We start from the raw sequence: 72,089 nt of genomic DNA, 5'->3' as shown, positions 1-72,089 counted from the left end.
AGTATATATTTGTGTGTGTGTGCTCAGTCTTGTCTGACTCTTTGTGACCCCATGGACTGTAGCCCACCAGGCGCCTCTGTCCATGGAACTTTCCAGGTGAGAACATTGGAGTGGGTTGCCATTTCTTCCTCCAGTATATATTTAACATATAATTAAAATGAACTCATATTGCAACATCATGGAATTATACAGTCCATTCTTCAGGCCAGAATACTGGAGTGGGTGGCCTTTCCCTTCTCCAGGGGAATCTTCCCAACCCAGGGATCGAACCCAGGTCTCCTGCATTGCAGGCTGATTCTTTACCAGCTGAGCCACAAGGGAAGCCCAGGAATTATTCAACTCAGTGACTTGATTTGATTCATATTACAGAATGTTACCAAGACATAGTGTTCTTTTTTGAAGTCCAATATATGTTAGTTACTGGGGAGCTATTGAAAAGAAAAGCAAAATGATAAATTAACTCTCAGCTATTCATGATAAAACAAGCTCACAAAGATCTGAGTTGAGAAATTTACTGAAGAAATTATGTTATGGATGTTTTTAGAAGTTTGATTTTCCATATAAAGATTTCACTGCTAAATAAACAAACAGGACAGTTATTCTTTTCTTTGATAAGAGCAAGCTTTGTTATTTTTGCTGAATTTAGGTTCTCCTGTCCTCTGTGGCTCCATTTGTAGTGGTGATATTTGCTGCTTATTTTTATTTTGACATTAATTAGTAAGAATTTTTGAATTTGATGCCCAAGGGTGGTTCCTAATTGGTCAGACTGTGCATATCAGATCACCCAAGGGTTGTACAAGGTGCTGTTCTCTAAGGCATGAGAGGTGCCATATTCTTCCTCTTGGGCCAAATAACACTGATTTTTTTTTTAAGCCCTTCAGCTCCCTGAATTTAGTACCACAAAGAACAAAATTGCACCAGAATAGTTGACTTTAAATTAATCTCTAAATATCTATCCAAATATCTAAGTATCTTTTTAGATTGTGTGTGTCCAAGAAGGTATTCAAGTTTGTATCTGCTCCAAGTGTCTGACTGTCTTTATCTGATTTTGTAGAAACTGAGTAGAAATTACAATACCGTATGTATGCTGACATTGGTTTGCAAGTGGTAGGACACCTAGAGGACGGTGTTTTCATGGAGATGCTGATGGGAATTGTGATGCTGGATGCCCCTGGTTTCTGCTTGTACCCTTCACATAGAGGCTACGGTTTTGATACCAACCTTAGCCATAGAGGTTGTTGGGAGTTGCCACTAAACTTCACTTGACTGCTTCTCCATTTACCCTTGTGCTGTGCTTAGTTACTCAATAGTGTCCGACTCTTTGTGACGCCATAGACTGCAGTCCACCAGGCTCCTTTGTCCATGGGGATTCTCCAGGCAAGAGTGCTGGAGTGGGTTGCTATGCCCTTCTCCAGGGGATCTTCCTAACCCAAGGATCGAACCCAGGTCTCATGCATTGCAGGCAGATTCTTTACTGTTTGAGCCACCAGGGAAATCCCCATTTACCCTTTTCTCTGCCATGGGCTGGTTAGTGGTCATGGAATAATCCATGTTTTACAAACCCAGCTAAGCTACTGAATGAATTTTCCACAGTTTGTTGGCATAGTCAAAGGTTTTGGCATAGTTAATAAAACAGAAATAGGTGTTTCTCTGGAACTCCCTTGCTTTTTCAATGATCCAGTGGATGTTGGCAATTTGGCTCCTCTGTCTTTTCTAAAACCAGCTTGAACATCTGGAAGTTCACGGTTCACGTATTGGTGAAGCCGGCTTGGAGAATTTTGAGCGTTACTTTACTAGTGTGTGTGATGAGTGCAATTGTGCAGTAGTTTGAGCATTCTTTGGCATTGCCTTCCTTTGGGATTGGAATGAAAACTGACCTTTTCCAGTCCTGTGGCCACTGCTGAGTTTTCCACATTTGCTGGCATATTGAGTGCAGCACTTTCACAGCATCATCTTTCAGGATTTGAAATAGCTCAACTGGAATTCCATCACCTCCTCTAGCTTTGTTCGTAGTGATACTTCCTAAGGCCCACTTGACTTCACATTCCAGGATGTCTGGCTCTAGGTGAGTGATCACACCATCGTGATTATCTGGGTTGTGAAGATCTTTTTTTGTACAGTTCTTCTGTGTATTCTTGCCACCTCTTCTTAATATCTTCTGCTTCTGTTAGGTCCATACCATTTCTGTCCTTTATCGAGCCCATCTTTACATGAAATGTTCCCTTGGTATCTCTGATTTTCTTGAAGAGATCTCCAGTCTTTCCCATTCTATTGTTTTCCTCTATTTCTTTGCACTGATGACTGAGGAAGGCTTTCTTTTCTCTCCTTGTTATTTTTGGAAACTCTCCATTCAAATGGGTATATCTTTCCTTTTCTCCTTTGTTTTTCACTTCTCTTCTTTTCACAGCTATTTGTAAGGCCTCCTCAGACAGCCATTTTGATTTTTTGCATTTCTTTTTCTTTGGAATGGTCTTGATCCCTGTCTCCTGTACAATGTCACGAACCTCCATCCATAGTTCATCAGGCACTCTGTCTATCATATTTCTGATTCCTTGAATCTATTTCTTATTTCCACTGTATAATCATAAGAGATTTGATTTAGGTCATATATGAATGTCTAGTGGTTTTGCCTACTTTGTTCAATTTAAGTCTGAATTTGACAATAAGGAGTTCATGATCTGAGCCACAGTCAGTTCCCAGTCTTGTTTTTGCTGACTGTATAGAGCTTCTCCATCTTCAGGTGCAAAGACTATAATCAATCTGATTTCAGTGTTGACCATCTGGTGATGTCCATGTGTAGAATCTTCACTTGTGTTGTTGGAAGACGGTGTTTCCTATGACTAGTGTGTTCTCTTGGCAAAACTCTACTAGCCTTTCCCTTGCTTCATTCTGTACTCCAAGGCCAATTTGTCTGTTACTCCATGTGTTTCTGAACTTCCTACTTTTGCATTCCAGTCCCCTATAATGAAAAGCACATCTTTTTTGGGTGTTAGTTCTAGAAGGTCTTGTAGGTCTTCATAGAACCATTCAACTTCAGCCTCTTCCGCATTACTGGTCAGGGCATAGACTTGTATTACTGTGATATTGAATGGTTAGCCTTGGAAACGAACAGAGATCATTCTGTTGTTTTTGAGATTGCATCCAAGTACTGCATTTTGGACTCTTTTGTTGACTATGATGGCTACTCCATTTCTTCTAAGGGATTCTTGCCCACAGTAGTAGATATAATGGTCCTCTGAGTTAAATTCACCCATTCCAGTCCATTTTAGTTCACTGATTCCTAAAATGTCAATGTTCACTCTTGCCATCTCCTATTTGACCACTTCCAATTTGCCTTGATTCATGGACCTAACATCCCAGGTTCCTATGCAATATTGCCCTTTACAGCATTGGACCTTGCTTCCATCACCAGTCACATCCACAACTGGGTGTTGTTTTTGCTTTGGTTGCATCTCGTCATTCTTCCTGGAGTTATTTCTCCACAAATCTCCAGTAGCATACTGACCTGGGGAGTTCATCTTTCTGTGTCCTATCTTTTTGCTTTTTCATACTGTTCATGGGGTTCTCAAGGCAAGAATACTGAAGTGGTTTGCCCTTCTCCAGTGGACCACATTTTGTCAGAACTCTCCACCACGACCTGTCCATCTTGGGTGGCCCTATACAGCATGGTTCATAGTTTCATCGAGTTAGACAAAGCTGTGGTCCATGTGCTTAGATTGGTTAGTTTTCTGTGACTGTGGTTTCAGTCTGTCTGCCCTCTGATATCCTCTGTCAGTACCTACCATCTTACTGGGGTTTCTCTGACCTTGGATGTGCGGGATCTCCTCTCAGCTGCTCACCACTCTAGCACCGCTCAGCCGCCACTCTCTGTTCCAGCGCCACACAGCCGCCACTTGCTGCCGCTCCACAACAAACTGGAAAATTCTGAAAGAGATGGGAATACCAGACCACCTGACCTGCCTCTTGAAAAATCTGAATGCAGGTCAGGAAGCAACAGTTAGAATTGGACATGGAACAGCAGACTGGTTTCAAATGGGAAAAGGAGTACGTCAAGGCTGTATATTGTCACCCTGTTTATTTAACTTATATGCAGAGTACATCATGGGAGACGCTGGGCTGGATGAAGCACAAGCTGGAATCAAGATTACTGGGAGAAATATCAATAACTTCACATATGCAGATGACACCATCTTAATGGGCAGAAAGTGAAGAAGAACTAAAGAGCCTCTTGATGAAAGTGAAAGAGGAGAATGAAAAAGTTGGCTTAAAACTCAATATTCAGAAGACTAAGATCATGGTATCCGGTCCCATCACTTCATGGGAAATAGATGGGGAAACAATGGAAACAGTGACAGACTTTTACTTTTTGGGGCTCAAAAATCACTGCAGATGGTGACTGTAGCCATGAAATTAAAAGACGCTTGCTCCTTGGAAGGAAAGTTATGACCAACCTAGATAGCATATTAAAAAGCAGAGACAGTACATTGCCAACAAAGATCTGTGTAGACAAAGCTATGGTTTTTCCAGTAGTCATGTGTGGATGTGAGAGTTGGACTATAAAGAAAGCTGAGTGCCGAAGAATTGATGCTTTTGAACTGTGATGTTGGAGAAGACTCTTGAGAGTCCCTTGAACTGCAAGGAGATCCAACCAGTCCATCCTAAAGGAGATCAGTCCTGAGTGTTCACTGAAAGGACTGATGTTGAAGCTGAAACTCCAATACTTTGGCCACCTGATGTGAAGAGCTGACTCATTTGAAAAGACCCTGATGCTGGGGAAGATTGAAGGCGGGAGAAGTAGACGACAGAGGATGAGATGGTTGGATGGCATCACCAACTCAATGGACATGAGTTTTCTCCCGGGTAAACTCCAGGAGTTGGTGACGGACAGGGAGGCCTGGCATGCTGCAGTCCCTGGGGGTTGCAAAGAGTTGGACACGACTGAGCGACTGAACTGAACTGAAACTACTGAATGAGTGGACTCTTAGTGGTGGATTGGATTGAGAAAAACAACCAAGCGTTTTTTCTTTAAAAACACCAGACAAATGCTTAATTCCATAGAATGTTTAAAACTAATCCTTTGTGACTTTTTCTCCTTTACTCCAATTATCTTTACTTACTTTATAAATACTGTTTCCCTCCAAACTATTACAGCAGTTTTTGAATATGTTTGTGATTTGGCTTTTTAAATTTTTAGAATTTGTCCCTTTCTATTTTCCTCTGTGTTTCCCTTTTTGTCCATAAAACAAGGCTGCTTACTAGGGCTCCCAAACCCCATGAAATTTTAAGAATTTGTATGTTTATATGTGGATGCATTTTTTTGCCCCCAAAGGAGAACCTATATCCTCAAAAGTCTGTGACTTTCCCACTCTCCTAACATGATCTTATTGCCCTAGATTTTAAGTCACGAGGAGCAGAAAAATCTTTTGATTTTTATGGGTGGAAATGGGCTGGCTTTGGAGTTGCCAAACCTGAGTTAAAACTTGCCATATATTTTCCAACTGTTAAATTTCCTATTCCATGAAATGTGGGTAATAAGTTTCTTTTAGGAAATAATTTAAATAATGTATGTAAAGTATCTGGCACCCAACAGGCACTGAATGATGATCAGTATCTGATCAATACATTAAAGTACTTTTGTGGTTCCACATTACACTTCATAATGCTGTTATTAAGAGTAATAACAGCAGTGATAATTCTCATTTCCTAAGCATGACTATCATGCTGAAGCTCTACTAATAATAATCGACTCAAGTTCTGTGGATTATTACTTGTAGAACTCTCCCACAATTCAAGGTTACTGAATTTGGGACACTTGAGATAAAGTAGAGTCTTTGGAATCCACCATTAGGTGGCCAAATAGTATATAAGCATCCACAGTCTTGATTTCTGTCTGGTTATCTTCAGGCTCTAAGTATGAGAAGCTTTCCTTCATAAGGGAAGAGGAAGTATATTTTAATCTCTCAAAGTTTAAATGGTTAATAATGTGTTATTCCAGAGACATTTCCCAAGCAGCCTCTTTATGTAAATCCCCAGGTGAGGTTCCCACCCATCCTGTATAAGCTATTGGGATAGAAATTTTTCCAAGTCAGAACTCAGTCATTGGTTTGAATTCTGGTTCCTACAACTTAATTGTTTTAAAATTTCAGTCAAGTGACTTAAAGTCCTTAAGGTTTAGTTTCTTTGTTTGTAAGATGGAGGATAGTAATAGTATTTCCTTCATTGGTTTGTTGAGAATTTAATGAGTTAAATTGTTTAAAGTCTTTAGTACCTAGCTTAAATAAATGCCATAAATAGATATGTAAATATTACCTGGGGTTGTGATTAGAGCTTGCTCGGTAGCTGTTTTGTTACTGACCACTGATGGATTTCCTAAAGAGTTTAAAGGATGTTTCACATGAAAAAGAGCAAAAAGAAAGCAAACCAAAAAACCTCTCAAGGAGTAATGAAACATCTACATAAATAGGATGTAGGAAAAAACTGGATAATAAAGTTTATCAGATTTATTCAGTTTAAGTCTAGCTTTTGATCTACAAATGCAGAAGTTACTCCATGATGCCAGTGAGTTACTGCTGGCAGGTTGTTATTTATTTGGACCACCCTCACATGTAGTGTTTATATGAACTGAAGGTCAGCTTAACAATGCCTGAGAATCTAAGAAAGTTAGCTTGTTCTCCATCTTCTCCATCTTCTTCAGTCTTGGAAGAAAATGCAACCCAACAGTTAAGAACATAGGCCTTGAGTTTCGAAATATTGAGTCATGTATACCCTGCACTTAGAATAGTGCCTGGCTCATAGTAAGTGCTTCATAGGGTTAGGTAGTTTTCTACTTCTTATACCTCATGGAAGCTGGTTGTGATGTTGTCTCACCATGGAAATAATATATATATTGACCATTTATTGTATACATTGGGTGCAGCTCTAAGCACTTTTCATGGCTTTATTCTCACTAATGCTCACAATGACCCTATGAAATAGTTTCTATGATTATATACATTTTATTATAAGGAAATCAACACGCAGAAAGATTAAGTAGCTTGTTTAGTTACATAGTAAGTAAGTGGCTAAAGCCAGACACTCTGACTCCAGCGTCTCTGTACTGTTTTCTACTCCATGCTGTCTCGGCCTGGATTGAATCAGTGATGTTAAGGGACAGCTTATTTAGCTTTCCTTTGATAACAATGACTGCCATTGTTCCTATTTGAGTATCTTGGAGTTAACTGGAGGTAAAAATCACAGGGAGTCAGAATATCTAGTTCCTAGTTCTTGACTGATCACTCACCAACCCTGGGACTTCAGGAATGTCCTGAGCCTTCACTGCTTTTCGGTTTCCTTAACAAGAATCTGCCTATTTGTTTCCCAAAGCCTGTGATATTGTCCTTTATCAGCAGAGTAGAGTCCTAGTAGTCTGGACTTGCAAGCTAAAGATAAACTTAAAATATTTGCAGTTCAGTTCTGCTGAAATGCCTGGTTGAGAGAAATGGACACCTTCCTGGGAACTCCTAGATCTGTGTTCGGGTCAGATCACACTATTGGTAGCTTGTACCCTTAGATTAGCTTAGCTTCTTTAAAGAATCACCTTAATTAGGTTCATTACTACAACTCACAAATGAGAGAAAGATGTGGGAAGTTTGTTCCTAGAAAGTGCCCAGCATGTGCTGGACACAGTGCAAGTGTGTGATATTTTGATTGGGAACACCATGGAAAGAGTCTGTACCTTCATGGAGCTGTTTATTAAATAGCAGATCTAGACTTTGAGGTGTAGGATATAATGCTGTATAGTAAGAAATAAGACTGGAGCAGTTCAGAGCATGTAGGAGGGACTTTAAGGAAGGTGTCCCAGAGGAAGTGAGATACAAGCTGTAACCTGACTTCTGAGTTGAAGGTAGCCAGAAAAACACAGAAACATGTTCAAGGCAGAGAATAGCATTATTGTGAAGTCTGGAGGAAGAATGAACACGGTGAATTCTAACAACTTAGAGAACTCTAGAACAGCTGCAAAAGAACTCCAGGACTGAGAGTGGTGAGAAATATGGCTAGAAGAGGTGAGCAGGGCTACTCAAACAGAATCTCAAGTCTAGTGAAGGACTTTCCCATAAAATATTGTTAAAAGCTTTACTATATCACTTAAATATGCATTATATAAAACTCTGCAGAGGAAATTTCCGCTAGAACTTTGTTTCAAGAAGAATCTTGCTGTTCTTGACATCTAAAAACTTATTTTTCTGGAGTCACATTGCTAGTGGAGTATCTAGACCAGTGTCTTTACCTTCTACACCTTATTTTAGGAATATCAGTCACTTTTGTTACAGCTATCATTATGATTTATTTCCTCCTTTGCCATAACAAGAAATTTGTAACAATCTGTATTTCTCTCTCATTCTGGTTACTTGGAGAAGGAAATGGCAATCCAATCCAGTATCCTTGCCTGGAAAATCCCATGCACAGAGGAGCCTGGCAGGCTGCAGTCCATGGGGTTGCTAAGCTAAATTTGGTGGCTTAATTAACAGTGGATCCAGGTTATGTGAGGCCTTAGTTAGTATAATTTTGGAGGTGTTTTCTTTAAGAAAAACAACACAAAATTTAGGTAAGAAAAAATATTTGTTTAGATAAGAAAAGAAATTGCAAACATATTTCAGATTTTAAAGAGTTGACAAAATCTGGAAAAACAATGCTTTTTACTAACTGCCTGACCTCTATTACAGCATCCATACATTTGAAGCCCAATTTCTCCTCTCCTCACATGCTGCCAGGCCAGCTTCCAAGACATGTTCATATCACAATATTTTCTCTGGTCTGACACCTTTAGGTCACATGTAGAATGAGTAGGAATTGAGAGTTAGGCGTGGGAAGAAGGGATATTCTTGGAAATCATTCCAAAAAGAGAACATTTTAACTACATATAAAAGTTTACTGTGGATCACATAAAATATGTAACACTAAACCCAAACTAAATGTCTCCTACCTCAGCTTCTCAAAATGTCCAGGGCTATTCCAATGCCATTTGAATTTAGGAGAAGCGTGTTGAAGGGACTATGGGAATGGGAAGATACAGCAGTCTCAACCACTTGTAGGCAACTGACTCAGCCTCTGACCCTGTATTGAGCCTGTGAATGTCCTTTATGTCTACCATCTAATGTTACTAACCTTATTACTATTTTTTTTTGGAGTTTTTTCTTTCTTTTTTTTGGTACTTTTAAAATTGAAGTATAGCTAATTTACAATGCTGTGTTAGTTTTAAGTGTGCAGCAAAATGATTCAGTTATATGTACAGATTCTTTTCCAAATTCTTTTATATTATTGTTACAAGATAGTATAGTTCACTGTGCTATACAGTAGGTCTTTGCTGTTTACCTATTTTATATATAGTAGTGTGTATATGTTAATCCCAAACTCCTAATTTATCTCCCCCTTCATTTTTACTATTTCATGCTATGAACTGTATAAAATAGTGTCTGAGAGGAGATAGATATAAAAATTTTCATTAATAAAATAAAATAGTAACAATAAACCCTAATGCCTAATTATCATTTCCTTATAGTAATAGCACCTTGAAATATATAACAATAAATAACTTCATTGACTGCATGCTGGGCCCTGGGCTAAGTTCTCTAGATGATTTATCTTATTGAATATTGACACACACCCTAGGCAGTAGGCACTATGATCCATCCACCAATATTTTACTGTTGAAAACATGAAATGTTAATGAAGTTTAAGAGCTTGCCAAAGGCTAAGTGGTAGAATGGGGAGTTGAACCCAGGTCTGCCTGCAGTTAACTATTTCCCTTTAAATAGTGTAGACACATGTGTATGTTTTCACGAGTGGTTTCAGGACACTGGGACCAAGTTTCTTTTTTTAAAAAATATTTATTTATTTGGCAGCATTGGGTTTTAGTTGCAGCATGTGGAAACTGCTCTGTCACATGGGACCTTCTGTTGTGGTGCATGGACTCTCTATCTGTGGTGTTGGTCCACTGCAGGTGGGATCTTCGCTCCCCAACCAGGGATTGAACCTATGTCCCCTGCATTGCAAGGCATATTCTTAACCACTGGACCACCAAGGAAGTCCCCCAACTTTCTATAAAAGGCTTTTTTTTTTTTTGTAAAAATAAAGTGGGATGTGAACTTATATAAAATGGGTTTGTGAAGTTTCAATTCCAAATACTAACATGAATTATGATTATTTTAAAGTTCAGTTGCATGGAATGTAAAAGAAAAATAAGTTTTGCTTTTCTTGAAAGCAGGAAGCTGTCTCTTGGTATTTAGAATATAGTGCATACTGGGCAAGATGAATCAACTTCTAAATAAACAGTTAGAGCAGACTGGATAATTGAGTAAGTGGAAGCTTGTTGAGTCTATCACCTCATTTCTTACCAGACATCATCTAATCATTTTTTTCAGAAATGCTAGCATTCACACTATGCTTCTACACTGAGATGATACACACATTTCAAGCACCTCTTCCTCAATGGTCTCATATACATGGGACGCAGCCCTCTGTTTATGGCTTTTGTGTTATATGGGTTCCCTTTCCTACCTGCCACCACTGACCTTCAGCTCTGTGTTCAGAGGCAGTGGGTCTCATAAACCTACCTTTGGGATGCTAGACCAATGTGAACTTGTATTCCGAGTTTCTACCACCCATTTGTTCAGCCTGAGATGTAGGGTTAGAGTTGTATACTTTGGATATGTTGTCTTTTCCTTGTAACTCTGAATGGTAGATATTAATACTGGTAGATATTTAATATCTAATGGAACTTGGGGTGATTAATGAACAGAATCTGAGGCTACCCAGAGCATGAGTTTGCACCACTATCTGTTGCCTCAACTTTCCAGTTGCTACAATATCATTGTCACAAGGCTAGGCAAAAGTCTGCACTGTGCTGTGCTGTACTTAGTCGCTCAGTCATGTCCGACTCTTTGTGATCCATGGACTATAGCCCGCCAGGCTCCTCTGTCCATGAGGATTCTCCAGGCAAGAGTACTGGAGTGGGTTGCCATGCCCTCCTCCAAGGGATCTTCTCAACCCAGGAATTGAACCAGGGTCTCCTGCATTGCAGGAGATTCTTTATCAGCTGAGCTACCAGGGAACATCAGCACAAGGGCTACCCTTTGACTGGAGCCATCAGCATTAGTAAGTCAAAGTGTTGACCCCAGGGGATTTCTCTCTGTTTCTGGCCTGGGGTCCATCTTGGTTCTTCTGCTTTCCTTTGATGACAAGATCATTCTGGGCTCACCAGCAATTCAATACTTGCCTTATCTATAACAAATGCAGGAATCCAGCCTAACTGAGTGTTCAAAAGGTAATTGGAAAAGATTGGTTTTTAAACAAATGGATATTTTTATTTTGTTGTGTTTTTAAAAAGGTTTTTCTCATAGATTTTCCTTTATTGGAAAAGCTTCCTGAAGAGAGACAGTAATATAAAAGGGATACCATATATGTTCAGTTTTTTAATAAACTAGTTTCTGAAAGAGTGAAAGATTCCACTCTGAAGGAAAAGTTTCTCCAAATCATAGAATCTCAGAGGCAGAAGCAACCTTCAGTTCAGTTTGGTTGCTCAGTCATGTCCAACTCTTTGCGACCGCACGAACCACAGCATGCCAGGCCTCCCTGTCCACCACCAACTCCCAGAGTTCACTCAAACCCGTGTCCATTGAGTCGGAGATGCCATCCAGCCATCTCATCCTTTGTCATCCCCCTCTCCTCCTGCCCTCAATCTTCCCCAGCATCAGGGTCTTTTCAGATGAGTCAGCTCTTCACATCAGGTGGCCAAAGTATTGGAGTTTCAGCTTCAACATCAGTCCTTCCAGTGAACACCCAGGACTGATCTCCTTTAGGATGGACTGGTTGGATCTCCTTGCAGTCCAAGGGACTCTTAAGCATCTTCTCCAACACCACAGTTCAAAAGCATCAATTCTTTAGTGCTCAGCTTTCTTTATAGTCCAACTCTCACATACATACATGACTACTGGAAAAACCATAGCCTTGACTAGACGGACCTTTGTTGACAAAGTAATGTCTCTGCTTTTGAATATGCTATCTAGGTTGGTCATAACTTTCCTTCCAAGGAGTAAGCGTCTTTTAATTTCATGGCTGCAATCACCATCTGCAGTGATTTTGGAGCCCCTAAAAACAAAGTCAGCCACTGTTTCCACTGTTCCCCCATCTCTTTGCCATGAAGTGATGGGACTGGATGCCATGATCTTAGTTTTCTGAATGTTGAGCTTTAAGCCAACTTTTTCACTCTCCTCTTTCCTTTTGTCAAGAGGCTCTTTGGTTCTTCTTCATTTTCTGCCCTTAAGGGTGGTGTCATCTGCATATCTGAGGTTATTGCTATTTCTCCCAGCAATCTTGATTCCAGCTTGCGCTTCTTCCAGCATCATCTAAAGGGATGTATCCCTGTCCTAGTCTCACAGACCCCAAACCTTGGGGTCATCCTTGACTCTTCCCCATTCCTCAGAAAATCCAAGCTGCTCTATCTGCAGAATCGATCCAGAATCAGACCACTTTGAACCTGTTCTGTTCACTCTTGCTGAGTCTTACCACCTTAGTGGTCTCTCTGCTTCTTCTTGGCTCCTTTTTAGTTTTTTCTCAAATTAGCAGCCAGAGTGATATGTTAAATATATATTTAAATATATGTAAATCAGATCATGAACTTCTTCCAATGGGCTCAGCTCAGCCTGTGCCCTATGAGTCTGAACCCATCTCTCTGATAGCCTTCTCCTCCTACTTTGTCTCCCTCCTCGTCTCAGGCCACTCTGGCCATCTTAATTTATCTTATTCATGCCAGGTATGCTTCTGCCTCAGGGCCTTTGCTGTGGCCTTTGCCTAGGACACTCTTACCCAGAGTCTCCATGGCTTACTCCCGTGCCTCCTATAGGTCTTCACTTGAATTTTGCCATCTCAGTGAGGTAAAACTGTAGCTCTGTCATCCTTGCTAATCCTCTCTCCTGCTTTTTTTTTCTTGATTGTACTCATCATCAATTAACGTATGTTTTCCTAACAATTTTTGTCTATCTTCCTCTTTTGCAGTAAAGGCAAGGAATTTTATGTATTTTGTACATCAAATAATGATAATGGGAGAGGCAATGAGCCAGAGGGAGAGAGTGTGCAAGAAGGCAGAGAGCCAGAGGACTTGAAAGAGGGAGAGATGGAGACACACCCACATGCATACACACACACACACACAAACACACACACACAAGTCAGGGAGACAGAAAGGACAGACAGGAAAGAAGCCTCAGAGGACAGAGACAGTCCTAACTGGATTCATGCCTCCAACCATTCCCTAATTCAAAGACCCTCCAACCCACTTCACTGCTGTCAGGATTAATTTTGCCCAAACCAGTTCCGGTCCCTTATCCGGCTTCTTTGGGAGGTACAGGACAAAATGTAAACTCCCTAATTTGGCATAAAGTCACCATCTGCCTCTTCTTGTTTTTCCTAACGCGCCACTGAAATTATTTCCTAACATCCTGACACTTTTGCCATATTGTTTTATTTCCCCTCCCCAGACTCTTCAGATCTTTCTAAATATTTGTCCATCTGCACTTGTGGTTTTCTGAGCCTAGAATTCTCTCTTTACTTCTTCCACTTAGAAAGCTCTGTATTTTTTCAGAGCCAGCTCAAAAATACCCTTATTTGTGCCACTTCCTCCTTCACTCCCTGCAGAGTCAGCTTTTCCTTTGAGTCCTTGTCTAAGTAGCAGCATTTACAGCAGCATCTGAGTGACCTACTCATCTTGGTATCATTGTGTCTCTAGTGGGCTAGCGCAGTACCAGGGCCTAGTAGGTGCTCAAAATGTGTTGGCTGAATGAATGAAGTCCAATTGCGGAGGTTTAACTGAACTGGACTCTTGTGATAAGTAATTCTGGGTAGTATAAGTAGGGGACCATATTGACATAGCTGCTCATACAAAATGAGTTAGGCTATTGCTTACTAAAGCCTTCTCTTGTGGCAATAAATAGTGAGTCTAAATTAAGACTCATTAAGTAAAAATGTGCAACGGCAGTTTTTACTGGCAAGATTCTTACCAATTTTGCTTTCTTTTCCAAAATCTATAGCAATTATGCATTTTAATTCATTAAGTTATTCAGTAAATATTTATCAAGTCCATATTCTGAGTCAGGTACCATTCTAGCATCTGGAGACACTGAAGTAAACAAAACAAATAGCCCTATCATCAGAAAGCTTATGGGCTGGTGGGGGGAGACAGATCTTAAACAAATATTACACAAATAATTTGTTCATTACAATTGTAATGATAGGCAATGCTATACATATTAGTAGTTCTAAAAAGCACAGTAATTCCTAGTATTAATATTTACGGAGTTCTAATATGCAAGTCACCATTGTGTGTTCTAACATGTTGAATTTGATTACCTTTCTTAGCCTTGTCTGTTTTGTTTTCATATAAGGAAGCTCTGGCACAGAATTATGAAAGAATGGAGTCACAAACCAGGAAGAGCAGAATTTGTGTTTAAACTACTGTGCCATACTGCTGTCTAATGAAACCCAGGCATGAGGTCAGGGTCAATTCACACGTTTCCTTCTGCCCGTGCAACACCAAGACTGAGAAGGTGCTTTAAAATGGGGCAGATGGTAGCACAGAATCCCAGACTGGGAATACCTTGGTCTGGCTGGCTTCTATTTGTAGATCCCACATTCGTCTGTGTGTAACCTTGTGTGTGTGTGTGTGTATGTGTGTGTATGCGTGCGGGAGCTAAGTCACTGCAGTTGTGTCTGCCTTTCTGCGAACTCATGGACTATATCCCACCAGGCAGGCTTCTCTGTCCATGGGATTTCCCAGGTAAGAATCCTGGAGTGAGTAGGCATTCCCTTCTCCAGGGGATCTTCCTGACTCAGGGACTGAACCTGTGTCTCCTGCAGCTCCTGGATTGGCAGATGGATTCTTTACCACTGAGCCATCTGGGAAGCCCTTGTGTAACCTTGAGCAAGTTTTAACCTTCTGGTGTTCAGTGTTTTATTTTTAAAATTTTAATGTATGTGTTTGACTTAGTTGTTCTTTAAGGAGCTTTCAGTTTTGAAATTCAAGTGTCACCTCCTCAGGGAGCTCTCCTTAACTGCCCCATAGTCTCTCCTTCCTCTTTCTTCCCTTACCCTGTTTTAGCTTTCATCACAGGGCTTATCATTACTTGAAGTCATATCACAGATTTGGTGTTCCCTTTACTGTTGTTTTTGCAGTGCCTAAAACAGTGCTTAGTGCGTGGTGTTCACTTGGATCTTTGTTGAACAAACATGCTTTCTAGCAAACTGAGATGGATGACCACCCTCAGCACCTGCACAGGATCTTTCACAAAAATATGTACTTGATGCTAAAATTTTTAAAACTGCAAAAAGGAGACAAATGCTACATGTTCGACACCCACATGTTTCATAAACTTATCTTGGACGTAGCTGGCTTGGCATACTTGGCTTTAGGATAGGTATAAAAGTAAGCCTCAGAGATCCAGGACAGAGGGACAGTCTCAGGGTTTCTGACTTTCTATCTTCCATTTTTTTTTCCCCCAAGCTTGCAACCTGTAGTGATGCTGTAGCTTCATCTTATGGCACTTAGCTTTCCTTGCTTCATGGAAGTAGCATAGCCCTGTGTGTTTGTGTGCAGTTGCTCAGTCACTCAGTTGTGACTGACTCTGTGACGGCATGAACTGTAGCCCGCCAGGCTCATATTAAAATAATGTCCAACCTGTGCTAGACACATATCTCCAGGACTAACTTGTTTATGTCAGTTTTTCTAAACACATCTTTAAAATAACAGCCCCCTCCCCACTACATTTCTAGTTTGTGAATAAATTAGAATGTAAATCCTGGTTCAGTCTGGAAAGCCCACAGTCATTTCCTTCACTGTGCTCACATAGCTTATCTTTAAGTCATTATCAAACTGGTGGTTATGTGGGGGTCTGTTGGCAGAAAAGTGTTGAGACCTGTGAAAGATGAAAGTGCAGGGAGAGAGCTGAAGGCATCAGCAAAAGGTATGATGACAGGCAACTTTGTAATGATTACTTCTCAAAACTGGGAATTTTGTTTCTAGCGTCTGGTTCTGTGGAGTGTGGTTGCAGGTATTCCCACCTCCCTCCAGTCTCCAGTGTTTACGGAAGAAAGGAACTGTCTAAACCAGTCGATTCTAAAGGAGATCAGTCCTGGGTGTTCTTTGGAAGGAATGATGCTAAAGCTGAAACTCCAGTACTTTGGCCACCTCATGCGAAGAACTGACTCATTGGAAAAGACTGATGCTGGGAGGGATTGGGGGCAGGAGGAAAAGGGGACGACAAAGGATGAGATGGTTGGATGGCATCACCAACTCGATGGACATGAGTCTGAGTAAACTCCGGGAGTTGGTGATGGACAGGGAGGCCTGATGTGCTGCAACTCATGGGGTCTCAAAGAGTCGGACACGACTGAGCAACTTCGCTTTCTTTCTTTCTTTCTGTGTGAGCAGTTTTGGATGGAAGCTGAACACTCCTAGGAATTCAGAGCTTTCTTTCATGTGTTTGACAGTTACTTTCCCAAAGAAAGTATTTTCAAGTTCTGAAAAATTCAGACTGTGAGTCTGGGTCAGTTTGAATATTTGCCTCCACTCATACAATACCACATACTGGTAGTATTTGAATGATTAGTAGGCTGTCTGAGTAATGAATGTAGGCTGTCTGAGTAATCACTGAAATTGTAGGCAGAATTTTATGAATATTCAGTTCAGTTCAATAACTCAGTTGTGTCCGACTCTTTGTGACCCCATAGACTGTAGCATGCCAGGCTTCCCTGTCCATCACCAACTCTTGGAGTTTGCTCAAACTCTTGTCCTTTGAGTTGGTGATGCCATCCAACCATCTCATCTCTGTCATCCTCTTCTCCTCCTGCTTTCAATCTTTCCCAGCATCAGGGTCTTTTCAGTTATTCATATCAGGTGGCCTAAGTATTGGAGCTTCAGCTTCAGCATCAGTCCTTCCAATGAATATTAAGGACTGATTTCTTTTAGGATTGACTAGTTTGATCTCCTTGCAGTCCAATAGACTCTCAAAGAGTCTTCATTTCACAGCTTTCATTACATTCTCAAATGAATGCTTGAATGCTGTGGAGAGTCTAGTCTGTGTGAGAGCCGAGGGGAAATTTGAAGGCTTGTATTTTTAACCTCTAATGCAAATAAAGTTTGAAAAAAGACATTATAGTTCTGGGCATGAGACCCCTTGCCTATAAATGCAAAGACTGAATTAAGTCAGTGTTTTTCTAAACTTTGTTCACGTATATAGTCATTTATGTACAATTGCCTTTGTAATTGTTGCTGTATCCTGCCCTAATCTGTCCGTGCTAAGTCATTTCAGTCATGTCTTAGACATTTCTGTCTAAGTCATTCAGTTTCTTTGCTACCCCATGGACTGTAGCCTGCCAGATTCCTCTGTCCATAGGATTCTCCAGGCAAGAATACTGAAGTGGGTTGTCATGCCCTTCTCCAGGGGATCGTCCCTACCCAGGGATCGAACTTGCATCTTTTATGTCTCCTGCATTGGCAGGTGGGTTCTTTACCACTAGTGCCACCAATCTGTACTATTTTTAATTTAAAATTTTTTAACACTTAAAAAGTCATATAAAGAAACAAATGTGAGTCAGTAGTTCAACTGAGGTAGGTGAGCATGGAGCCTATTATACAAAATTTATCTTAAAAGAAACTTCATTTTTGCATCTATAAATGAAAAATCATCATCACTTGATGTAAATACATTTATTCATGTGCTACATAAAAATTATTGTCTTGGGCTTCCCTGGTGGCTCAAATGGTAAAGAGTCTGCCTGCAATGTGTGAGACCCAGGTTTGATCCCTGGTTCAGGAAGATCCCTTGGAGAAGGGTATGGCAATTTAATCCAGTGTTCTTGCCTGAAATTCCCATTGACAGAGGAGCCTCATGGGCTACAGTCCATGGAGTCTCAAAGAATTGGACACGACTGAGCGACTAATACTTTCAGTTTCGCTTCTTTACACTGATGGCAGGCATGCCACATGTAAGACACATTGGTGTAATGCCAGGTGTTGGTGTAATGGGTCCATTGTGTTTACCATTCCAGATTTATTCCCAACCCTTCTCCACTCAGAAGGGCCTAGAAGACCCTTCCTTGACTTAAGGCATTGTGGAGAGCTCTGTGGTTTTATCCTCTGTAGGGCAGATATGATGGCTTCCCTGGTGACTCAATGGTAAAATATCTGCCTCCCATTTGGGAGCCGCAGGAGGCATGAATTCAATCCCTGGGGTGGGAGATACCCTGGATAAGGGTATGGCAATCCACTCCAGTATTCTTGCCCGGAAAATCCCATGGACAGAGGAACCTGGCGGACTACAGTCCATGGGGTTGCAAAGAGTTGGACACGACTGAATGACTTAGCAGTAGCAGGAGCAGGGCAGGTATAATGATGGAGGTTGCTGCTTTGGAATATCAATGGGAAATATAGGATTCTGAAATAATAGAGGCCAAGTCTCTCAGAGACAAGGAGGGTGCAATTACCACACTAAGTCACAGGATGGAATGGTAGTCAGGATGCTTTGACCAGCAGGGATATGTTGTGGTGACTAAAAGATCATCAGTCTCTAGAAAATAATCTATGGACATCCTGTTAAGGTGCTGCTTGGCATAAAAAGGTAAGTTTCTAGGTTCACTGAGCCTAACTCAAGTCACCACAGTAGAATTCACATTCCCTTACCTACTTCCCAGACCTGGAGCCCCTTATCTGAGGGGAGACAAGGTCTCTGTGAGAAAGACCGTGTATGTATATTATGGAAGTTTCCCTAGGTCTTCTCTGGAGAGACTAGAAGCAGTTTACTATGGTAACTGTATAGAGTGGAGTGGGGGAAGAGAAATACCCAGGCTTTCTTGAAGTTATTAGACAGTGGTTCTGAACCTGAAAAGCCTAACAGTTTGCCAATTAAAGCTTTGGAAATCAGACGAGAGACAGAATTGGTCCATATCCATCTAATAGTGGGGGGGGGGGGGTGGTGTTCAATGACTCTATCTTGTGGTTACTTCCCCAGACCCAGAATGTATAGTCAGAGGAGATATGCCTAGTGATTGACAGAATTCCAGTGGAATTCATCTATAATGGTAGGACAGGCCAAGTGGAAGGAAGCTCCTAGAACTGTATTGCTTCCTCCAATCCCCTTGACAAGATGGTAAGACTTGTAGGGAGAATGATAGCAATTAGTATCACCACTGAAGGCTTGAGAGATAAAGGGAAGTGAAGATGACCTACCACATCCCCATTTAACTCAATTGTTTGGCTGATGCAAATGCTACATGGGTTATGGAGACACAGTGGATTATTGCAAAATCAATCAGGTGGTGATACCAGTTGTAGCTTGAGTTCTAGATGTGGTAGCTTTATTGGAATGAATTAGTATAGCCCATGGCATGTCATATGTGGTTATTGATCTGGCAGATGCTTTCTTTCTATTCCAATCAGTAAGAAAAATCAGAAACAATTTGCTTTTAAAGGGCAGGGACAATAAAGACTTAAACTGTCTTGCCCCAGGACTGTGTCACCTCTCTTGTAATCCATCATAAAATAGTCCTGAGCGTCCTTGATCATCTTCAAATCCACTGGAAACCATGCTAGTCCATTCCATTGAAAACACAATGCCACAAGTTTTGATTAGCATGAAGAATCAAGCCAGAAGGTGGAAGATAAATACTGGAAAAGTTTATGGGGCTCCTGCCATTTCTAGAGGCCTAGGAGCATGGGACATGTCAAGATAGCTAAAGCAAAATGCAAGTTGAGGCAGCTTGCACCACTGGGCAAGATGAGAGAAGCACAATGCTTTGTTTTGTGTGTGTGTGTGTGTGTTTTAAGGACAACATACACTACATAGTGTATGGCTTGAAAGGTGGCCAGTTTTGAGTGGAACTTAGGTCAAGAAAGAAAATTAAAATACTTCTTTGAGCCCCTTTTTTTTGGGGGGGGGCAAGAATACTGGAGTGTGTTGCCATTCCCTTCTCCAGGAGATCTTCCCGACCCAGGGATTGAACTCCGGTCTCCTGCATTGTAGACAGATGCTTTACTGTCTGAGCCATCAGGGAAATAGTCCCTTGGACTGCAAGGAGATCCAACCTAAAGGAGATCAGTCCTGGGTGTTCATTGGAAAGACTGATGCTAAAGCTGAAACTCCAATACTTTGGCCACCTCATGCGAAGAGTTGACTCACTGGAAAAGACCCTGATGCTGGGAGGGATTGGGGGCAGGAGGAGGGGGTGACAGAGGATGAGGTGGCTAGATGGCATCACTGACCTGATGGACATGAGTTTGAGTAAACTCTGGGAGTTGGTGATGGACGGGGAGGCCTTGTGTGCTGTGATTCATGGGGTCGCAAAGAGTCGGACACGACTGAGTGAACTGCACTAGGTCAAGAAAGGGGTACATACAGTAGCATAAGCTTCTGTGTCACATGTGCATTATGACATATGACTCAGGGGCCCATGGGAGTATCTGAGGCTTTATGGGACCTCTGAAAAGCCCTGACAGGAGAATAAGAGCGTGGAGCCTTAGGATTTTCTTTGTGAAAAGAAGTTCTTGCCTTGCTCCTGGACCCTAATAGACCCAATGTGCTGACTTGGGGATGCCAAGTGATTATGCTATTTGAGTTACTCATCCTGAATTAGGCGGTTTATGATCCGTTGAACCATAAAACAGTATAAACAGAAGTAATCCATAATAAATGAAAATAATCAGGTTATAGCAGATTCGAAGGCCTCAAGTAATTTGTGCAAGCAACAGGTTCAGACTTTCATATACTTCCTCTTTATAACTTGATGCCTTTCCCTCAATCCATACATCTGGTTTCACGGGGAGTTCTGTATGACTAGAATAAGCAGATATCCAGGTTTGCCCTAGGTAGTACTGGTTTATACCTGTTGTCTGCATTATTCATCATTCATGACACCACTTTTCATTGTCAAAAGTGTCCTAATTTGGAGAATCAATTATGACTAACGTATATATGATCAATTAATGGATAGGAAGGAGTGTGTGCCTGGTTTATGGATTTTTGTACTCTAGCATCAGCTGGAAGTGTACAGTAAATACCGCACAAGCCCACTGAGTAGACAGAACTCCAAATAGTATATCTGGTGTCTCTTATGTGTGGAAGGACAAATGGTTTGAGATATAGATCAATACCAACTCAGGGTCAACACCAGACTGGTCAGCTGCTCAAGGAGTCAGAAAGAACAAAACTGGACAATTACTAATAAGGATGTCTAGAAGGCAGGCTACTTAAATGTTTTAGAATGGGCTATAGTAGGAAGATATATATTTCTTAGGTAAATGTCCAGTGGAGGGGAGTGATAGTGGAGGAAATTCTCAGTAATTAAGATGGCTCCTCCTGTGGGGTATATTGAACCCACCTTGGTGTTTGCTCATGGACTGGTGCTTGAAGTGACCATGGTGGTATGGTATCAAAAACCTGGTATCCTCCTTGTCAAAGTTGATCTAACTATTAACACAATTAAGTGCCCACCTGCCAATAGCAGAGACCAACTTTGAGCCTGTTATATGACAGTATTTATCAGGGAAACCAGCATATGTGATCTTGTAAATGCTTGCTCTGAATTCCAAAGAAGGACAAAAGGGGTAGGTATGGAGTGTGAATGGAAAAGCACAGTTTCATCAGATCATGGGAATATTCCATTTACCCACTATTACTGAAGCTGTTTTGTTAGGTTCTCCTTATGAAAAGGATCAGTAGGAAAAGAAGGAAACTACTATGATGTGGCAATTTTGTTTGTGGACTTTATTTCATTTGGTTCTCACAGCAACCCTGTGGGGTGAGTTGCACTCTGACTCCCTTAGGGACAGGAAAACACAGGAGCAGAGAGACAAAGTCTCACTTTCAAAGACTCATAGATAATAGATGTGATGTCAAGGTTTGAACTCATACCTGTCTTTAATGGCATTGGTTTCTAGGAGACTGGAATGCTAAGGTTGGTCTCAGTGGGTGTCTGCTGGCTACCATGGCTGTCATTCTCTTATCCTTGCACTTTTGCCAGAGCCACTATGGGACACAAACTGAATTTTTATCCCCTGCATCTCTCCTTCAGCTTCAACCCATGGAGTGGGGGTGAGCCTAGCTCACCTGAAGAGAGGGAGGAAATAAGAGCTCTGCCTGAAGAGAGGGAGGATATAAGAAGTGGCTGCATGGTCCTGTTAAGGCTCTTGAAATAGCCCAGGTGAGGAGGCATCTCAGGGCTCTTTTCCTTGGCTTATTCTCCAAAATCTCCACAAGAGATGGAGGGGAATCTGAGTTGCACAGACTCTGAGGCCTGGTCTGGGCATCTTGAGAGGAAATGGAGAGAATGAGGGAGTAGGCTACTTTTTAGGGGTAAGGTGACTTTTCAGATCTGGCCTTGGAACCTCTTGATTTACAGAAGTAGCCCTGGCTGATACAACCCTAGCTTTGTTGACAAGTACTGATCATTATCTGGGTTCCTTTTTTCCACATTATGTTTCACAGAAATGAGCTAATTCTCACATGATGCCCACATGACTCTTGGGTTTCTTCCTCTCGGAGGCCCCGTTCTGCAGATGCTTTCAATACTGTTCTGAGAAAACTTGTGTGATTCCCTCCCAGCCCCTCGCATACTCCTAACCTTAGCCTGAGGATGCCCTAATCTCTGTGGTTCCGGGTACTCTGTACTTGATCTTGTTATAGCACTTTTCATATGTGTTGGGGGTTGGGGGTATCTAGTCTGCAGGGCTGTTGAGAGATAATACATGTAAAGTACTCAAGTTTGGCCTTGAGTGGCTGTTTTTGTTATTGCGTGTGTGTGTGTGTGTGTGTTAGTCTCTCAGTTGTGTCCATTTCTTTTGATCCCATGGCAGGCTCCTCTGTCCGTGGAATTCTCCAGGCAAGAATACTGGAGTGGGTTGCCATTCCCTTCTCCAGGGAATCTTCCCCACCTAGGAATCGATCCCGGGTGTCCCTCATTGCAGGCAGATTTTTTACCATCTGAACCACCAGATTTTTGTTATTACTGTGGTTGTTTGTCTACTTGTCAATCACCCCTGTTGAAAGCTCAGAGGAAGGGGCTGTCTGTGTCCCTGTTCCCTAGCACAGTGCTGAGGGCATCAGTAGATACTCAATAAACTTGCCAGGAAAGGAAAACAAGTTGAATAAAATGAGTTAAAGAGTAGCAAAGGCAGGGCATGAGTATGCTTCTCTTAACCATTTAAATATATGTAAATAATAAGCGTATAATTCCTGATATTTTCAGTGAGAAAAATTCTTTATTTAAAATAGGCTAGATGTTTTTACTAGATTAAATAAAATACTCTACAAATGAGAATTTTAAATCCAGTAAACCAAACCCAGTAATACCAGTCAGGGATTGTTGACCAGTCCCCATTTAATAACGTTTGAATGAAATAACTTATAATTCTAAGAATATGTGCCTTTGCTTAAAGAAAAATTTCCAAAGTAGTGTCACATTTCCTGGATATAACAGTGTCATGCTAGCGGGAGAAATTCTGTAATGCCAAGATAGCTAAGAAACAGTGATTTTCAAATGCAGAGACCCTTTGACTTGCTCTGATGTTATTAATAGTATTTCTAAATCACAGAGACAGGCGGCACATTTTATTTCAATAAGAGAATGAAAGCAAGAAGGGGACCTACACTATTTCTAGCCACTTGTATTTATTAATATGTGCTTAGCACTTTTAATGCCTTTGCTGCAGAAGGGTAATAAGTGTTTTTGCAAACAGATATGCTATGGGGACAAAGCTGGGGAGCTTGTGCATACAGAAAGTAGCCGATATCTCCAGACTCTCAGGGCTCTTGGAAATGCCATGCATCATGCTTGATTTGGGGCTGCTGGGCCTTGTTTCTTGGCATCAATGTGTGCTGAGTGTCAGGGGTCGCTGTGGAGTCCACAGTCGTTTCTTCCTGGAGACCCAGAGTTGTGGTCTCATCAGCACCGTAGGTCTCATAAACCTCAGCTAATCCAGGGGTCATCAGTGGGTCGGCAGCTGCTGGGGTGACTCCCCTAAGGAATCCCCTGCTGCGCCCTGCAGGGCCCCTTGCCAGGTTGGGAATATTGCCCTCAGGATTAGCAAGAAGCCCTTCTAGGGCACCAGGTGCTAGCTCTGAAAGGAGAGCTGGGCTTTCCGGATCGGCTAGGTGGGCCTCTGGCACAGGGGAGTCTTGTGCACCTCCTTCTCCCTTCTCCGGGCCTTTGGTTGCAGCGACTGGGGAGTCAAATTCCAGAGTAAAGTCCCCACCCATGTCTGGGTTGTGGGGCATCCCTCCAAGCCTGGGCCTCATGCCTCCAAATCCTGGGAATATGGCTCCATAGGCCAGGGGGTCTCCTCTTCCTCCCTGGAAAAAACCATTTACCAAAGACACTATTGTCACATACTGTTAACTATACCATGCAATTATACCTGGTCAAATTCACTGAGAAGCCACAAAAAAAACTGATAGGGAACAGGGAATTGGCTGACAGCTTTGCATAAGCACATTTCTCACTAAATTGACTTCTGCATTTTTCTGAGTGGGGCGCTCACTTCTTTGAAAGGGAGATGAAGACCCTTTGAATGTTTGCTGGAAGGAAAGAAGAGAAGCAGGGAAGTAGGGAAGAACCACGTCTACAGGCAAAAGGTAGTTTGAATTTAGTTTTAAGAAGACAATAAGCAGCTGAAACGTGCAATGCCATTGTAAAACAAACATAAATCTGATCCATTCCTAAATTGGTTGAGCAGTTTTGGAGGACCTTGTCAATATCATTTCTCAGTATCTCTCAAATTAATGAAGCAAAGCCCCATGTAATATTTTTTCTTTTAAAATTTTTTCTTCCTTCCTTCTTTCATTCTTCTTCCCCTCCTTCCTTCCTTCCTCTGGAAAAATGGTAACATTTTCTTCCTGTGGACAGTTAAAATTCTAGAACTGACCATGTTTCCTTTTTTTCCCTTTGTTGCAAAACATTTCAGAACCAAAATCTTGGGCTACTTACAATGGTTGTGCATGGCCTTATAACTTACATATCTGTATTCTCATTTTGACTCATTTTAAAATTCTATCTTCAGTTTTTTGGGTTATATTTATTGTCTTTTTTATAAGCTACAGGAAAATCTTTTAAGATTGAGGCAGAATATAAGTAAGTTAAATAAAATTACAAAATGAAAATTGTCACTTGAATTTTCAACCTGTTTTGTAGAGTCAGTTACGTATGTTGTGTCATGTAGAGTTAGTACTTTTTCTTCTTACCTTCTCATGGCTCTCCATTTTCAGATTTTCACATCATCTCCTCCAGAGATGATACTGTGAACCTCTGGGCTGTGACCTTTATCACATTATCTGCTCTGGTATCTATTTTTCCCACTGATTAGTCTGTAAACTCCTTGAGATCAGAAACCTTATTTTATTTAACTTATCTCCAGAGGGTCTTTTTACATGTCTCACTCACAGAAGGCATTCAATAATTTGAGATTTGAATTTTCTTTTAGTGATAGCATGCTAATGTGTATTTATTAATTTGATATGATCTGTATTTATTAATTTGATGTGATTTGATAATGGTTTGTTACTTTAGTATGGTTTTGTTTTGTGTTCTAACAGATATAACATAGAAATTTCTGAGAGAAAAAGTCCAATTGTGAGTCTGTTGATCTCAAATTTTAAAGTTGCAATATGCATGGATAATGATAACAGAGTAAGAATATACTTGACCTAAGTCATTAATGTACTTGGAATTTTACAATAATCAAAATTTAAATTTGGTTAATTTTTTAATTTTTGATCTCTCAATTTTGAGTTCTAAACGATTTGTTATTTTGTTGAGTTTGTTGTTTTGAGGGGTTAAATGGTCTGAGAAGTAAGGGGAACTTCATGAACCGTGTGTTTCTTTTTTGGTTTGAAGCATTTGCTGTTCAATAGTGATGGCTTTTCAAGAGATATTGCTCCTGTGCATTTAAGAAATGGGGCAAAATCCTATGTGCAAGAATGCTCATCACTCAGAAACAGTTATATGGGAAATGAGATGATTCTTTGCATGCTGCTTCAGAATCCAGCTTTTGGTTTTGGAGTGGAACAACCTGAGTCCCATGTTGTATATTCAGCTACACTCATGGCCAATGCCTCTTGCAGCCAGTCATCTGTGACTGTTCTCCCTTGGCCACTGTTTTAAGAAGAGTTTGAAGACATTACTCACCCCCATTTCTTCTGAGCTCATGATGCCAAGTCTGGCAGGAGCGTTCTGTTCAAAAAGAAACGCTGAATCATATTATGAACCAGCTGACTCCTATTATCTTTGTAGATACTCAAGAAAAAAGTCAATTGGTCTTTCCTCAAACCTTAATATTAGTGCTGTGTCCAGAGGTGGAGTAAAGTGGAGAGATGAATCATTATTGAATAAATGTAGCCAATTTGGATAATTCCGATAGAAAATTTATTTACCTTTTCTTTAATGCCATTGTGTGTGTGTGTGTGTTTGTATGCCTGGCCAGAATCATCCATATAGGAATTGTGCCTCCTTGCCATTTCGGTTGCTAACTTCGGCAGTCAGAAAACATGGGATCTGTTGTTGGAGACCTGGATTTTATAATATTATCTCCTAAGGTAACATTTAATTAAAATAGGATAAAGACTTACCAGTTGATTTGCTCCATAGGTCACGTAAAATATTCCTGGGTAAAGCTAAATATAAATACAATAATCATCACATAATGCATTCCCAAGAGAGAAGTTTTTAAATAAATTACAAACAGAGAAATGGTGTTAAAAAAACTTACCTGAGATGGTTTATTTTGTGGCATTGGTCCCCGAGATATCAAATGGGCTATTGGAAACATCTTTAAATGGTAGAAAGAGAATAAGCAATTCATATTTGCTATAACACAGCAAACCTCCCATTACAGACATTTCCCATTACAGAGTTATATGAAATACATTTTCAGATGAATTACTATGATAAATATTAAGTGTTTAATATTTAAGAAAACAAAGCAACCCATTATACTTCATATTTATGAATAAACGGGACAATTAAAATTTTTTACTCTTCTTCCTTAAAGTATAGAGATGTATTTCCCAAGAAAATATCTTATTGAGATTTGTACTTACCGGTGGATCTTGTAGATCAGCAAAATCCATTCCTGGTAGCTGCATTACAGATAAATATTAAAATTACTGAGCAATCAGAATAGACAAAATGAACTTAAAGGGTTCTGATCCTTTTTACGATTACATAAATAAACAATCTAAAGTGAATTTCCATGTTTTTAGTTTCATTTCAGCTTGGAGGATACAACCTACAAGATTACAATTGCCCCTTCCTGACAGGACTCAAGTGCACAGCAGGGGGATGTGACATGTCTGTCACAAATTTGGTCTTGCAGCATAGAAAGTAATGAACTTTGGGATCAGAGCCTGCCAGGTTGGTTTGAACCCTGGCCCTGTCACTTAATTTTTGTGTGATACTGGGAACATTTTATAACTTCTCAGTGTCTGTTTTTTTCTCTTTAAAAAAGGATGATTATATTTATCTTTATAGGATGGGAGTCAGGATGATATTGGAGAATGTTAAGTGCCTGCAACATACTAGTTACATGGGAACTTCCTTTTCTGTCCATTGCTTTTTTCTCTATTTTATCACACAGTACTTTCGCCTGATTGTCTTCTCTACCACCAAATAGGAGTATCTCACCCCATGAGACAGGGAAGCCTGGTGTGCTTGGGGTCGCAAAGAGTCTGACATGACTTAACGACTACACTACAAACAGCAGCTACCAGACACAGAAATAGTAATGCACCAGTACTGCTTGCACTGCTGAGAGATCAATCCCTCTTCTCAGTCTTCTAGCACTGAAAAAGAGCTTGATGATAGGAAGCCTGGACTTCCTGGACTATCCTATTTTCAGTGAAAGCTTTCACTTTTGCAACTAAGAGACCAGTTTTATAGGAACAGGATCTTTTAGAACCCATACCCCCCATCTCAGATGGGAGAGGGCAGGAATGGATATCTATGTTCTACTCCCAAATATGTCAATTGCTTGGACACATATTTGTATTTTCGTTCATTATACCCAAAGCTCTGAGTATTTAAATGTGCTCTGCAAATCGGTTTTCGTTCACTAAGTTAATGGATGATCCTGACAGGACTTCAGAGAAAGGAGGTACCTCGGTCGTTGGTGGCTTTTCTGATGGCGCCACCTGCTGTTCAACCATCGGCCCCTCTGCTTGCTGCAAGGGCGGATGTCCCTGGTAAATCGGAGGCTGAGGTACGCCCTTCTGGACTGCGTTCTGCATGGAGGTGACAACGGTGGGCTGGAGGAAAGGTTTCTGTCCTGGCTGTTGAGGCTGCAGGGATGGCTGCGATGGGAGAGGTGGGGGATGCACAGGCAAAGAATATTCATACTGCAGAGAAATTTGAAAGGAGCGTCAGGAAGTGATGGCTCACTGAACTGTGGGGTCTAGAATTTTAAAGCGAAAGGTCTTGGGGAACTTTGTACTTGAAAGAGAGTCTATGGGACTTGCCGTGAAGTTGTGTTACATAGAAAGCATCTATTTGTTTAAAGGCAATGTTATTTGGGTAAGACTGGTAGGTGTCTACCTCCTTTGCTTCCACTGGGACTGACTACCACTGCTTACGTAGATGGGAAGCTATGTGAACTTCTGGGTGGAATGAGCCATTTCCTCCTCTGGGTTCCTCCAACTGCCTCTGTGTATTTCTGTGTTACCATCTTCTCAGTGGATTACAATGATTTATGTCATGACTTTATCCCTTATTCAACTAATACAGAATACTCTGTCTTATTTATCTTCATAGCTCCAGGACTTAACTAGCTTCTAAGTTCCTGGCACATGATAGATGATAAAATTTTTTTGGAAAGAGAAAAGATAACCAAGTAAAATATCAATTGAATTCTGGCATCATGAATTCAATTTGGAAATAATTATATGGAGAAAGAATCACCCTTAACATAATTTACTGTCCCACTAAATGTAGCTTGGTCAGTAATGCTGTTTGTTGTGGAAAATCATCTGAAATCAAAGCTTCCTGTTCAAGCAACCATGCTTGGTTGCTCCTCTTTGAAATGACCTGTTGTGAATAGTTCCCTATGATTTTTAAATTGGTTGCAGCCACTTCAAAGTGGCTTAGAAGTTTCACCACAGTGTGAACTCTGATTTACCTCTTCAAGCATTTCCCATCTCTAAACTCCTGGCTTTCATTAGTACTTACACTTAATTCATTGCTTATACCTCACAACTCAGCACCTTGTAATGTGTTGTTTTGTCTTTTCCCCTAATCTGATGTGAAATTTCATAAACATTAGAGCCATTCTTAAATGACTTCACTTTCACTCCCAATCTGTGGAGTGAAAGCCAATCTATCGTTTGGCTTATGTATTTATTAGGCACCAAATAAATAATAATTAACTGATTAATATATTTATTAATTGCTACAGGGCTCATGGTGTTTTAACTAGGACTTTGGCATCATTTTAAATGTGTCTTTTAGTATTTAGGAAATCTTGACTAAAATTAGATTTTTCCAGGATATAGCCTGCTTTCATTTTGAGTCTAGTTTATTTATTATTACTGTTCATATCTTTAACATAGGTCTCTTTTATTTTGGAAGCCATAACTTCCCATTTGAAATAGATATACAAAATGGGTTGAAATTCTGGACCCCATTTCATTTTAAAGTTTCCTAAGGTCTAAAAACAGTTATAGATTTTGATTTATTTTACTTGGGTTTTTTTTTGTATTCATTAATGTTACCTGTCTGTGGTTAGTATAGGACAACTTAGAGAAAGCAAGTAGAGGATTATTTTAAAGCTTGAAGTTTCAGACATGTTGATGCAACTAACTTACCTGTTGAGTTTCATGTTCCCTTGGTCTCATCCATGGGAAGGAGGAATGTGGTGGGAGAAGACCATTCATCCACAAAGAATTAAATGATTTCCCAAAGCCAAATCTTGAATACTAAAGACATGGAGGAAAAAAATTGTATAATTATATTTCAGTGTTGTCTTGGTTTTCATTTTCTAAAAAGATCACTGAAAGTGCAGAAATAGCAAAAGTAAGAGAGATATTCATTAATGTGGATAAAGTCTTCCAATAGATTTGCTTTCTATTCTGAGCCAGTCTGCAATATTTCCATAAACTTGTTTGAGATTTTGCTTTTTAAGAAGCATTCATATTTTGGGCTGTATAATAAAAATGATAATATAAAAAATAATTTTTTTGTACTAAAGAAAATTCAACATTATTTTTATTTTTTCCTCCTATCCCATTCTAGGTCCTTATTTTGTTGTAGGTTATTTCAGTTCCTTTTTTGCTCTTTTAGTAGTTAGGATATTGTTTATTCACAAACAAATTTTATGAATTACAATGCTGCTGCTAATATCACTACCACAAATACCATGAATATTTACAATAAGAAATATTTGGGGAACACATGTATACCTGTGGCGGATTCATTTTGATATTTGGCAAAACTAATACAATTATGTAAAGTTTTAAAATAAATAAAATTAAAAACAACAAAACAAAACAAAAGAAATATTTGAAAATACGATTACCTGAGAAAGCAGGTTTAATCCCTGCAGGCTTCCCAACTGTCTCATTGTCTATCAAGAAAAAGACAACTCAGTTAGTGTTTGCCACATATGTTCCTTTTGTGTATGACACAATTGATTTTTCAACATATTATAATATTAAGACAAAGTTTGGGGTGGGTCAATTTGAATAAGATAGGAGACACAAATCATCACTAAAAAGTGGAAATGTTAAACATGATTCTGCCATTGTTGTTATTATTGCTATTAAAATAGTGAGCTTACTTTTTATCATTAATTAAAAGAGATAATATTTAAGTGCAGGTCATATTGAAACATGGAAAAATAGCCCATTCAACTGAAATATCAATGTAATCATGAAGGCATTGTCTCAGTGACTCTTTTCCTCCCATTTAATTTACTTTGCCTTTTACAAATCCAGCCCAAAGAGACATTTGGAAAAAAAACACGCACACACACAGGCAAACAAACTAAAACAAATCAAAACAAAACAACCCTACCTCTTTCCCAAATTAAAAAAAAAAGCCCTCAGAATAATAAATATAAAAAATACTGGGGAAAATGGTAAGTATCTAGACAGATGGTCAAGAATGCTGCCAATTCTACAGGAAGTCAGTTTCATTTTTTCCTGGGGAGAGGTTTAGAAGGCTTTGAGTTGAGGTTAAGCTAGAAAGTAAGAAAAAAAGTAACTCAATGAAACTGGCTTCCATGTGAAAAAAGCTAGCACATACAAGTATCGATTACCCTTAGACTGTCATGATATAAATAAATTTTGTAAGACCTTGTGAAAAATTTGTAATCTCATAAACATTTTTCTATTCTTAACTGTGTATACTTTTTACTGTGATACCTGAAACATTTCTATTTTGCTGGGATTTTCTAAGCAGAGTATATATTAGTTATAAGAACTGCAATAAGACAAACAGAGTCTATGCAGGAGGTAGCATCTTACAGTGTTAATGCTGTTTACAGACCTCATATACAATTAAATTTTGTAAGATAAACTTTCCTCATCAGAACTTTATCATACACTGTAATGAGAAGGAACTAAGTATAAACCATTTGTGAATTCAGAACAATGTGTTTTAATTAATGTATTAAGTATTAAATATTAGTATTGCTTTGATTTGCATACAGATGGTGTTCTAAAGCCCAAAACACCTAAAAATTTAAAACTGCAGTAAAATTATAAGGTGAGGCTCTAATAAATGTCATAAACTTCTCTAGAACTTCACAGGAGGACAACCACTGACTTCTGGCTCAGCAAACTGAGAAACAGCCCTTGTATTTCTCTCTTATCAGAAACAAACCAATGTAATGATTGTATGTAAATACTCTGACAATACATACCTCAAGGCTCAAACTAGCCATGCCTGGTATCCCAGGTTGCTGAGGAAACGCCTAAATGGAAATAAGAATAATTGGTGTTCTCTTTCAAGAGAAACTCACCACCCTTTTTTTTTTAATGACGAGATACTTCCTTACACATTTAAAATAGAAAAACACACAAGTACATAGTTTTCCTCTGTGAGCAAGAATTTCAGGAACATTTTTCTAAACATATTTTATCCACTTTCTTACTTTTTAACACACGGAAAATCCCATCATGTGAGTCATGGTGCAAATTTCTCCAAATAATTCAGTTTTGCAAATGGATAGAAGGAAAGGAGCTATAAATGTGTAGCAAATACTCCAAGAAGAGAAAAAAGTTAGCTGTGTAGGCAAAAAGAGTGATATGTGTGTGTGGTGAGCAAATTGTTCAGAATTTTAGGGAATGTGAGAGTTGACCCTTCTTTTGGCCAGTACGAAAATAAGGTAACAGGAACATATTCAACTACAGGACAAAGAACACTTTGCTTCTATTTATCTAAGTCATGCATTAATGAACAATATTTACATGAATGTAGACGGAGGATATCTTCCCCAGTGGGAAGTAAAAGAACATCTGATTGGGCAGGCAGTCAGTTGACAATCCTAAGCAAATCCTCCACTTTCTTGGAGTGGACCTGATTGACACAGTTGTGCACCATCATAGGTTCCAAGAGTGTCAAGGTGTTAGATTGACGGTTGGTGGCTGAGGTGACTCCCGTGTCAGTATCATACAAAGGTCAGCTAAGGTGGCAACTTCAGTTTTCTTTTTTCATTTAAAATTCACACTGAGCAGTGGAATAGACACTTTTTATCTGTAGAATGGAGGTTTTCACCCTAGTAATCAGTTTTCACTGCCACCCCTCCTTTCCAAAATAGTTTAAGACACCCAGAGAACTTTTGTCTCAAGAAACTTAAATATTTAAAGTTCATTTGAGGCCACTTACAGGGTTCTCAAGAGACCACGTCACATTTATCTTCATGTCTCCAATTCCAGCATGTTGCTGGATTCATGGCAGGTGCTTAGTCAATGTTTTCCAAATTCATGTAGCAGCTGAATAAAGTCTTCATGTAAACTGAATCACATACTATTGATGGGAGTAGTTCAGTGCTCAAAGGAAGGTATTCGTATGAAATCATCTAAGTATATGAGAGAATGTGCCACGTGCAGGACTCTAACACACAATTAGCTCCATTGCCATGGCATGTTTTCATTTAAGAAACTTAAGCTTTCGGTCACACAATATCTCCCTATAAAGCAAATCTGTTGGTAATTGCTAGCTTCAAATGGAATTACTTAGCTCAGTTTTGTAATCACGGGAATTTGGCTAATATTGTTCTTTTAAAAATGAAGAAGAAAATGTACCTTACTTTTTTGGAGAAATTTCTTTTTTCCATTTCACTTTCATAATGATAGCAGGTAGTTGATAATAAATCTGTGCTGTGACATCATTGGAGACCACATACATCTTATAACTCTGAGTTGAATAATAGGAGTTGTCTTTGGAATATTTAAAATATCTTTGTGAATAGGAAAATTACATATTTGGCTATTGCTTTTGGTTGGTAAGGCTTTTCCCTGTGGCTTAGTGATAAAGAGCCTGTGTGCAATGCAGGAGACCCAGGTTCCATCTCCAGGAAAGATCCCCTGGAGAAGGGAATGGTAATCCACTGAAATATTCTTTCCTGGAGAATTCCATGGACAAAGGAACCTTGCAGGCTATAGTCCATGGGGTTGCAAAGAATCAGATAGACTGAGAATCTACAACTTTCACTTTTAGTTTCTTTTTGAATGGTAAAGGCTGACATCTAGGCAGCTATAACTTTTCACTCAATAGGAAGATACTACTGGATTAATCCCAATGAGTCCCTTTGTGGACACTCAGCTAGGTCCTTCAGTGTTGTCTCGTGTCTGGTGATGTCTCTACGAGGGTACCCCCAGAGGACTGACTTACCGGCACTGCAGAACTCATTTTCAGGAGGCACAGGATCAGTATCATGTCCTTCATTTTGAAAAGTGGGATCTGAAACAGAGTTGGATTGGAGAATCAAATCAGATGAATTTTTATCTCAGAATGGTTTAAAGACAATATTTCCATCAGCCAAATCTCTGCTTTTCCAAACGACTAGGTTCAAAATCAAAACAACTAAATATTGCTAAACAACTAATTTTTAGAATGAATTGAGGAAGAATTTAAAAATTTCTAAATGATTTTTTTTAACAAAGCTACCACCTAAATGAACATGTGGGAACACTTCCATGAATATTCTATAATTTCATTTCGTAAAATATATTATGAATTAAAAAATCCCTTCCACTATGTGAAATGTTCATCTACAAAGTTTGAGTCACAGAATTTTATACTTTGTTTGCTTCCAGAGTAAATTTTGAAATACATTTTAAAATGTAACACAACCAACCGTCATTTCATAACAAACCTTTATGTGTGGGTATAAAGGGTATACCATTCTATGTTTAGCTTATCCAGGAAACCATGCCAAAAATTATCTTTTAAAAATAAAAATGAACTAAATATTTTAATTTCCTTTGATATTAGTGTAAAATATGCCTCTAAATAGAGTTTTCCTCGTTCTAAAATGAATTATCTCTCATTTATTCTGTGAACTCAAAAGGCACTTTACATTTACACGAACAGAAATCTGACTAGTCAGAAGATTTGCTCAACTTTCTATACCTTTCCAAATTTAATACTGTCACTAATAATCACAAATAACAAAAAAGTCGAAAGACAAGTCTTTTTCCCTTAGCTGAAAGGGTATTAGGCATGTCTTCTTGGGAACATGCTAATAATGGTTCACCATAAGCTATTATTCAGCTTATGGTGACAAATGAAGATAAAACCTCTTTATAAAAGCTGCCTGGAGATAGGAGAAAAGAACTTGCAGGAATCACATGGAAATCATAAAATCACATTTTACCTTCAATGCTGGCATGCACTGTGCTCTCATTGCCTTGCGATGCCAACCAAGATAGTTCTAAGAAAAGAAGACTAAAAATTTTTTCTGGACTGTGCCTGGGACTCACTCTGTATCTCTCATTCAGGGAAGACCTGAAACCTTTATTTAAAGTGCCAATCCACCAATCAAAGTGAAGCTCAATGGGAGGAAAAAAAACTATAACAGCGCTGCTCCTGCAATTAGCCCGCACCCTTTTATTTCATGCAAGGATACTGGCCCAGTGGAGTCTCATTATTTTTAATTGTAACTCAACCCCTGTATTTATTCAGAGAACTCGATTGCAGGGGAGACAGTGAAGGAATAATGAACATAAACTCTGAAGACAATCATTTTGGTGAGCTAGGGGAAATATATGTAAAATAGACCATTATCTGTTTCATGTAGGTTTTTAATCTTCAGGTAAAGCTAGTGACCCAGTGCCAGTATTCTCAAGAGTTTCACCTTCATATTTGTTGTGGTGAAAGTAAATCCTCTCCTTTCCCCTCAACATACACACACTCTAGAAGGAAACACTGAAATAACTTTCTGGGCCTGGAAGAGAGGATAAAAACATTAGATGGATAATGAATATGTTATGATTTTTTCCTCAGAGTTTCCTAAATATTTTCATATCTGAAGATGATAGACTAGAGATAGACAAACTTTTGCAAAAGAATTTCAGCTGGACCCTCTGAAATAATCACCTCAGGTGAACCTTTAGTGCCTGGTCATTGCAGGGAGAGGGACAGAAATCACGATATTCTCATGAACCAATGGAGTCCATGGGCACTACTCTCAGTTCATTCTTTAGATAGAACCATTTTCAGGCATTTAGTATTCATCCAGGTTAGTAAGTCAGATCTGTGTCACGTAAACAGCCAACATCAACATGAATGGGATTTTCTCTGTGAATAGATAAGAATGTCTTAGATATGGATTGAACTTTAGCTGCTTTTGCTATTTCTCTGCCCCTCCTTGTCTTTCCAAAAGTATGATTTCAGATGTGGTAGAGATAAGCATTTAGGACTACTTTCTTGAGAAAGGATGAGTAAGCACACTCTTCAAGGAAGCAGAGATCTTGGCAATTACAGGGAATGTTGAGGAAGCTGGTATTTTGGGAGAAAGATTTCTTCATACCCAAGTTAGGTTTAACAGTATCAAATAATGTTATCTAAGAAGATGTGCCTGAAAAACTCCATTCGCCATTGATAAGAGATTTTAGGAGGCAAAGAAGTAAGAATCTGAATATGTTTCATAAAGAGCAGAATATTCTTGAAGTGAAAGTTGTTTTCTTTTTTTTTGGTCTCTGTTATTCCAGCTCTGGTGCTTGATCAAGTCCCTTAATCTCTCTGAGCTCCACTTTCTTCCTCTGTTGTTCAGTCGCTCAGTCATGTCCGACTCTGCAACTCCATGGACTACAGTATACCTGGCTTCCCTGTCCTTCATTATCTCCTGGAGTTTGCTCAAACTCGTGTCCTTTGATTCCTTTGAGCATCTCATCCTCAGTCTCCTCCTTCTCCTCCTGCCCTCAGTCTTTCCCAGCATCAGAGTTTTTTCCAGTGGGTCGAATCTTTGCATCAGGTGGCCAAAGTATTGGATCTTTAGCTTCAGCATCAGTCCTTCCAATGAATATTCAGGACTGATTTCCTTTGGGATTGACTGGTTTGATTTCCTTGGTATCTCCAAGGGATCTCAAGAGTCTTCTCCAGCACCACAGTTCAAAAGCATCAATTCTTTGGTGCTCAGCCTTCTTTATGGTCCACATCTCACATCTGTACATGACTACTGTAAAAACCATAGCTTTGACCATATGAACCTTTGTTGGCAAAGTGATATCTCTGCTTTGTAATATGCTGTCTAGCTTTATCATAGCTTTTCTTCAAAGGAGCAAGTGTCTTTTAATTTCATAACTACAGTCACCGTCTGCAGTGATTTTGGAGCCCAAAAAATAGTCTGTCAGTGTTTCCATTTTTTCCCCATCTATTTGCCATGAAGTGAGATGGGAATACCAGACCACCTGACCTGCCTCTTGAGAAACCTATATGCAGGTTAGGAAGCAACAGTTAGAACTGGACATGGAAGAACAGACTGGTTCCAAATAGGAAAAGGAGTACGTCAGGGCTGTATATTGTCACCCTGCTTATTTAACTTATATGCAGAGTACATCATGAGAAATGCTGGGCTGGAAGAAGCACAAGCTGGAACCAAGATTGCCAGGAGAAATATCAATAACCTCAGATATGCAGATGACACCACCCTTATGGCAGAAAGTGAAGAGAAACTCAAAAGCCTCTTGATGAAAGTGAAAGTGGAGAGTGAAAAAGTTGGCTTAAAGCTCAACATTCAGAAAACGAAGATCATGGCATCTGGTCCCATCACTTCATGGGAAATAAATGGGGAAACAGTGGAAACAGTGTCAGACTTTATTTTTTTGGGTTCCAAAATCACTGCAGATGGTGACTGCAGCCATGAAATTAAAAGATGCTTACTCCTTGGAAGGAAAGTTATGCCCAACCTAGATAGCATATTCAAAAGCAGAGACATTACTTTGTCAACAAAGGTCCGTCTAGTCAAAGCTATGGTTTTCCCAGTGGTCATGTATGGATGTGAGAGTTGGACTGTGAAGAAAGCTGAGCGCCGAAGAATTGATGCTTTTGAAATGTGGTGTTGGAGAAGACTCTTGAGAGTCCCTTGGTCTGCGAGGAGATCCAACCAGTCCATTCTGAAGGAGATCAGCCCTGGGATTTCTTTGGAAGGAATGATGCTAAAGCTGAAACTCCAGTACTTTGGCCACCTCATGCGAAGAGTTGACTCATTGGAAAAGACTCTGATGCTGGGAAAGATTGAGGGTAGGAGGAGAAGTGGACAACAGAGGATGAGATGGCTGGATGGCATCACTGACTCGATGGACCTGAGTCTGAGTGAACTCCGGGAGTTGGTGATGGACAGGGAGGCCTGGCGTGCTGTGATTCATGGGGTGGCAAAGAGTTGGACACGATGGAGCGACTGAACTGAATTCAAAAAAACTAAGATCGTGGCATCTGGTCCCATCAGTTCAGTTCAGTGAACTGAACTGAACTGATGGGACCAGATGCCACGATCTTAGTTTTTTTTGAATGTTGAGTTTTTAAGCCAGCTTTTTCACTTTACTTTTTCACCCTCATCAAGAGGCTTTTTAGTTCCCCTTTGCTTTTTTCTTCTCTAATGTAGGGATAATATTTATTACCTACCATAGGCTTAGTTCAAAGATTTGGCAATATGATCAAGATATGGCAGCTGTGTGGGCTTCCCTGGTAGCTCAGTTGACAAAGAATCTGTCTGTAATGCAGGAGACTCTGGTTCAATTTCTGGGTCAGGAAGATCCCCTGGAGAAGGGATAGGTTACCCACTCCAGTATTATTGGGCTTCCCTTTTGGCTCAGCTGGTAAAGAATCCACCCACAATAAGGGAGACCTGGGTTCAATCCCTGGTTTGGGAAGATCCCCTGGAGAAGGGAAAGGCTACCCACTCCAGTATTCTGGCCTGGAGAATTCCATGGACTGTCTAGTCCATGGGGTCTCAAAGAGTTGGACACGACTGAGTGACTTTCACTTTCTTTCACAGCAGCTATAGTGGGTGCTCAATAAATGGGTTGATTGTCTTTCATGTGGAAGAAACTACAATGAAACATAGGACCATGAAGATATCATGTGTGAGTGTGTGTGTGTGTGTGTGTGTGTGTGTGTTAGAGGTGGAGGAGTATTGGCGGTTAGGTTCATGAGCTCCAAGGATGTAGAGAAGGGACCTGATGGAAGTCATTTCCTCTGTATGGAAGTTGATGCTAAATCTATGGGATTAAGCTTCCTAGTTGACAGCTAAACATGGAAATGGTGTCTTTTACAGTCAGTTTATGAGCATGATCATCATTTTGGTAGGACTCATATGTTCTGTCTTACTCTTAAGCCAAATATCCAATATAGGTAATATAGGTAATGTTGCTTTTACCTTTTTAAAAAATGTTTTTCATACTCAGTCCTGGGGTTATTGTCTCCTAGATGTTTGCCTTTTAGTTTCTTTTTCCTTCAGTTTCTTGTACAGCAACATCAAGTTTTTCTTCCTAAAATGTTGACTTCAGCATTTCCCTGTCCCACTCAAAAACTTTTTAAGGATCCTTAAGGCTATAATGTAAAATTCACCCTCTTTTACTAGACAGTCAAATTAACATTTTAATTCACCTTTCCAGTCATATCTCCCACTATGGGTATAGTGATAATGATTGTTGTAATCAGTTGAAGTTAGTCTCATTTGTCTCTAGTACAGTTTTTTATTTTTGGCTTATGTTACTGGGAAAGTTAGTACATATAATGATAATTCGTGCTATGGAAAATGTTTTAACCACAAAACATCTGGAAATTAGTGTGAGTATATGAATGCAAATCTGATAGTGATTATAGGTGTTAAGGAAGTTACTGCAGCTGATGGAAACTACGTAATGTTGGTCAAGACAATACCTATATAAAGAACAACCAGAGCCCCAACTAAAAAAACTATGTCCAAAGCCCAGCAAAAATAAAAAGCCTCAGGATAACAGAAAATCTGAGCACCTGAGGGGACACATGCCGCAGAAAAAATTATCAAGAAAAATCTAATGAAAGAAGATCCTATGGACGATGTTATTATAGCAGCTGAGAGCAGAGCTGTTTAAATTCCCTCTGTGACAATGATCGTGGACACTGGGTGAGCTACTCAACTCGAATATATTTAATATTTTCATATAATAATTTAATCTGTGAAATATGGTCTAGCATAGAACAGCATGAATTTCTTTTAATTTAAATAGAATACTGAAACAAATATAGTGCTCAGTGTGTGTGCTTGCTCAGTTGTGTCCAACTCTGCAACCCTATAGACGGTAATACGTCAGGCTCCTCTATTTATGGAATTTTCCAGGCAAGAATACTAGAGTGGGCTGTCATTTCCTACTCCAGGGGATCTTCCCAACCTAGGGATCTAAAGATTGAACATACATCTCTTGCATCTCCTGAATTGGCAGGCAGATTTTTCACCATTGTGCCACGTGGGAAGCCCCTTTAGTGCTCAGCACACCATCTGATGAAGGAAATGTTCAACGATCATGAGTTCTTCTTGAAGTAAAGAAACATATATGCTGCATATTTAACTCTGGGCCTTGGCTGTGGTTATTCCAGTCACTAGTGGAAACTGTAGCAACTAATTAAAATGTATAGAAATGATTTTGTGTGAACATTCGATATGACAAAATATGGAATTTGGTTTTTGCTTTGTTTTGACACATTGTCCTTTCAACTGTCTATTCCAACCAGAATTGTTTAGTCACTGGCTTCTGCCATGGTTTTTCTCTTCCTGGGTTTTGAGTGAACCTTTCTTTTTGCCTAGACTCTTTTCTTACCTCTTTGCAACTTGTTTTTAAAGTTCTACTCAATTTTTACCTCTTAAGTGACTCCTTCCCCCACCATTCCATTCCTCTGTGATAGTCCCTTCTCTGAATTCTAAATAATTGTCAGTCATTTGTCAGTAGTTCATGCACTACATGGTGACTGTTTGTCATAGATCCTTCACATTTTACTTAGCAAATGGTCCTCTAAATTCTGGGATATGGTTTTCATGTCTTTCAACCATAAAAACATTCCTGTGAGAATAGAAATCACTCATTCTACTATGTTGCATCTTTTGGTGCTATGAACATCTTGAAAGTGAAAGTTAAAAGTCCCTCAGTCATGTCCGACTCTTTGTGACCCCATGGACTATACAGTCCATGGAATTCTCCAGGCCAGAATACTGGAGTGGGTAGCCTTTCCTTCTCCAGGGGATCTTCCCAACCCAGGGATTGAACCCAGGTCGCCCGCATTGCAGGTGGATTCTTTACCAGCTGAGCCACAACGGAAGCCCAAGAATACTGGAGTGGGTAGCCTATCCCTTCTGCCGTGGATGTTCCTGATCCAGGAACCAAACTGGGGTCTCCTGCATTGCAGGCAGATTCTTTACCAACTGAGCTATCAGGGAAGCCCACTATGAACATCATAAGAGGCAATATTTGGAATAGTATTTACCATGGGGAGGTGTTAATTTAGTGTTTTACATGTATTAATTTATTTAATCCTTACAAGGACTTCGTGAAGAAGATACTATTCTTCCCTTTCTGTTCATGATAAAGCTGATCTATAGAGAAGTGAAGTAAAAAAAAAAAGAAGTGAAGTAAATTACCTGAAGTGGCAACCAAGTAAGTGGTGGAACCAGAGTTTAAGACACACACACCTGCTCTTATGCACTGTGCCAATGACATGGACAAATCAACCACTTCAAATACAGAGAAGTAAACACAACATACTTGTCTGTAGGGAATTTATCAGCTATTTACTCAAAGGAGAGAGAGACACAAAAATAATGAAACTTACATCAAATCAAGGCAAAATATTTTCCTCACATATTTATTTTCTAACTATATTTCTAATTTTTATAAATTGTTCATATTTTTGCTCATTCTTATCAATGTGTATGTTTTATGTATATTATGAGCACATATTATAAAGCATTTTATATAACATATAAATTAATCTCTTTCCATGTTTTATGTAAAGTTTTTGATAGACATTTAAAAATATATTTTAAAATCTCTTCCATGTAAAAGCTTTATATTTCATAGGAATTCCTCATACAGTATTCTTCATATATTCTTATTGGAATCAGGTTGAACTCATTTTCTGCCCCTCTTTCTTTACATGGTGGAGTCCGAAGCTCCATATTGAAAACTCTGACAATGAACAAATTTGTCATTAGTCCTTTAGAAACAAAGGAATTTATAACAGAACCATGGATAATGGGTACAGTGGTTGTTGGCAAATTGTCAAGTAACATACCCACTTGCTTTGTATGTTAAAAACAGTGTTTCATTTGTATCTTTTCTGGATTATTATCTGGCAGTTTATACCCATTATAAGCCTGCTTCAGAAGGACTTTCAGAAAAATGAGTTGATCACTAGCCAATACAGAATGACTTCAGGTCTTCATTCATTGACCCTACATGATAACATGATTTAATTTTACAGTAGAGGTGGTATTTGTTTTTACTCTGCCCAGGAGAAGGCTCTGATGTGGATAATTGGAAAGCAAGGCAGGAAACATATCTCGTGCTAGTCGCTTAACTGCTGAGCTTGTTAAAGAGCATTTAATAGAGGCTCACTATGAACAGACCATCATTAAATTTAATGATGGTAGAGAGATATGCTCAAGCTCCTGTTCTTTTTTTAAAATTAACTTATTTTAATTGGAGGATAATTATCTTACAATATTGTGATGATTTTTGTTATACATTGACATGAATCAGCTGCAGGTGTACATGTGTCCCCCCATCCTGAACCTTCCTCCCATTTCCCTCCCTACCCTATCCTTCTGGGTTGTTCCAGAGCACTGGCTTTGAGTGCCCTGCTTCATGCATCAAACTTGCACTGGTAATCTATTTTTCATATGGTAATATACATGTTTCAATGCTATTCTCTCAAATCATCTCACCCTCACCTTCTCCCACAGAGTCCAAAAGTCTGTTCTTTATATCTGTGTCTCTGCTGCCTTGCACATAGGATCCTCATTACCATCTTTCTAAAGTCCATATATCTGCATTAATGTACAATATTCTTATTTCTTCCTGACTTACTTCACTCTGTATAATAGGCTCCAGTTTCATCCACCTCATTAGAATGGACCCAAATGTGTTCCTTTGTTATAACTGAGTAATATTCCATTGTGTATATGTACCACAACTTCCTTATCCATTCGTCTGCCAATGGACATATAAGTTGCTTCCATGTCCTAGCTGTTGTAACCATTGCTTCATTGAACACAGGGGTACATGTGTCTCTCAATTCTGGTTTCCTCAGTGTGTGTGCCCAGCAGTGGGATTGCTGGGTTATATGGCAGATCTATTCCCAGTTTTTTAAGGAATCTTCACATTTTTCTCCATAATGGCTCTACTACTTTGCATTCCCACCAACAGTTTGAGAGGGTTCCCTTTTCCCCACACCCTCTCCAGCATTTATTGTCTGTAGACTTTTTGATGATGGCTATTCTGACCGGCATGAGATGATGCCTCATTGTAGTTTTGAATTGCACTTCTCTAATAATGAGTGATGTTGAGCATCTTTGCATGTGTTTATTAGTCACCTGTATGTCTTCTTTGGAGAAATGTCTGTTTAGTTCTTTTGCCCACTTTTTAATTGGGTTGTTTGCTTTTCTGGTATTGAGCTGCATGAGCTGCTTGTATATTTTGGAGATTAATTCTTCATCAATTGTTTGCTATTATTTTCTCCCATTCTGAAGGCTGCCTTTTCACCTTGCTTATAGATTCCTTTGTTGTACAAAAGCTTTTAAGTTTAATTAGGTCCCATTTGTTTATATTTGTTTTTATTTCCATTACTTTGGGAGATGAGTCATAGAGGATCCTGCTGTGATTTATGTCAGAGAGTGTTCTGCCTGTGCTTTCCTCTAAAAGTTTTATAGTTTCTGGTGTTACATTTAGATGTTTAATCCAGTTTGAGTTTACTTTTTTGCATGGTGTTAGAAAGTGTTCTAGTTTCATTCTTTTACATGTGGTTGACCTGTTTTCCCAGCACCACTTGTTAAAGAGACTGTTTTTACTCTACTGTATATTTTTGCCTCCTTTGTCAAAGATAAGTTGTCTGTAGATGCGTGGACTTATCTCTGGACTTTCTATTTTGTTCCATTGACCTGTATTTCTGTCTTTGAGCCACTGCCATACTGTCTTGATGATTGTAGCTTTGTGTATATTCTGAAGTCAGGAAGGTTTGATTCCTCCTATTCCATTCTTCTTTCTCAAGATTGCTTTGGCTAGTCAAGGTTTTTGTGTTTCCATACAAATTATGAAATTATTTGTTCTAGTTCTGTGAAAAATACCATTGGTAACTTGATAGGGATTGCATTGAATCTATAGATTGCTTTGGGTAGTATACTCACTATACTGATTCTTTCCATCCATGAACATGGTATATTTCTCCATCTATTTGTATAATCTTTGATTTCTTTCATCAGTGTTTTATAGTTTTCTATATATAGGTCTTTTGTTTCTTTAGGTAAATTTATTCCTAAGTAGGAGAAGGCAATGGCACCCCACTCCAGTACTCTTGCCTGGAAAATCCCATGGACGGAGGAGCCTGGTAGTCTGCAGTCCATGGGGTTGCTAAGAGTCGGACACGACTGAGCGACTTCCCTTTCACTTTCCACTTTCATGTATTGGAGAAGGAAATGGCAACCCACTCCAGTGTTCCTGCCTGGAGAATCCCAGGGATGGAGGAGCCTGGTGGGCTGCCGTCTATGGGGTCTCACAGAGTCGGACACGACTGATGTGACTTAGCAGCATTCCTAAGTATTTTATTCTTTTCATTGCAATGGTGAATGGGATTGTTTCCTTAATTTCTTTTTCTGTTTGTTTCATTGTTAGTGTATAGGAATGCAAGGGATATCTGTGTATTAATTTTATATCCTGTGATTTTATTATGTTCATTGATTAGCACTAGTAATTTTCTGGTGGTGTCTTTAGGGTTTTCTATGTAGAGGATTATGTCATCTGCAAATAGTGAGAGTTTTACTTCTTCTTTTCTAGTCTGGATCCTTTTTATTTATTTTTCTTCTCTGATTGCTGTGGCTAGGACTTCCAAAGCTAAGTTGAATAGTAGTGGTAAGAGTGGGCACCCTCGTCTTGTTCCTGATTTCAGAGGAAACGTCAAGCTCCTATTCTTAAAAAATATTACAAAATAGTTGAAGAAACCATACGTGGCATTTTTATGGGGCAGTTCTGGCTGGACCTGGTGATTCAGACTGTAAAAAAATCTGCCTGCAATGTGGGAGACGCAGGTTCAATTCCTGGGTCTGGAAGATCCCTGGGAGAAGGGTATGGTTACCCACTCCAGTATTCTGGCCTGGAGAATTCCATAGACAGTAGAGCCTGGTGGGCTATAGTCCATGGGGTCACAAAGAGTCAGACACAGCTGAGCAACTGACACACACACAAATTCTGGCTGGGTTCCACAGCCTGAAGGGAACCAAAGGCAGAAGCATAGTATAGGTTAGGAGAGATTGCAATAATCCAGGTGAGAGAAGATGATGGTTTAGGCTGCAATAGTAGCAGTGGAAGTGGTAAAACATGGCTGGACTCTAAATCATTTTCAAGGTAAATCTGATAGGATTTATTGCTAGAGTAAATGTAGGGTTGAGAAGGAATCAAGCAAGTGTGGGGTAATATTTATCTAGTGCATTTAATTCAAGGGTTATTTATCTTTAGATGCATCTATCTGGAATGTTCAAGCCCTTAGAAGTAAGCAAAAAAAGTCTCAAAGCCAACCAAAATAGAGAGCACATAGCCCTAAAGCCTATGTGCTTATAAGAATTTTTTTTCTTAGTTTCTTTTTGTTCCTGTGTGAGTTACAGTTCAAATAAATGTCATTAGTTTAATATTTTCAGATCATAAGAAAATAAAAAGGGAAGGAGAAATTTCTAAATGTAGAAATATTTAATCACCAGAAATAAAAGCTGAGACTAAGAACAAAGATACAAAAAACCCCAAACAAACAAACAAAAAAACCAAAGCAAAAACATAAAAATAGGCTGAAGATGCTTGATACAGAATCTGGGTCTCATTGCCTTAGAAGCCCTTCTTAAAATAGAAATGGGAGTTTTTAAAAAAAAAATGTATTTATTTTTAATTGAAGGACAACTGCTTTAAAATATTGGTTTGATTTCTGCCATCCATCAACATGAATTAGCCACAGGTGTACATAGGTCCCCTCTCTGTTAAACCTCTCTCCCACCTCCCACCCTTTCCCACCCCTCTAGGTTCTTACAGAGCTCCAGTTTGAATTCCCTGAGTCATATAGGAAATGGAGTTTTAAATGGTCATTGTGTCATTAAAATCAGGTTAGATTATGTTTTTATCTTTTAGTCTAGGAAGCAGAGAGGTAAAATTCCAAATGTTTTGCATCTAAAATATTGAAATGTGTTGGAATTCCTTACCCTCATCAGTGTCTAGGGTGAGCACAAGCAAATCTCTATAAATTCAGATAGCTCTGGTTGTCCAGAATTAGAATCTCCTATTCTTCCTTGGAGATTCAGTGTAGAGACTCTTTTTGCTTCCCCCTTAAAAAAAAATTAGAACCCAGAGCAGGCCGCATTAAGAATTCTTTTTCTGAGAGTCTTCTTGACACATTCCAGCTGCCTATGTCTGCATGTGTGTGGGCTCAGTCAGTTCAGTTGTGTTGGACTCCTTGCAACTCCATGAATTGTAGCCCGCCAGGCTCCTCTGTCCATGGGATTCTTCAGCAAGAATACTGGAGTGGGCAGCCATTCTCCAGGGGCTCTTCCTAATCCAGGAATCAAACCCGCATCTCCTGCATCTCCTGCACTGCAGGCAGGTTCTTTACCACTGAGCCACTTGAGAGGCCCCTCCAATTGCCTATTGATGCCCCCAAAGCTCTCGGTAAGCCTGTGTGTGTATGTATGTGTGTTCGTCACTCAGTCGTGTCTGACTCTTTGCAACCCCATGGACGGTAGCCCACCTGGCTCCTCTGTCCATGGGATTCTCCTAGCAAGAATACTGGAGTGGGTTGCCATTCCCTTCTCCAGGGGATCTTCCCAACACAGGAATCGAACCCCGGACTCTTGCACCGCAGGCAGATTCTTTACCTTCTGAGCCACCAGGGAAGCCCTTTGGTAACCCTAAAGACTCCTAAAAACAAATTCCTTTGAATCTTTCAGTTTTATATCAATGAACTAGACTGAAAAGCCACACAAAATCTCAACTCAGGATACTTCTAATTTCAAAGCTTCTGTGTCCACACCTCAGCAGCTTGACATCCATAGCTCTACCCCTCCTGCCAGAGACCGTACCCCATGGTTCTGCAATGTCTGCCCCAGGCAGGATGGGGTAGACGGGAGGGGATCTGGCAGCACTTTCTGCCTTGGGCCAGGATGTGGCTTCTTTTTTCTAATCTTCTCTAGTCAGGCTATCTAAACTGCTCTAAATTCAGTTGGCCCCTTCTGCATTTTCTTCTCTGCTTTCTAGAACTCATTTTAAGTAAGCTGGGGTGAGTGGAATAGGAAGTGGGTCCCTGTAAACTTCATTTATCTGAAATTCACATATGTAGGATAGATCATTCTCTGATAACCCCCACAAAAGGGGCACTATCTGTTACATAATATATATGAAGACTTATGTTTCTCATGATTACTTCTTTCAAATATAATTTTATCATTGAGAAGTAAACTTCAACTCTTCCTAGACAGACATGGATTATACTGTAACTCTGAGACACTGCATTTCACGGTGTCACATTTAATGACACAGCATTAAAAAAATAAATAATTTCCTGACCATGAGAGTCCCAGGGATGAAGGGTTTGGAGGATTTTACTGAATTTTAGATAGAGCAAGGTAATATTTGGTTTTATGTAAAAATGCAGGACTCTAAACCAATTGGACTGCAAATGTAAGAAAGCAGCCAGGATTTCTCATTCAGACAAGAAGAAGATCCTAGCACTTTCCTTCTGCTGTCTCAGCATTTCTGGTTGAAACACAGAAGTGCAGAGAGGTACAGAACTAAGCAAAAATAACAGAGGAAGTACACATGATGAAGCATGTGTATTTGGTCTTTAAACCAGCAAGATGTGTTTAACTCTTGGCTGGTTGTGCTGTGCTTTTCAGAATATAATAAAATCTAGCACAGAATGGAGGGAAAGGGAATGATATCTATTAGGGTCTACTTTTACTCCATGCATGGTTCTTGCCCTTTATTATTGCATTTATTTCTCATAAGAACCCCAGGAAGTAGGTATTATTATGATCCACACTTTTAAGATGGGCTTCCCAGGTGGCTCAGCTAGTAAAGAATCCACCTACAATGCAGGAGATGAGAGTTTGATCCCTGGGTCGAGAAGATCCTCTGGAGAAGGAAAATGGCAACCCACTCCAGTATTCTTGCCTGGAAAATCCCATGGACAGAGGCACCTGGTGGGCTACAGTCTATGGGACTGTAAAAGAGTTGGACGCTACTTAGTGACTAAACAGTAACTGTTAAGATATGAAAATAAGCATAAAGGAGCTTTGGCAACTTGCTCAACACCATACAGGCAAATTGTAGAATCAAACTTCCAGTCTAGTCTGTGTAGCCCAAGTTAATAGGGTCCAATATTTGTTGAATAAATGACATATTGAATAAATAAATGAATACTGTATCTCTCACTGTTGCCATTCCAGGCAGATATATCTGTGATGAAGGGGCAGCACAGATCTGTCCTTTCTCACGGTGTAGGGCAAGATCCTTTACCTCCTGTATCTTGTCTAAGGACATTCAAGTCAACTCTCATATTTTCTGATATACATGAAACTGGATTGATCCTCACTTTGTGCTGGAGTAAGATAGCATAGAGACAAGAAAGTAACATTTATTAAATATCTTCTAAATAATAGACAATGGACAGACTCTTTTTCTATGTCGTTTCATGGAATCCTCATATTGGCTTTATGAAGTAAGCCTCACTGTCTGCATCTTTAGAGATAATAACACAGGCTTTGAGAGGTTAAGGAGCTTGTCAAAGATATATATCTGATAAGCATATTAGAATTTGAATACAGATCAGTATGATTCCAGAATCTGTATTTGCTGTTTTTTCTGTTTTTTTTTTTTTTTTTTAGTGTATATGTTTGGTTTATGATATTATATTAGTTTTAGGTGTTCAGTATTGTTATTCAGTATTTTTACAGATTATATTCCATTAGAAGTTTTGACAAGCTAATGATTATACTTTGTTCTGTACACTATATTCTTGTTTATCTATTTTATATGTAGTAGTTTGTATCTCTTAATCCCATACTCTTAATTTGCCCTGCCTTTCCCTTCCCCCTTTGGTAACCACTAGTTTGTTTTCTATGTCTGTGAATCTGTTTCTGTTTTGTGTATACATTCATTTGTATTATTTTTTAGATTCTACATAAAAGTGGTATCCTACAGTATTTGTCTTTCTCTGACTCATTTCACTAATCACAACATTCTCTAAGTCCATCCACATTGCTGCAAATGGCAGAATTTTATTTTTTTTTAATGGCTGAGAAATATTCCACTATATGGATGCATGTGTGCTAAGTCACTTCAGTCATGTCTGACATTTTGCGACTCCCTGGACTGCAGCTCGCTAAGCTCCTCTGTCCATGGAATTCCCTAGGCAAGAATACTGGAGTGGGTTACTATGCCTTCCTCCAGGGGGTCTTCCCCACCCAGGGATTGAACCCACGTCTCTTATGTCTGCTGCATTGGCAGGTGGGTTCTTTACCACTAGCTCCACCTGAGAAACTCATTCCACTATACACACACACACACACACACACACACACACACACACACACTATAACTTATTTATCTGTCTGTTGTAAATAGTACTTCTATGAACATTGTGGTGCATGTATCTTTTCAAATTAGTGTTTTTGATTTTTTTCCCAGATATATACCAGCAGTGGAATTGTTCAATCATATAATAGCTCTATTTTTACTTTTTTGAGGAACTTCCATACTGTTTTACATAGTAGTTGTACTAATTTATATCTTTACCAAAAGTAAAGTCTTTTTCCAGATCCTCTCCAACATTTGTTATTTATAGGCTTTTTGATGATGGCCATTCTGACAGGTGTGAGGTGATATTGTTGTTTTGATTTGCATTTCTCTGATAATTAGAGATGTTGAACATATTTTTATGTGGCTGTTAGCCATTTGTACGGAGAAGGCAATGGCACCCCACTCCAGTACTCTTGCCTGGAGAATCCCAGGGACGGGGGAGCCTGGTGGGCTGCTGACTATGGGGTCGCACAGAGTCGGACACGACTGAAGTGACTTAGCAGCAGCAGCAGCAGCAGCAGCCATTTGTATGTCTTCTTATTCCAGGTCTTCTGGCTCTTTTTTGACTGAGTTATTTATTATTTTGATACTCAGTTGTATGAGCTATCCAGTGGTCATGTATGGATGTGAGAGTTGGACTGTGAAGAAAGCTGAGTGCTGAAGAATTGATGCTTTTGAATTGTGCTGGAGAAGACTCTTGCGAGTCCCTTGGACTGCAAGGAGATCCAACCAGTCCATCCTAAAGGAGACCAGTCCTGGGTGTTCATTGACTGGGACTGATGCTGAGGCTGAAACTCCAATACTTTGGCCACCTCATGGGAAGAGTTGACTCATTGGAAAAGACTCTGATGCTGGGACGGTTTGGGGGCAGGAGGAGAAGGGGACAACAGAGGATGAGATGGCTGGATGGCATCACCAACTCGATGGACATGAATTTGAGTGAACTCCGGGAGTTGGTGATGGACAGGGAGGCCTGGCGTGCTGCGATTCATGGGGTTGCAAAGAGTCGGACATGACTGAGTGACTGAACTGAACTGAACTGTATGAGCTATTTACATACGTGCTGTTTACATCACACTGTCCTTCAGTAGGAAACTAAGTCTGGATGGATTATATTAATCAGCATTATTTACTTTGAGACTTCTAAGTGCTTCGACTATGTTGTCTATTAATTCATAATATTATTTCATAATATTCATATTTGTTGTTAAAACAGAAGGAAGCCTAGACACATTCAACTCAATTACTTTTAGTTATGGAATCTTGCACATTAAAAAAAAAAAAATCCAAAACAAAGAAATTCCTACCTAAAGCCTAGAGTTGTAAGTTATGGTGTAAGTGCTCTGCAAAGTGTCTGTGTTGTGTCACCTTGCTGCTTTTTTAAATAGTATCTTCTTTTGAGATACTATGAGCCTAGCTCATTTCTAGGCTAAATTTCATCACTTTACCCAAAGGCAAGAAAAATTTACTGATTTATTTTGGAAGAACTGGACAGAACTGGCAGTCTCTGATTAAAGGCCTAAAGCCATTTGGAAAAAAATCACATTATTTTCAATCCACATTTCTGCCTGATAGGTAATGTCTGAAAGGTGTCTATGGAGGTAATTACCAGAGAAAATATAGGCTAGAAAACACAAGAAATGGTAGACTGTATTTCCTCCAAAAACTAAGGAAATGAATCAACAGAAAGTAAACCAGTAGAGTCAGCGTACTTTAAATTTTGGGTTTTCACGATTCATTTAAAAGACCAATTAAAATTGGAGAAGCATTTTAAAGAATATGATAAAAAATTTTAAAAGATAACTATATATTAAATAATTAGAAAATGTAAATTTGCCAAGCAGGTTCATTTCTTCAGATGATTCCTATAGATTGTTGTTCAGTTGCTAAGTTGTGTCTGACTGTGCAACCCCATGGACTGCATCACGCCGGGCTTTCCTGTCCTTCACTGTCTCCTGGAGTTTGCTCAAACTCATGTCCAATGAGTTGTGATGCTATCCAATCATGTCATCCTCTGCAACCCCTTTTTCCTTCTGCTCTCAGTTTTTCCTAGCTTTAAGGTCTTTTCCAATGAGTCAACTCTTCCCATCAGATGGTCAAAATATTGGAGTTTCAGCTTCAGTATCAGTCCTTCCAATGAATATTCAGGATTGATTTCTTTTAGGATTGACTGGTTTGGTCTCCTTGCTGTTCAAGTGACTCTCAAGAGTCTTCTCCAGCACCACAGTTCAAAAGCATCAATTCTTTGGCACTTAGTCTTCCTTATAGTTCAAGTCTCACATCCATACATGACTACTGTAACGACCATAGCTTTGACCATATGGACCTTTGTCAGCAAACTGATATCTCTGCTTTTTAAAATGCTGTCTAGGTTTGTCATAGCTTTCTTTCCAAGGAGCAAGCGTCTTTTAATTTCATGGCTGCTGTCACCATCCACAGTGATGTTGAAGCCCAAGAAAATAGAATCTGTCACTGTTTCCACTTTTTCCCCATCTATTTGCCATGAAGTGATGGGACTGGATGCCACAATCTTGGTTTTTTGAATGTTGAGTTACAAGCCAGCTTTTTTACTCTCCTCTTTCACCCTTTCAAGAGGCTCTTTAGTTTCTCTTTGCTTTCTGCCATTAGAGTGGTATCATGTATATATCTGAGCTTGTTAATATTTCTTCCAGCAGTCTTTATTCCCACTTATTCATCCGACCTGGCATTTCATGTGGTATACTTTGCATATAAGTTAAATAAGCAGGGTGACAATATACAGCCTATAGATATATATATTCTATAAATATATGTCATATATATATGTATCTTATAAATAACTGCTAACAATTATTGTAAATGGTACAACAATAATAATGAATATTAATGAGCTCTTGTCATATTCTGTGCATATAGTAAACACTTAACATACATTATGCCATTTAAAACTTAAGTTCTAGCAAACTGTCTTTCTGAATGGTAACCATGACCAATTGTTAAAGTGCAGTTGTTTCCTTTAACAGGGCAAGCATCCCTCCTTACTTTTCTTACATCTGTCTGGTTTCACTCATGTATGTTACCTTTCTTGCTTGGGAAAGTATTTTGGCTATTGATGCCTGCTCTAAACCTTTTCACCACATGCATGGTGACTTTGGCTAAATTCACTTTCCACTCTCTCGTTAAGCTTACAATATAATGTGGCTTGCTCTAAGTTGTAAGAACAAATTATGCTTCTTAATACATGGAAGCAAAATAGGAACAGATGCATTTTCAGGCCTCTTGGAGATGGGATGTCATCCAGCATCTTGTAATTCCTCTGGTGTCTGGCAGCAGCTTCACAACACGGCAGGCACTGCAGCTTTCTCTTCTGTTAGTTGTGACTTCTTACAGAGACACAACTGTTCTCTGTACTGCTTTGTACGATCCAGTTAATTAGATTCACTAATCGCTTCTTCCTATGTCTCCAGTTTAAATTTCCTAAGAGAAAGAACCTGACTGATTTAACTAGTCATCATTCCATATAGGAGATCTGAACTGGGTGGAACTTTGAGTCAGGGCATCTCATAGACTGTTGGCCAGAAAAAGTACCCATCCCTTACCTAATCACTTGAATCCAAGGAGGTAGAGTAAAAGTTGTAAAGCATGATTGAGGAAATTTCTAGAAGGAGATGTGGGTTTGGCAGGCATTTTGAAACTCCCAGAAGGTTTATGACTGTCAGATACCTTTCTTGGCCTACTTAGTATAAGTTTCTTGACTCAATGGCAATATTAAAGTTAAAACCAGACTTTAAAAAATTAATTTATAACAAGCAGCAGAGCTCTGTCTGGTCAGATTATTCGTAAGGATTCTAATATTACCCCATAGAATATCTATGTCAAAAACAAAAACATAATCACATAATTCTTTGTTAGCATAGATGTTAGGTGGCAAAAGACTAAGTTAGTCTGGCTCATAGCTAATGAAAGAGTGGATTTATCACTGGACCTGGGATACATGGAGTTGTTTAGCCACTACCTCCTGCATCTCTCCCACATCAGAGATGGCCTTACAAATGACTCAGAATTTGGAAAATTCACTGGAAAGAGCTTGTTCAGTGGGTGATGGTTGGCTAGATACTGTCGGTGTTTGTGATTTGCCTTTTTCTAAGGATGGTACTTAATTTTTTATTTTTAGCTGAAAAATTGCTGTTAATATTTTTCAAGAGAATATTTTATTTAAAATTTTTATTGTACAAAATAATATATTACTTTCTTTGGTATTTCTGGTTACAAGCTCTAGCCCACCTGAGACTATGATCATTCCCTGAGCTATCGTGGTGGTGGTGAGGGGACCAGAAGTGCAGTGGTACATGTGCAAATTATTATCCCCCAAGACTGTGATGTGACCAAGCCAAGACTGGCATTCTAGGGTCTTCCAGGAACAGGATGGCCAATGTGGAGTTCCTGGAGTAGAGTCTGTGCTGGAGGGAGAGGCCTGTTCACATTTTCTTATCCACATCCAGTTCACAGGACCACATATTCTCAAAGTGTGGTCTGGGGATACCCTGGGGTCCCAGGATCATTTTAGGGATCCTGGGGACCCCGGGGTATCCCAGGGTATGGATGTGAGAGTTGGACCGTGAAGAAGGCTGAGCGCCGAAGAATTCATGCTTTTGAACTGTGGTGTTGGAGAAGACTCTTGAGAGTCCCTTGGACTGCAAGGAGATCCAACCAGTCCATTCTGAAGGAGATCAGCCCTGGGATTTCTTTGGAAGGAATGATGCTAAAGCTGAAACTCCAGTACTTTGGCCACCTCATGCGAAGAGTTGACTCATTGGAAAAAACTCTGATGCTGGGAGGGATTGGGGGCAGGAGGAGAAAGGGATGACAGAGGATGAGATGACTGGATGGCATCACTGACTCGATGGATGTGAGTCTGAGTGAACTCTGGGAGTTGGTGATGGACAGGGAGGCCTGGCATGCTGCGATTCATGGGGTCGCAAAGAGTCAGACATGACTGAGCGACTGAACTGAACTGAACTGAACATGTTATATTTGCTCTGTTCGCTCTCATTCTCTTCTCTCACAAGTGCATGGTAGAGTTTTCCAGAGGCTACACGTTGTATGTATGATATAAAAGAGTGAATACAAAAATAGATCAGAGACTCCACCTTTCTTTTGTGAAGTCAGACATTAAAAGATACTTACAAATATGTAAAAACAATGTCCTTATTTCTTACTAAAATTTTTGTTTTGAGAAATATAGTAATTTTTCATATAATATTTTAATTTCTGTTAACATGTACTTTTGGTTTGTTATTGTTATTTCAAAATAGTTAATAAATTAAATGTTGAAAAAATTTGGAGTCTTCAAGAATTTTTAAGAGAGTAAAGAGTCCTGACACTGAAAGGACCCCTGTATAGGTTTCTTTTTTTTTTTTTTTAAACCATTACTGTAATTTAACATTGGAAAAAACACATGATTACATTATATGATCCTAATTCTGTAGAACTGTAGACACATAGATACATAGGAAAAAGACTGAAAGGAAATACACAGAAACACTGATCATTTTTGTTAGGAAAATGGATGATTTAAATTTTGAAAATATCTGTCCTTTCAAATTTCTACAATCAATGTGAATTCTTTCATTATTAAGACAGAATGATACATTCCATACATTTAAAATATAGGGCATGCTGATTCTGTGGTAATGGATATGTGGTAAAATGAACTAAAATAAACTTGGTTAGACATTTAGAATTATGTCCAAGTCTATGAAATTTAGTCTTACAAGAGGTCTACAAAATGTAATTCCTCCTACTTTTCAAGGGGGAGAAAGGCTTTCTAACATTGAAATGGGCTTCATCTTTTTTTTTTAACCTGTATTTTCTTTCAGCTCTCCTTTAATAATTACCTTGTGAGAAAACTTCTGCAAGAAAAAGAACTGAAAATGACACCTGAATTCACAACAAAATGGTAATGTGAATGTGAAGATAGAATTTTGGGACCTCCATTCCAGGATTTTCTCTGTTGCAGTGACTTTAATTACACTCATTCCTATTAAATTGCTTCTAGTTAATATATAGTTACAACAGAATCCTCCTCATGGATTTAATTAAATGCATCCATCTGGTCATTCATAAACACTCACAGGGCAACTTCTATGAACTAGTCAGTGGATTCTGATGCTGAGGTTACAAGGGTGAATAATCAGAGTCCCTTTCCTCTCCAACAATTGTGAGAGAGTCAAATATATAAAGAACTAATTAAAGTTTGGTCTGACAAGTGAGATGTGCTGAGAACTATGCTATCAAATAACGTTTAGAAGTTGGTTTATTGACTCAGCCAGAATTTACTGAATTCTAACTTTGTGCAAAGTTTAGTGTTAGAGGATATAGTCTGGTAAATGATTTTGTTTTCTAGAAACTTGCATTCCATTTGGTGAGGCAATAATGCACACACATTTAAGATTAGCAATGGTAGTTCAAGGCAGTAGGAGATTAAATTTCAACTACTTATAGTAAATAAATAAGAGCCATCGAACACAGAAGAGGCCTTCAGAGGCAGGAGTAGTTTCAAAAATCTAATTATGGGACTTCCCTGTTGGTCCAGTGGCTAAGAATCCGAGCTCTCGGTGCAAGGGGCCTGAGTTTGATTCCTGATTAGGAAACTAGGTGCCACATGACTCAACCAAATATTCCGCATGCTGCAATGAAGATCAAAGATCCCGAGTGCTGCAACTAACCCAGTGCAGCCAAATAAACACATTAAAAAAAAAAATCTAATTGCAAAACTCCCTGAATGAGCCTTCTAAAACAGAGCCACAGGGCAGAGAGGAGGAACAAGGTGTCTGAGGGTGGAGGTGGCAAATAGTGTCCATTTTTTATCCTCCTCAGACCTGAAGCCCTCTTCTTAAATAAATGTTTCATTTCCTGAAATTAAATTCTTTCTGTAACCTTCATGAACACATAGTTTAAAAACTGAATTACATTAAGTATTCATACATATAATATCCTTACTATAATTTAAAGGAGAAGGAAAAATATAATAAGCAGTGTGCATTTCAATATATAATGCTTGAGTATGACTACAGAACAAGCCAAAATGAAGAAGTCAGATGTTTGTACCTACTTGTCATGATGATGACTTTAGAAGAAACAAAATTAAAAGCCATGTTGAGCAAGATGTAGAGGAAAATGAAAGAGCAGCGGTACAGTAGACACTAGAATAAAAACTAGTTTTACGATAAGTGATGACAGACTGGACCTGTCTATATGATAAGAGAAAGAGGGAAGTAACCTTAATTGCAGTAGGGAAAACAAGTCAAGACAAATTACAGATTGTTGAAGTGAGAAAATGAGGAAGTATGATTTTCTTGCAAATGAGCTGTACCTTATTTACAAGTGTGTGTCAAATAATTCCCTGCGTTGCATAGGACAGAGGCGAGACAGAATAGTTCAATAAACAAATTCTGTCTTAAAACCGCATATGGAGGCATACATTCGGTCTTGAATTTACTAAGGGACCGCAGAGACCATGTGCTTTGACAGTCAACAGGAAATTGGAGAACTATTGAAAAAAGAAAGAGCAATTCAGGGGATAATAGCAAAGTTTTGTGGCAGACCTCTGGGGAATAAGGCTGAAAAGAAGGCTCGTAGTACAGGTGTGAAGAATATGCCTGCAATGCAGGACCCAGGTTCCATCCCTGGGTTGGGAGATCCCCTGGAGAAGAGAATGGCAACCCACTCCAGTATTCTTGCCTGGAGAAACCCATGGACAGAGGAAGCTGGCAGGCTGCAGTCCATGGGGTCACAAAGAGTTGGACACGACTGAATGACTAACACTTTCACTTTCCTTATTTACAAGTGTGTGTCAAAATAATTCCCTGCATTGCGTGGGACAGAGACAAGATAGAATAGTTCAGTACACAAATTCTGTCTTAAAACCACATGTTGAGGCATAGATTAGCAATTTAAAGAAACTTCAAGTTTTAATTTTCATAATATAGATAATAAGAATCTGTTATGCCCATTTGAATAATAGAGTTATTCATAAAATGTGGTGGTATCTGTGCATTTCATGTATCTCGATTAACATTAATGGTATCTCAATCTTCACTTTAAAAGACTGCCAAAATTCAACTACAAATGCAGATGGTACAAGTGTGGGCCATTAGCTCAAAGGCCAGGAATGGTGCTTGCCCTTAGGAACTTGAATTTTCCCAGTGGTTAACAACTCTTGGAAAAGTTTGAGCAAAAGCACAGTATACTCTTTCTGTAATGAAAAGGAAGGTGTGAAAGCCTAACATATTCTGAATGTATTAACATACAAGGGCTTCCCTGGTGATTCAGATGGTAAAGAATTCACCTGCAAAGCAGGAGATGCACTTTTGATCCCTGAGTTGGGAAGATCCCCTGGAGAAGGGACTGGCAAGCCACTCCAGTATTCTTGCCTGGAAAATCCCATGGACAGAGAGCGTGGCGGGTACAGTCCATAGGGTTGCAAAGAGCATTATGCTACAAAATAAAAAAGGCTTAGGCTAAGTTAAGTTACTGCGAAACTAATGCATTAGAGTGATTTGAAGGAGAGTGTGCAGGCCTTCTTTTGGATAGAGCCAATTAGTAGAGACTTTTAAACCAAAGCCTACAGATTTTATTCAAAAAGTCTTGAGAAGCATTGGAATGTTCTATTGTCTTAACTTACTTTAAAATTCACGCCTCTGTAGTTTTTCATATTTTTATACTATCATAGCTCAAAAGGATCAAAATGCTTGATAAAAAGACAGTGAGTTTGCAAGTTGTATCAATTTATTGTGAAAGTACAAGTGTTAGCTGCTCAGTAGTGTCCAACTCTTTGTGACCCCATGGACTATAGCCCTCCAGGCTCCTCTGTACGTGGAATTCTCCATGCAGTAATACTGGAGGAGCTTGCCATTCTCTTCTCCAGGGGATCTTCTTGACCCAAGAGTTGAACCTGGGTTTCCTGCACTGCAGGCAGATTCTTTACCATCTGAGCCATCAGGGAATCAGCTTACTAGGAGACGTTTAAGCAGAGTTCAAATTCCAGCTGTCACCATGGCTATTTGTGGTTGAAACATCAGTTGTAGGGAATATTCATTTCAGGAATGTCATTCCTTTAATATCACGCCTGCTTTCCACATCAAACAGGTAGCTACTGGTCATGTAATGAAAAGGGTAAGAATGGAGCATCTCTGGAATTTTTGTTTTGTGAAGTTTCACAGCCTTGCAGCAGTGTAAATCTTTAAATCATGTCCAAAGTTAGGAAAGAATCAAGCACGTATCTGATTTTTTCTTAGGGCAGTTGACCACATTTTTATCCCAAACTTCTCATGGTTTTGTGTTACTTTTATCTTTTAATGTCTAGATCTCTTCTTTTATGCCGACTGTCTCAGTTTTGGGCAATTTGAAGCTTAAATATGTTAGTATCTTCCAGAGCTTCCCTGGTGGCTCAGTTGGTAAAGAATCTGCCTATAATGCTGGAGACCTGGGTTCAGTCCCTGGATTGGGAAGAACCCCTGGAGAAGGAAATGGCAGCTCACTCTAGTATTCTTGCCTAGAGAATCCCAAGGACAGGACAGAGGAATCTGGTAGACTACAGTCCATGTGTTCTCAAAGAGTTGGACACCACTGAGTGACTAACACTTCACTTCAGAGGGTACTGTAGAAAGGTGTCCCTGATTTTCACAGAAACATGTTATTTTCATAGTCCAGCATAATACATACCAGTCATCCTGTCTAGGCAGAGCAGACTTTTTTCTTGAGTCCCAGGCTCATAAAATCTTTTGGGGCTGGATAATTTCCTGGTGAAAAGTATAGGACAATTTCAAGGACTGAGATTGTATCTTATTTATTTTTATTTCTAGCACCAAGGATCATATCTAATACAAGCAGGCGTTCAGTAAGTGTCTTTTGATTGAATGAATGAGGGAAGGCTGTGGAGGGTAGTTGTGCTCTGTGATTTTCCAGATTTAGTCTCAATTCAGTCTTTGGTTGTATCTTCCCTCTTAACTCAGTTGGTAAAGAATCTGCCTGCAGTGCAGGAAACCTGGGTTTGATTCCTGGGTTAGGAAGATCCCCTGGAGAAGGGAATGGTAACCCACTCCAGTATTCTTGCCTGGAGAAACCCATGGACAGAGGAACCTGGCAGGCTGCAGTCCATGGGGTCACAAAGAGTTGGACACGACTGAATGACTAACACTTTCACTTTCCTTATTTACAAGTGTGTGTCAAAATAGTTCCCTGCATTGCGTGGGACAGAGACAAGATAGAATAGTTCAATACACAAATTCTGTCTTATAACCACATGTTGAGGCATAAATTAGCAATTTAAAGAAACTTCAAGTTTTAATTTTCATAATATAGATAATAAGAATCTGTTATGCCCATTTGAATAATAGAGTTATTCATAAAATGTGGTGGTATCTGTGCATTTCATGTATCTCGATTAACGTTAATGGTATCTCAATCTTCACTTTAAAAGACTGCCAAAATTCAACTACAAATGCAGATGGTACAAGTGTGGGCCATTAGCTCAAAGGCCAGGAATGGTGCTTGCCCTTAGGAACTTGAATTTTCCCAGTGGTTAACAACTCTTGGAAAAGTTTGAGCAAAAGCACAGTATACTCTTTCTGTAATGAAAAGGAAGGTGTGAAAGCCTAACATATTCTGAATGTATTAACATACAAGGGCTTCCCTGGTGATTCAGATGGTAAAGAATTCACCTGCAAAGCAGGAGATGCACTTTTGATCCCTGAGTTGGGAAGATCCCCTGGAGAAGGGACTGGCAAGCCACTCCAGTATTCTTGCCTGGAAAATCCCATGGACAGAGAGCGTGGCGGGTACAGTCCATAGGGTTGCAAAGAGCATTATGCTACAAAATAAAAAAGGCTTAGGCTAAGTTAAGTTACTGCGAAACTAATGCATTAGAGTGATTTGAAGGAGAGTGTGCAGGCCTTCTTTTGGATAGAGCCAATTAGTAGAGACTTTTAAACCAAAGCCTACAGATTTTATTCAAAAAGTCTTGAGAAGCATTGGAATGTTCTATTGTCTTAACTTACTTTAAAATTCACGCCTCTGTAGTTTTTCATATTTTTATACTATCATAGCTCAAAAGGATCAAAATGCTTGATAAAAAGACAGTGAGTTTGCAAGTTGTATCAATTTATTGTGAAAGTACAAGTGTTAGCTGCTCAGTAGTGTCCAACTCTTTGTGACCCCATGGACTATAGCCCTCCAGGCTCCTCTGTACGTGGAATTCTCCATGCAGTAATACTGGAGGAGCTTGCCATTCTCTTCTCCAGGGGATCTTCTTGACCCAAGAGTTGAACCTGGGTTTCCTGCACTGCAGGCAGATTCTTTACCATCTGAGCCATCAGGGAATCAGCTTACTAGGAGACGTTTAAGCAGAGTTCAAATTCCAGCTGTCACCATGGCTATTTGTGGTTGAAACATCAGTTGTAGGGAATATTCATTTCAGGAATGTCATTCCTTTAATATCACGCCTGCTTTCCACATCAAACAGGTAGCTACTGGTCATGTAATGAAAAGGGTAAGAATGGAGCATCTCTGGAATTTTTGTTTTGTGAAGTTTCACAGCCTTGCAGCAGTGTAAATCTTTAAATCATGTCCAAAGTTAGGAAAGAATCAAGCACGTATCTGATTTTTTCTTAGGGCAGTTGACCACATTTTTATCCCAAACTTCTCATGGTTTTGTGTTACTTTTATCTTTTAATGTCTAGATCTCTTCTTTTATGCCGACTGTCTCAGTTTTGGGCAATTTGAAGCTTAAATATGTTAGTATCTTCCAGAGCTTCCCTGGTGGCTCAGTTGGTAAAGAATCTGCCTATAATGCTGGAGACCTGGGTTCAGTCCCTGGATTGGGAAGAACCCCTGGAGAAGGAAATGGCAGCTCACTCTAGTATTCTTGCCTAGAGAATCCCAAGGACAGGACAGAGGAATCTGGTAGACTACAGTCCATGTGTTCTCAAAGAGTTGGACACCACTGAGTGACTAACACTTCACTTCAGAGGGTACTGTAGAAAGGTGTCCCTGATTTTCACAGAAACATGTTATTTTCATAGTCCAGCATAATACATACCAGTCATCCTGTCTAGGCAGAGCAGACTTTTTTTTTGAGTCCCAGGCTCATAAAATCTTTTGGGGCTGGATAATTTCCTGGTGAAAAGTATAGGACAATTTCAAGGACTGAGATTGTATCTTATTTATTTTTATTTCTAGCACCAAGGATCATATCTAATACAAGCAGGCGTTCAGTAAGTGTCTTTTGATTGAATGAATGAGGGAAGGCTGTGGAGGGTAGTTGTGCTCTGTGATTTTCCAGATTTAGTCTCAATTCAGTCTTTGGTTGTATCTTCCCTCTTAACTCAGTTGGTAAAGAATCTGCCTGCAGTGCAGGAAACCTGGGTTTGATTCCTGGATTGGGAAGATCCCCTGAAGAAAGGTATGGCAACCCACTCCAGTATTCTTGCCTGGAGAAACCCTTGGACAGAGGAACCTGGTGAACTACATACAGTCCATGGGGGTTGTAAGAGTCCAGCAGGATTTAGCGACTAAACCACCAGTACCACCACCAGAGTCTTCTGTTGATGCTGTCTGGCCAGCAGAGGGAGTCCAAGATCCACCACCGGATTAGGGAGCAATTTAGGGAAAGGAGCATCGGTTCAGTCGCTCAGTCTCGTGTCCGACTCGTGCGGACCCCATGGACAGCAGCATGCCAGTCTTCCCTGTCCTTTACCATCTGCTGGAGCTTGCTCAAATTCATGTCCATTCAGTTTGATGCCATCCAACCGTCTCATCCTCTGTCATCCAGGTTAAAGCGTCCGCCTGCAATGTGGGAGACCTGGGTTCGATCCCTGGATCCGGAAGATCCCCTGGAGAAGAAAATGGCAACCCACTCCAGCATTCTTGCATGGAGAATCCCATGGACAAGGGAGTCTGGTGGGCTACAGTCCACGGGGTGGCAAAGAGTCGGACACGACTTCACTTTCACTTTCACTTTCAATCTTTCCAGCATCAGAAAGATATTTCTAGCCCCAAAGAAACAGATATATTTGAAATTGCCAAGACGGCTTAAGTCTTTCTAGAAAATGCTACTTGCAGAATGTTAACTAATCTTGATACCATGTTGATAATATTTATGAAGAAAATATCTCTTTTTATATAACTTTGAAACATGGAGCAACCAAAACGTTTAAAGAAGAAAATAAAGACTGCTCAGAACTAACTTTGACTCACATTTGACTGTATCTATTTTTGTTTTTAAATGCATGATATATAGGATGTAAGTAATTCAAGGAAAGGGATTTTGGCATTACTTACTAAATTATTCCAAGCACCTATTAGAATAGTGCTTGGCACATATAGGCACTAAATAATTAAATTTTTGATTTGATCAATAATTGAACTTATACTATTTGTATAATTTGCATTATTTTTAAATTTAACATTATGTTATCCATTAACAGAAAGATAAAGAAGATACATGTGTATACATGCAATATATATATATATATATATACACACACACATACACACATTATTGTGTATATAATGTGTGGTAAAATGCTATTAAATCATTAGAAAGGAGGAAATTTTGCCATTTGTGTCAACATAGATGGAATTCGAGAGCATTATGCTAAGTAAAATAACTCAGAGAAAGAAATACTGCATGGTGTCACTTATATGTAGAATCTTAAAAATAAGTCAGACTCATAGAGTACAGAAGTTGTTCTCAGGGGCTGGGGGCTGTTGGGGGACAGGGGGAGAGGCTAGAAAAAAGAGTACAAACTTTTAATTATAAGATGAATAAAGTCTGAGGATCTAAAGTATAGGATGATAACTGTCGTTGATAAGACTATGTATAACTGAAATTTGCTAAGAGAGTAGAACTTAAGTTTTCTTAAAAAAAAAAAAAAGAACAAGAAAAAGGATGTGTTAATTAACTAGATGGAGAAATCGTTTCATAATATATATGTCTACCAAATCACCACAACATACATTTTAATTATCTTGCGATTTTTTATGTCAACTATACCTTAATAAAACTAAAACAATTGGCATTATATGGTAAGCATTTTCCTGTTATATTTTTAACACATAATGTTTCATTAATTACTCTTAAAATCACAATTTTATCTATTCAATAAAATCTACCTTAAAAAGACAAACTACTTTCCAAAAGGTTGTACTGATCTACAGCAGAATGAGTTACATACAGCACACAGCTGTTTTCAGCCCTCATCATTATGGTTACAGTTTGTCTGAGTGCCCGAAGTGTGGCCCTCAAGCTCAGCAACATAGTCATCGCTTGGAGATTATGAGAAATGCAGACTCTGTCTGATCCTTTCTTTGCCTCATTGAATCAGGATCTAAATTTTAACAAGATCCTCTGGTGTTTTGAACATTCCTTAAAGTTTGAACTTGCAGAGGTTCAACTTTTAAATTTAAACTTTCTCTTCCAAATGTTTATTGTGCATTTTTGGCTCTTTTTGAATTGTCCGTTTCCATCCTTTGCCTGTTTTAAAATTAGGGCTATTTTCTGAGTTGTTTTGAAGATACAAAAAACCTGATGGATTTTAACAGGAACATGAATGAACTATGAAGAAGAGATCTAATGACGTTGAAGTTTAAATCTGTCTAGAAGCAAGTGACATGAAAGGGTGGTAAGGGGAGAATAGTTTGAACACAGGAAAACATTTAAACTGATCCTTATTTAGGACTCTTAGCATATATATCTCTTTTCTTAGCATTTATCAAATATCCATTCATTCACTCAGTACATTTTCTGACTGTCTCTGTATAGTACACTGTACCAATGCTGTGAATCCATGTAACCATAGGAAGTCTGTTTGCTCATCTTGGGGGCATTACAATCTATTTGGTGTAGTCACATGTATGCAAAATTAACTAATGATAAGAAGTTTCAATGATTATGGTTGATTGAATGCTAACTATAGGGCTCAGACATGGGACTCATCTGGATATTAGACAGTGGGTAGTGGAAGGAATGGGATGTATATTCATTGAGTGCTTACCCTGTATGTGTTCTATCTTATTCAGTTCCCTTTATAACTCTGTAAGGAAGTCAGGACATTTGGATCATAAATCATGCAAAGGCAATGGCAACCCACTCCAGTACTCTTGCCTGGAAAATCCCATGGGCGGAGGAACCTGGTAGGCTGCAGTCCATGGGGTCGCTAGAGTCAGACACGACTGAGTGACTTCACTTTCACTTTTCACTTTCCTGCATTGGAGAAGGAAATGGCAACCCACTCCAGTGTTCTTGCCTGGAGAATCCCAGGGACAGGGGAGCCTGGTGGGCTGCCATCTATGGGGTCGCACGGAGTTGGACATGACTGAAGCGACTTAGCAGCAGCAGTGGAAGGAATGGGATGTATATTCATTGAGTGCTTACCCTGTACATGTTCTATCTTATTCAGTTCCCTTTATAACTCTGTAAGGAAGTCAGGACATTTGGATGATAAATCATGCAAAGAGTTGGACAGTGATTGTTTTTGGTGACAAAGCAAATAAAGTTTATTTTGGGGAGAGGGGGACAACTTTTCCTTACATAAGAATTCCAATTAATAAATGTAGAAGGAATGAGGGAAATAGAAAACTATCATTAGAATGCCGTCGGAATCATTTTTGCAGGCAAGATCCACAGATGAATGTTAAAATTTTGGTCAGAGCTTTAAGGAGAAACAAAATATTTGCATAGCCAAAAATTATCTCCCCCCTAATGCTTATTTTGTCCAAAGACAAACAGTAAATTTTATAGTGGAAAAATCTAGCAGGTACCACTTAAGTATCACATAAAACATATTGACACCATTTACTTCCTCAGGATGGGCATGTTCACCTCTATGGTATTCTTCCTCAAAATTTATAACTTCAATCCAATTATGAGAAAACATAATTTGATAAAAAGGCTGAAACAACCTTTTTATACTACAAAGGAAAAAGTTTAACTATGCCTCTTTATCTTGATTCAGTCCTCAGCATAGGACTGCAATCCTAACCAGCTTCATGAAAAAGAAGAAATAAAAAAAAAAAATAATAAATGAAGTTAGGTTTTCCTTTTGTAAAGAGTGACCATTTCATTCCAGAATATAAAAGTATTGGCTCTACAAAGCCACTCCTTCACTGTCAGGTCTTTCTGCAAAGCATTGCTCATGTGAGATGAAAATTACATATTATACAGAATCATAGACAGTTCTGAACCTTCTCTTCACAATCAGTAGAGTTTTAAAATCTCGGTCATCGAGTTTCCCAGCCTGTTATTTTCACTTTGTAATTAAAAAAGAGGATGGAAATAACAGTATGTGTTTGTATATTACTTTATATCTTGCAAAGGAGTTTTAAATTTATATTTCATCTCAAGCTCACCAACCTTATGAGATAGGCTACTTATTATCAGCAGCCTTGTATTGGGATTTCAAAATACAGACTCTGGGACATTCATTAATTTCTAAGGATACAGAGCCAGTTATTGCTGGTACTCTTTTCTACCTTCCTGGAACTTTCTTACGCTCTCTAAAAGTGAAAGTGGAGAGTCAAATTCTCTTGTCCTTGCTGCTGTTGTTCAGTCACTCCATCGTGTCCAGTTCTTTGCGACTCCTTGGACTGCAGCATGCCAGGCTTCCCTGTCCTTCACTGTCTCTTGAAGTTTTCTCAAACTCATGTTCATTGAGTCGATCATGCCATCCAACCATCTCATCCTCTGTCACCCCCTTCTCCTCCTGATCTCAATCTTTACCAGCGCTGGGGTCTTTTCGAATGAGTTGGCTCTTCCCATTAGGTGGCCAAAGTATTGAAGCTTCAGCTTCAGCATCAGTCCTCCAGTGAATATTCAGGGTTGATTTCCTTTAGGATTGACTTGTTTGATCTCCTTACTGTCTAAGGGACTCTCAAGAGTCTTATCTTGTCTTTACAGGTCAGAAAAAAGGGTCATACTCAGGGTAATACTTATGATAATAATAATAATAACACCTGTCTTTATTGCATTCTTAAAATATGCTTAAGAATTTGCCAATTATTTTCTAAATATATACTTTCATTAAATCTTTTTTACAATTTTACAAGGGGATTGAAAAGTAGCCATGGAGAGGATTGGCATCTGATTGGATGTAATGAGCAGGAGAAGAGGGAAGTGTATAGTGTTATGATGATTATGAACTTTGGTGATGTGGAATATGGTGGGACTACTGATAAAAACAGAGGATGCAAGAAGAGGAACATGAGGGAAGATGATTTCATTTTGAGTATGTTGTGTGTACTATGTCCTACAGTATGTCCCCAGTTTGGCTTCTTTAAAGCACTTAGAATAACTTGTGAACATCAAGCAAAAATTAAATGTGCATTTTATTATAGTGGTTCAGAGACCAAGATTTAATCAGATATGAGAATGCAAGCTCAGAACTCTCAGCAGACTCATCTAGTAGCCACTTGCTTGGCATGAGGGAAAGCTTTTCTAAGCAAGTTTCTGGAGACTGTGTTACTGCAGCTAGCTTCAATTAGCCTGGTGAGACATTACTTTGAAAAGCAAATCAGACTACAATTACAGTGTGTGGGACAGACGGGGTGTGGAGGAGTTAAATGATTGACAATTAACCGTGAGAAGCTTGCTGACACAAAGTCTGACTTGAACAGTGATTAAACAAATATGTCTACAGTTATTATAGTACATGGATTTTCCCCTCATTGTAACCCCACAACTGTATCCCTTGGAGTGGAGGAGGATGAGGAAAGCACTACATTATTAAGCAATCATACGTCAGCTGATCAAGCATACACAGTGCCCACAGAATGTACAGAGCAGTTTTTCAGGGCAAAGACAAGTCCTTCAACCCACACAACTCCACAGGTACCAAGGATTCAGTTATCCTCATTAGTTATTCACAGATGACAGACCCTTCATCTCTCATGGAAGTAACAGCTTATACTTCTATATTACTTTATATTTTGTAGGGAAAAAAACCCAAGCCTTCTCTTGGGACTTAAATCTTTTCCACGGCCTCTAGATGCCTTTAATCTAGGGCTCCACTCTTTCTTGTACCAGATTTCAAAAGCCAGTTCATTCTCCACTGGATGCGGTTCATTGAGGTGGGTCTCATCTCATGGGTGGAGTGTCTACCAGCAAGTTCATATCTTCGACACTGCCAAGATGCACCACCTTTTAACTGGTCTTACATTTGGTATTATCCCAAGAAAATCTCTCTTCCCTTCCTATACTTACTTTTTCTTCTCTACTGAATGCTTACCTTGGTATCTCTTACCCTTGGTATCCATGTCACTATGATGGGAGGGATGAAAGAAAACATACCAAATCATCTCATTGACACTCATTTTCAGGTAGGGAGAAGGAAAAAAAGAATCTCCCCATGATTTGTTGTTGTTCAGTCGCTCATTTGTGTCCAACTCTGCAACCCATGGCCTGCAGCATGCCAGGCTTCCCTGTCCTTCACTATCTCCCGAAGTTTGCTCAAACTCATGTCCATTGAATTGGCAATGCCATCCAACCATCTCATCCTCTGTCATCCCCTTCTCCTCTTGCTTTCAATCTTTCCCAGCATCAGTGTTTTTTCCAATGAGTCGACTCTTCGCATCAGGTGGCCAAAGTACTGACACTTCAGCATTAGTCCTTCCAATGAATATTCAGGATTGATTTCCTTTAGGATTGATTGATTTGATCTCCTTGCTGTCCAAGGATTCTCAAGAGTCTTCTCTAGTACCACAGTTTGAAAGCATTAGTTTTTTGGCGCTCAGCCTTCTTTATGGTCCAACTCTCACATCCATACATGACTACTGGAAAAACCATAGCTTTGACCATATGGACCTTTGTTGGCAAAGTGATGTCTCTGCTTTTTAATATGCTGTCTAGGTTTGTCGTAGCTTTTCTTCCAAGGAGCAAGCGTCTGTTAATTTCATGGCTGCAGTCACTGTCCTCAGTGATTTTGTAGCCCAATGAAATAAAGTCTGTCACTGTTTCCATTTTTTCCCCATCTATTTGCCATGAAGTTGCAGCCTCACTTCTCACATAGACAGATCAACAGAGATCATTAAAGATTTCTTACTGTATAAAATCCCTTTCAAACATTAGGGAATTGGTTGTATAAATTATGACTAATTGATAAAATAGAAGATAATTTAGAGACTGAAATTGTTTTAGCGAAATTACAGCAGAAAATACTTATGGTATATATAATAGTTAAGTGGAAAAAATATGTTACATGACAGTATATACTGCTGCAGAATAAACAACTTTGTCAAAAAATACATAAAATGTTCACAGAAAAAAGTGACTGGAAAGTATTTATCAAAGTGTTAATGTTCATAAAATATGAATGATGGAGTTTGAGTGACTAATTTTCTTTCTTATAAATTTTCTTATAATTTATAATTATAAAAAATTAAACTTTTTTTTTTTTTTTTCATTTGCTTCTACTTTAAAAAACAGAGTCATGATAATCAGCTGGTGACTGGCTGACAAACTCCACCAGCTCCAAAGAATAGTGGGTATTTTTTTTCTAGAGCTGGTATGATAATGTGCTTTGCTTTTTATTTTTAAAAAATTAATTAATTAATCCTGCTGTGCAGCTTGCAGGATTTTAGTTCCCCAACCAGGGATTGAATTATACATTGCTTTGAAAAAACTAAGACTATATGCAAAGAGATAAAAGCAAAGCTTGAAAACTTTGACAGGGAACAGGAAACTAAATAATATAATGTAGCAGATTTCAAAAATAGCCAAATAGAAATTCTGAAAGTGACAATGTAAATAAAATTAAGAGAACCGATGGATCAGTATAGCAGCAGATTAGATACAGCTGGAGAAAGAACTCATGAACTCATAGGTCCAAGTTTAGAATGTAAGGTGACTGTAAACATCCTTAGCAATATGTATTGGCATCCAGGAAGTTGCATTCAAAACACTGAAGATGCAATTTGCAACATAAGTATGTCCACAATGCCAGTGGAAACTACCTGGGTGGCAGTAGGAGGGCAATGTGTTTATGTGAACAAAAGTGGTCATCAGTTCAGTTCAGTTCAGTTCAGTCGCTCAGTCGTGTCCGACTCTTTGTGACCCCATGAATCACAGCACACCAGGCCTCCCTGTCCATCACCAACTCCTGGAGTTCACCGAGACTCACGTCCATCGAGTCAGTGATGCCATCCAGCCATCTCATCCTCTGTCATCCCTTTCTCCTCCTGCCCCCAATCCCTTCCAGCATCAGAGTCTTTTCCAATGAGTCAACTCTTCGCATGAGGTGGCCAAAGTCCTGGGGTTTCAGCTTTAGCATCATTCCTTCCAAAAGTGGTCATATATGTGCTATTTTCCTTCCAGGACTTCTAGTCTATGACTTCTCAAATTGTTGTATTTTCAGTTACATAGGGACACTGAAATGGTAGGATCTTTGGATTCTAAAAATATTTAGTAGATTGTATAAGGGATATAAGTATACTACTTGTTGAGATGTTCTTATATGTAATGTCTTCTTGAAGTTTAAAGGTAAAGGAAGTTTAATTCAAATTAGTTGTTCTTTTAAATTTTACTCTAAAGTGAAAAATTGTTGCAATTATTTGTTCTATGTGTTGATCTAAAATCTATTGGAACCTATTTCATGTTGGTATATAGTTACCTGTTTTAGTTTAACAAATGTAAAGTTTTAATTATATTATTAATTAAAAATTCTGTTTGTTTTTTCTTAGTCTCCTTGAGTTTCCTGAATGTGGCTTCTTACCTCTTAGATTAGATGTCTTTTGGTCTGATCTGCCAATATTTTCGGAGAAAGCAATGGCACCCTACTCCAGTACTCTTGCCTGGAAAATCCCATGGACGGAGGAGCCTGGTAGGCTGCAGTCCATGGAGTCTCGAAGAGTCGGACACGACTGAGCGAGTTCACTTTCACTTTTCACTTTCATGCACTGGAGAAGGCAATGGCAACCCACTCCAGTGTTCTTGCCTGGAGAATCCCAGGGACGGGGGAGCCTGGTGGGTGGCCGTCTATGGGGTCGCACAGAGTTGGACACGACTGAAGCAACTTAGCAGCAGCAGCAACACTAAATATTTTACTAGGAGGATAGGCCTGCATTAAAAAAATAATTTTACTTTTTAAATTAGTTAATTTTTCGGCTGTGCTTGGTCTTTGTTGCTGCGAGGGCTTTTTTCTCTAGTTGTAGTGAGTGGGGGCTACCCTCTAGTTCTGTGCATGCTTCTCATTGCCGGGCTTCTCTTGTGGAGCACAGGCTCTAGGGCATGCGTTCTTCAGTAATTGCGGCTCCAGGGCTCTAGAGCACTGGCTCAAAAGTTGTGGCACAAGGGCTTAGTTGTTTCGCAGGCATGCATTTTTATGGCCCTTTTAGTATGACATTCTTCCCCATCGGCAGAGGTTTTCCTACCCTAGGGATACTTAGCCAGTTGAAGGATTTATAGAATTTGGTTTCCTTCGTTCAGAGTCACTCCCGTGGTACTGATTTTTCTTAAACTGTCCTTAGTCACCCTTCTTCCTGACTACTTGAACTATTACTTGGATTTATGGATGGCCATCATATTTCAGACTTAATTTGTTTTTGGAACTACCTTTTCCCACAAAAGGGGCTGTTGCTGACTTTTCCTTGGCTCTAGCTGGTTCATTACACGTGTAGTTTTTCTTTCTCAGAGCCACTAGGGGGCGATATTTTCTATCTCAGTCATTTCTAGCAAACTGCTGCTGCTGCTGCTGCTAAGTCGCTTCAGGCGTATCCGACTCTGTGCGACCCCATAGACGGAAGCCCACCAGGCTCCCCCGTCCCTGGGATTCTCCAGGCAAGAACACTGGAGTGGGTTGCCATTTCCTTCGCCAATGCATGAAAGTGAAAAGTGAAAGTGAACTCGCTGAGTCGTGTCCGACTCTGTGCGACCCCATAGACAGCAGCCCACCAGGCTCCTCCGTCCATGGGATTTTCCAGGCAAGAGTATTGGAGTAGGGTGCCATTGCCTTCTCCGTTCTAGCAAACTACCAATTTGCAAATATTGTGGGCTAATATTTTAAAATACTAGCCAGTAATTTGGGGGATATATTTAAAAATTAATAAACTTAAAATATCAGGTTTAGGTTTACAGAAAAATTGAGCGTAAAAGTACAGAAAGTTCCCTTTTATCCCTTTTTCTCTCCCCCACAGTTAATTTTATTGTTAACAGTTTGCATTAGTGTGGTTTATTTGTTACAATTGATGATCCAATAATGATACATTTTTGTTAACTAAACCGCACAGTTACATTAGGTGTTATCCTTTATGTTGTATATAATATTGGTCTTGACAAATGATGATGTGTACCCACCCTCAGTTTCATACACAACAGTTTCATGGCCCTAAAAACCTCCCGTGCTTCCTCTGTTCCTCCCTCCTCCCAAAAATGTGGCAGTCACTGATCATGTTATTGTCACCACAGTTTTGCCTTTTCAGAAATGTCGTCCAGCTGGAATTGTGCTGTGCATATCCTCTGCAGATTGGCTTCTTTTGCTTAGCAGTATGTGCTGTGATTCATGGGGTCGCAGAGAGTCGGACACTACTGAGCAACTGAACTGAACTGATGCGTTTAAGACTACTTCCTGACTTTCTGTGACTTGATAGCAGAATATTAATTATTTTGTTGTATGTTGTACCACAGTTTGGTTATCCATTCATGTATTGAAGAACATCTTGTTTGCTTCCAACTTTGGTAATTATGAGTAAAGCTGCTGTAGACATTTGCATGCAGATTCTTATGTGAATGTATATATTTTCAACTCATTTGGG

General features: G+C 39.4%; 1 protein-coding gene across 1 annotated transcript; it reads right to left on the bottom strand.

The window, feature by feature from the left end:
* Nucleotides 1–23,110: 23,110 nt before the first annotated feature.
* Nucleotides 23,111–33,990, bottom strand: AMBN (ameloblastin; the record flags this gene model as incomplete). The annotated part of the gene is made up of 10 exons (XM_027545312.1): nucleotides 23,111–24,371; nucleotides 26,203–26,247; nucleotides 26,643–26,687; nucleotides 26,783–26,842; nucleotides 27,114–27,152; nucleotides 28,170–28,406; nucleotides 29,868–29,978; nucleotides 30,578–30,625; nucleotides 31,925–31,975; nucleotides 33,898–33,990. Coding segments are annotated over 10 exons (1,278 nt in total), but the record flags the coding sequence as incomplete, so codon positions are not given.
* Nucleotides 33,991–72,089: the final 38,099 nt, after the last annotated feature.

Source organism: Bos indicus x Bos taurus, chromosome 6 (genome assembly GCF_003369695.1).
Source record: "Bos indicus x Bos taurus breed Angus x Brahman F1 hybrid chromosome 6, Bos_hybrid_MaternalHap_v2.0, whole genome shotgun sequence".
Taxonomy (NCBI): Eukaryota; Metazoa; Chordata; class Mammalia; order Artiodactyla; family Bovidae; genus Bos; species Bos indicus x Bos taurus.
The sequence above is the reverse complement of the archived record's forward strand: the minus strand, read 5'-3'. Positions and strand labels throughout refer to the sequence as shown.